Source organism: Gavia stellata, chromosome 5 (assembly GCF_030936135.1).
Source record: "Gavia stellata isolate bGavSte3 chromosome 5, bGavSte3.hap2, whole genome shotgun sequence".
In the NCBI taxonomy this organism is placed as follows: domain Eukaryota; kingdom Metazoa; phylum Chordata; class Aves; order Gaviiformes; family Gaviidae; genus Gavia; species Gavia stellata.
Genome location: NC_082598.1, coordinates 45,080,074 through 45,152,162, shown reverse-complemented (window position 1 = coordinate 45,152,162; position 72,089 = coordinate 45,080,074). Strand labels below are relative to the sequence as shown.

At 38.0% G+C, this 72,089-nt stretch overlaps 1 protein-coding gene across 1 annotated transcript; it reads right to left on the bottom strand.

The window, feature by feature from the left end:
• Positions 1 to 38,559: 38,559 nt before the first annotated feature.
• On the bottom strand, positions 38,560 to 61,043 carry NAF1 (nuclear assembly factor 1 ribonucleoprotein). Its single transcript, XM_059818206.1, has 8 exons — positions 60,763 to 61,043; positions 58,224 to 58,362; positions 55,032 to 55,125; positions 51,251 to 51,333; positions 50,038 to 50,198; positions 46,097 to 46,148; positions 41,719 to 41,824; positions 38,560 to 39,084 (listed from the first exon to the last, which is right to left on the bottom strand). The coding sequence occupies exons 1-8, from the start codon at positions 61,041 to 61,043 to the stop codon at positions 38,666 to 38,668; spliced, it is 1,335 nt and encodes a 444-aa protein (XP_059674189.1). The 3' UTR covers positions 38,560 to 38,665.
• Between the last annotated feature and the right edge of the window lie 11,046 nt (positions 61,044 to 72,089).

Here is a 72,089-nt window from a genome sequence, read left to right as displayed (position 1 = left end):
TTTACCTACTTTTCATTTTTAAATAAGAACAGTAGAGACTTCACCTGCTTCTTTTATTCTTTTTTGACCAGTATCTCCAATGATTTTTAGCTCTCCACTATGGAAAGCAATGAGTGCCATTCCAATACATAATATTTATTAAACTTGAACGGTGGGTGAATAACTTCCCTCCACTGTTAATCACTTGGGGCACATCTCTGAAGAGAGATGATCTATTATTTACTGACCCAGTCCTCAGGATCTACATGCTAGACCCTTCCCTTTGCACACTGCTTATGATTGAGTGCCATGACTGTTCATTAGTAACTCCAGCTCCTGAAAGAACACAGGAACCCCTGAGAGCACTCGTTGGCCTATCTTTAGGCCAACTACTCCTCCTTCCCCCAGGACAGCGTGGCTGCTTGTGCCTTCCCATCGCGCAGGAAGCCTCCCAGCCACATCCTTGAGTAGGACACTATCTTCCCTCTGCTCTTACTTGCTCATGACTGGAAGCAAGTTGGCAGAACTTAAAAGATGAGGATGCTGTGAGTGGAGAGGTGGTATTAGAGAAATACAGAAAAATTATTCTGTCTGACCTGTCCTATTGCAAAGCAGGTTAAGTTGGCACCTGCCTTAAGGTGAAACAAAGATCTTTATTTAGGTTGAACACTAAGACCTTTTGTCCACAAAGTTTGATAATTTCTGCAGTTTATTATAATTTTCTACTTTCGAAGTCCTACACAATTGTACTTACGGTAAAGCCTTAATTACACAGTAATATCTTTCATGTCCTTAAGACACGTGTACACAAAGTAAAGCTTTATAAAGATCTTACAGTTTTCTTAACAGCAAAGCAATACCTTCCTTTCTTCATCACATCATTAAATATGGGCAGTTATTTGGGATATTTTTCCTGGTGTAAAACTCATGTGGTCTTGCTCACATTGACCAAAATTTAAAACACACCATCATTTAATTGGCAATATCTACAGAGAGATGAAAATATTTTCTGAGTTACTACTTTTATTAGAAAAAAATAATCCTTTTATATTACAGTCAAGTAAACATATACTGCTGTACCACATTCCAGTTTTGGCACTGCATCCCTAATATACTACCTATGGAATATATTCTCAAAACCAAGCCTCTAAAAAATCATCATCAATAAGAGCAGTTAACTAAGATAGGACTGCAAGAGTGCGTGACAGCTTATGTGCTTTAGGTTTGTACTATGAGGTTTCCAGAATAACACTGAAGGCTTGGTTTATCCAAAGCACAACTGTTATTTACAAGTTAATGTCATTCAGAAAAGAACTATGCTATATTTACTGGTTATATACTACATACATTTCTGACAGTTCTTTTAAACTTCCTTTTGAAGTATCAAAGGAACATTACCTGCTGGACATTAATATACCTGAAAATTGAGAAAAATCAATACACCTAGACCACTAAATACCATCCTGTGCACCAGAAATTGAGACTTGCTGCCAATAAGATGTTTGAAATATTCAAAAAGTACTATACTTTCACTTATTAATTCAAGTTTAAAGATCTGCTTAACTGCATTGCTATATGAGCGTATCTTCTAATTGAAATTTAACTTTGCAGTCTGGGAGCTCTGGCAAAAAAAATCTGCATTCTAGGGCCAAAGCAAAGTGAAACCGAACAGATCTGAGTATTTTACAGCTCTGTAAGCATACTAATTTTCTAAATTTCCTGAAGTGTAAGTACACACTGATAGTGGTGTTAAAATTGCTCCCTAGTGCACGAAGATGGCTACAGATACTTACCATCACAATTTTGACTCTTTACTGATAGCAAGAAGACAAAAAAAGTAATTCAGTTAAGCATCAAGCCAATTGTTCTAAAAAAATATACTAGAATGTATAAAAAATAATCTACAAATGTATAATTGATATCCTCCACGGATGTAATGAATTGTAATCTGCACATCAGGAATAGGACAATAAAGGCCTTATTTTACTTTGCCTTACAAAATGCTATTCGCAAAGAAATATTGTTAAAAAGCAAGAATATATAAAAGGCTTAAAATTCTGCCTTGTGAAGAAAACTATGTCAATAGAAGAAGAAAGCTTTTATTTCACATCCTTAATGAGGTAGCTTAAAGATTTTTAAAGATACTGGCATTTACTACATAGAAAACCATAATATAAAGAAAATAAAGAATAGCAAACCTGAAACTGAGTCTATTAGACTCAAATCACAATATAATCAATTTTAAGGAATTTTTTTTTTCCTAAGAAGAATGTACATTTCTAATCTTAAGTGGTGATCAAAGCTACAGAGTGAGAAATTCTAGAGGGATTTACTTTGAGCAAAATCTCACATGAAAAGACTATATTGGAAGATTTGCATAAACAAAATTAAGTGAAACAGCAGTTTTGTTAGTTTTTGAATAAGCTGGTACTACAATAGACGTAAAAATTAGTATCACTACTTCCCACCCTACAAAAAAGATAAATTTGCATTGTTCCACAAAAAACTCAGTTTTTAGAGTGTGGAGGAAGAAAACTCTGTTCTGCCAGCTTTCCATTTCTATGATGGCCACAGCAGAAGAAGACTGGCTATTGCAGCCTGATGGGTAATGAACTGGCTCTATTAGATATAGTCGCAGTTGCATTTCTATTTTTCCTAAACTTTGCAACACCAAATAATACCAAACATAGGATACTGATTTTGGAATGCATCTGTGGACTACCAGTATCCATAGCTTTAGTTTTCAGATTTTGAAGGTTGTCTGTTCTTTTAATATTTTTCTCAAGCTTAGATATGACCATTGTTACATTGGAACTTGGAACAAAACAAAGCTATAATATTATTCTCTCAAGTCTTTGGAGAAGTTTGAGTCTCAGTATCTCTTAAGTAGCCATTATGAGCTACAACGCAACCCCAAATGCGTATCTTCACAACAGGGTAGCAATGAAAACCAGTAGTTGGTTTAAAGGTTGTTATTAAAGATACTAGGAGATTTAGGAGATTCATCAATGATCCATAAACATGTAGGACAGGAGTCTAGTGAGTAGACCCTAGATATATTAGGATCAGGGTTCTTAACAATACTGAAGGAGTTGAGTTCAGATAGCTGATTAATGAAAACAAATCAATGATTAGTAAGCTGAATAATTTATCACTAAACTGAAAAGAAACAAAAATATGGAACTTAGCAATTGATATAAGACCTCGTAGTAATAACCTGACAAACTCACACAAAAATTGTAAATCTTTGTCTTTTATGCAACCACATAAAGTCCACCAAAGCAAAGATTTTTGAATGAGTTAAAAATCAAATGAATCTCAAGCAAACCTCTCACAAAGCAATAGTCATAATTTAGAAATTAATCAAAAGGGACAATAATAAAGAGGATTTGGTCAGAGACTTATCTGAACAGAGCTGTGTGTAAGAAGAGATGAAGTAAGAAAGTTCATTGTTATGAATGATATGCCAAATTTCCCTAATGCTGTATGCATAAATGTTAGCACGAACAAGGCACAGCATGCACTTTTCCGATTAGGAATATAGAAAAAAAACTAAGTAGATTTCCATTTATAAGTAGCATCCAGAGTAAGATTACTAGGAAAGGGGGAAGTAAAAAAATACTAATAATTCTATTTATTGACAGGAAAGCCTCTTAAATACACAGCTGTTTCTCTCTAACAGATTGACTCTCAGCATTCTCGAATTCAGTATTATGTCCTTACTTTTAAGGGGCACTGGAGAGGTCAAATGTAGTTTCTAATTACTTTAGAGTTTATAAAAAGTTTGTTTTCTGGTGACTGCTTTCTTCAACATAGCATAAGGGCAGAACTTAATTAGATGACTAAATTTTCTGATTATCATGAAAATACACATGCTCCAGTCTTCAAGTAATATTTAATTCCCCAAACCACTTCATCAAAGTATATAAAGTTTAAATTTAAATTACTTTTATTTATATTGGGTTTTCCAATCCTTCTTGCCTCGTAGCCTCACAGAACTCCTATCTGGTGTGTTACTACCAGGTCTGCAATTTTGAAGACTTTTTTTTTTTTTATATACTAACAATTTATTAACTTGGACTATTTACATCTATTTAACTGGATGGTTTTTTTTCCTGTAGCTTTTGCATGCCATCTATGCCATCATTAATTTATATTAGTTTTAGAAATATGATACAGCTTGTTACCTGCTGACATGAATTTTGTGTTTGAATGCTGCAGATAAATTGGGGCTTAAGTGACAACTGTTTAGATACATCATTGTTTGTTAATATATTATAGCTTTTTTCTGCTGCAGGTTGCAATGACAGTACCTGGTCCAAGAACAAAGAGTCCAAATACATTTTATGCAGCATGAGCCAGGACACACTTTTCTGTAACAGCAGCTATTGTTACCCCACACAAACAATTGTCCTCATATGCAGCTCAATCCTACCCTTGATCTCTGCACTCTCATGAGACAAAAGTAGTACCTTAATACAAGAAAGAAACAGCAACTGCAAAATAGGATAAGAAGAGTAATAGCAGCAAATATTAGAGGTTATTATTAGTCTTGGAAGCACTTTCATGACTGAACCTAATCACCGGCCTTGGCATGATATTCTGCACAACACAGTTGTATCAAGACAGCTTGAGAGCAGACCCTTTGGACTTTTCAGAGAAATTCTTTACTAAACAAGCTGAGGAAGGAGAGATTTCAAATTATTCTTAGAAGTCAGTGTTTCTAGAAAAAGAGTTTTCTGCTATATTAAATTAAAAAAAAAAATTCTTTACCTCTTGAGATAGAAGCCAGACCTTGATGTGAAATTGCATGAATTTATACGTCCACTTACATTCAAGACTTTTTCGAAATAATTGCTCTTTTCAGTGGTACAATTTTTGCTTCCACTTGCTGAGAAAGCTCTCATTTAAGCCAGTGCTAAAGTTTGAAGTTAAATGAAGAGGTTCAGCCTTTCCAGATACACATTTTTCACTATTTCATTCCCTATCTGGTTCTGCTGCTGGTGAAACAACAGGGTCAAAAATCACTATGCTGAATACACAGCAGTAATGAAAATATCCCTCTTCTTAGTTAAAAGGATGACTGGTTGTTATTGCTGGAAACAGACACTAGAAAATAAAGTGTAATAAAATTCGCACTTTGGCTAGTAAAGACAAAATAAATTCTACAACTGCTTAAATAGGTCATTTTAAATGAAACTAGCATGCTTGGCACAACCTTAACTCATAGCTCTCTTTTCATAAAATGTAATTGAGTGACTGGATAGAAGATTGTGGATTTATGTCACTTTTCGGATAAGCTTCAGCACACACTGTTGGGCGGCAACAATAGTCTCCGCTGCCTTAAGAAGAGGATTGCATAGATCATCTGCCTCTTGTAATCAGTCATTCCCCAGAAGATGAAATTTAGTATCCCTTTTAATTTTTAACTAACAACTCTTATTACTTGCTTAACCTAACAATCGCATTTTTATAAATGTATTCTCTCCTTGACATGCCCTTTCCCCTAAAGCTGTTCATTTCAGAATGTTCAGAAGAAAAATCTAGTCAGGTTATTGCTGAAGAGCAATAATTTCAAGATTCAATGATTCATCTGTCATGCCCCTTAGTACTCCTAGACCAGCATAGCTGCTGTGTGGAAAGATGAAGTAGTCCATTACTCAAATCTTTTGAAAATGTTCTTTGAAGAAGCCTATTTAAAGAAGCCATTGCTTTTTAAGGAAGCAATGGATTATTGATGCAAAAGCCAATTGTAAAGTTCTTGCTATGAGTAAAGCCTTACCTCTTGAGTCTCATTGATTTCATGGCTGCCTACAGTTTCACAAGCACTTCAGTCAAAGAGTTATAGAAAAAAAGCAAATAAAAGTGTGCTTAGCTGAATGCATTTATCTCAGGGAAACACACAGGACATCAACACACAAATACATTATCTGCTTCCTCTAGTAACGTGTGAGAAAAAATACAAACAGCAGGAAGACATCTTTTCTTAGCAAGAACAGTGTGTGCTCTAAGCAACCAGGATACATAATCCAATTAAACGATCTCAGCCAATGGAGAATCAGCACTGACAGGGGAAAAAAGAAAACAAAACAAAAAAACCACACTGACCATTTCTGCTTCCTGACTAGAAGTCAAAGCCCAAACAGAGAAGCAGCACTCAAAAATCACAGCAAGAGGGATACGGTTTCTCCAGTGCTGCATTCTGCTCATCTGCTTCAACAGGCCATATGAGTTGACAGAAGGGCCATTGTGATTAACAGAAAAATGGAAGTTTGTCAAATTGTAGCTAAATCAAAATGTTTGAGTAGCAGATTCTAGTTAAGGTTAATTTTAAAACTGCATTTACTGCTCTCAGCCTAGTTTCTTTATTGTTATATTCAGGATTTTAATCCTGGCTCAGATTTTGCTAGCTCTGGAAGTACACAGATTTTATACATAGCTGTTCTTCCTCTGATAATGAGTTTTCTATGTTTAATCATCTGCGCTATACCAGAATTTATGTATGAAAACTGACAATTTACATCTGGTCAATTTGCCCAAATCTTCCTTCAGCTGTTGCCATCCTGGTACACAATATTTCTGTAAATACATTGAAATATGGTAGATATTAAAACAAAATTACTTAGTGATCATAAAAATATTGTTTGTGAAAATGTGACATTTTAGTGATGTACCTATTAGACTTCTGTCCATATCTAAACCTGGCACGGTAGATATTTTAGTAAACTGTATATCAGCAATGGGCAACTCAATTGTTTCTCCAGCTTCAAATTATTTGGGTCAAGATTTTATTTCCTAGCATATTCAACAACAACAATTTGTCATACTGACTGTCATAGGTAAGCCCAGACCCAGTTAACCTCCAGGATCCTGAAGTTGTTTACCAGTAGCTCAGCCTGAAATCCTCCTTTTTCCCAGCGCTTTCTGACGTGACAGATTCTAGTCGATATCATTCACCTAATGAAATTCAGCAGTTTATTTTCATCTCCTTGATTTTCTTACCACCTGCTACAGGTAACATGAGGCTATACCCAAACTGCCTTGTGGAGAGAGAAACCTAGGCTACAGACCCACTGTCTACAATGTTTCCACGGCTCAGAACTAGTAACCTGTGGAGATGACTGATGTAAAAACAATGTATAGCACTTTGCCTAGTCTCCTCAAGGGTTTGCATAATGTCATTACAGCCCCAAGACAAAATGAGAGGATTTTTTTTCTCAAAAGTGTCTAAAATAATATCCAGACAGCACTGCATTTACTATCACAGTTCTGAGGAAGCACTGTATGCTTGGGAGGATGCTGGAGGAAATTATGATGTTACATGGCAGGTAGGAAGTTTTCTGGTCTAAGGAAACCATGTTGTTCACTCTGTGAGACAGATCTTGCAGCAAACTATCCTGTCAAGACAAAGCTACCGCAGCTTCATGTCAAAAGAAGTATTTGGTTCACTCCAGAAGGAATGAGGAAGCCTGAATGCAATGCAGATATTCCCGAGACCAGGACCCCGAAATGAAAGAGAACACTAGCTGTCTTGGTAGTAGAGATCAATCTCAGGTCAGTCCTCTTTAAATTTATCCTGACTTTTACCAGATGGCTTGAGAAGATTGTCACTGACAAGACTGAGTCCTGGGTGGATCTCTGAGAAACACAATGGCTGCCACATCATCTTTGCTTCTTACTTCATCAGCACTGCAAGTTGCCAACTACTCTTCTCCCCATCTTCCTCCTCCCAGGTTTTTGGGCTGCAATGGAAAACATGGCTTTCCAGCAAAATTACACATCTAGACTATCAGGTTTATGTTGCAGTTGTACACTTCTGGGGAATTTTACAAAACTGCAACAGTTTTGTAAAGTATGGTATGAGTTGGTTGCTCATACCAACACAACCTGAGGAAATGAGACATGCAGTTTTAATATCTTCTTCTTCTTAACTATTAGCGCTTACTTGCTTTTTGAGGGCTCAAATGGACTTTCCATTAAACATCATCAAGAACATCACAGGCAACCTCTTATTTAAAAAAAAAAAAAAAAAGGGACCTAGAGCCCTGTAGACATTCTAGAAAAAGTTTAGGACACCCATGCACTTTCTGACTTCAAGTGTCTTTTCTCCTCATAAACAAAGTATAGTCAGAGCTGTTCCTTTAGCCAAGAATAGGCTGGAGAAGTCCTGGCCCTCTAACATTTCTTCTTCCTATAGCAGTAGCTTAAGTTGTTACTTCTTTCTTGAGATTACCACTCACCTATGTGGATTCAGATGCACTTTCTACTACCTCTTTTAAGCCCTACACATTTGGAGAGAATTGCATGTATCTGGCTTTGCTGAGCAGCCATCTCAGGGAAAAAGTGCTGAAGCTTCTATAATCATTGCTTTCTTTCCAGATTTCCTCTTGGGAGCACAGGCATATTATAACGATGACAAATACAGGAAATTTTTCTTTTGCATCACTTCTCAGAGAAAAATCCATTAAATCCTGTTAGCGATCCCTGTCAAAATTCCATCAACAACTCCATTCCAGCTTCAGCTAAGTAATCCCTCCATTTTGCCTTATTCAGTAACCCAATCCATTATCCCAGCCTCTGTTTACATAATAAACTCAATTCAGGTAGGGCAATTACTTCTTCCAGTAAAGAAAGCATTGCCCCCAAAGCTGTTTGAAAATACGGGGGGTTTTGTAGCTACCTTTCCCTTTGCCTATTTTAAATCCACTGGGAAAATTTAGTAGTCTTGCATTACAGTGTTATTTTCATCATGTAAAGAAAACGTTTGACCACTTCTATATTAACCCCTTTAATTTTTCGCAGATGGTCAGCTCTAAGCTTAGATTTCTAAGTGGCAAGATGTTATTACATGAATAAGTACACTTTTTTCCCTTACATGTTAAGTCAGATGAAATCACAGGTTTGCATTTTCTAGGTAATATTTATGTGTCTTTAGTTCGTTCATTGAGATGTGTCAAATGCTGTACTGGCATAATCCAGAAGAATTAGACAAGGAAAAGAAAATATCTGGAGCTTTTTTTTTCATGACCAGTATTTATTACCTGGGGACATTCATGTCTGAACTCTAGAACACCAGACCAGCTGGAATACGTGCACAGAAAACTTCTCTACTGCCTTGTGCTGGTCTAATTCATTCCTGTGTTAGCAGGTATCATGCTGAAGTGCTTAAAGAACTCTGCAGAGGTACTCTGTACGCTGTGCAACACCCTGCCCAGTCATTAGCATAGAAACATGAAGGGAAAGTCTTTCCTAAACCTCTTGGCTTGGTTTTTCCTTTTTTTCCTCCCCATAATTTACTCTTTCTGTGCTTTTTCTCTGTTGTGCAACAGAGGAAAAAAAACCAACTTTTTTTTTTAATAATAAAATAATTTTATCATCATCACTTGGCACCGCATAGTATATACCCATACACTACAGCATTTGGATCTGTGTGGTCACAAAATTCCACAGTTTTGTCAAGTATTCCCCCATTATTTCCATCCCCAGATCCCTCAGGCACATCAATTTCTTTTCTTCTGTGCCTCAAATTCTTAAGTTGCAGTTCCTATCTCTTCATATAGCCACTGGCTGCAGCTACCAGCCTGCCCACATGGGAGCAGAAGCCCGCTCCAGGATGTGCTGGAGGGAGCAAGGACCTCAGTAAAACTGGGTAGTTGGACCTCAGTAAAACTGTGAGACTCTGGCCAGCATGACAGAGCAATAAAAGTAGGAGTTTGCATCTGTCTAAGGGACAGATGGAGTTAGAGAAACTCTCCCTGAGATCAGAGAATTGTGGGGACAGTCCTTGCTTCGCAGTTTGAAATAGTTTGAAGGAAAACTTGCAGAATTTTCTGGCATTGTCCATGAGGCTTTCCCATCCTTCTCACCTCTCCTCTCTCATAGTCAGTCAGCTGAAACCCCCACATGATGTAATTTGGATGCCTTAAAACATCAGATTTTCTTTCTCTTTCTTTAAAATCAGATCTAGAATGTTTCCCTCATCTTTTTATTCAAATGCCCCTCATTGCTCTGCTTCTACCTGAAAATACTTTTTCATTTTTAAATTAAATCTAGTGATAAATTAAAATACACTGAAAGAAACTTAAGTTTTCAAAGACAACTTCAATAAATTACAGAGTTTCCTCTTCTTTATATGAAATAATGTGTAGTCATATATTTTTTGTGTCCATATCTATCTCCTCAGGGGACAAAATTACTAACTATTAGACCTTCAAAAGGTAGTGTTCCTCATGTTTAGGTCATCTGACTTACATCTCTGAAAATGCAGCATCTACAGTTTGGGGGAAAAAAAAGTGGTGTTCTTTTAAGCCATTGCAAAAACAGTTCTATTTGGTTTAGGCTTAGAGTTTAGAAGAAGGGGAGGAGGAAGGTGGGTAAAACTGTGGTTTTGTGGGGTTGTTGGAGGTTTTTTTAAACAGATCTTACTAAAATGTTGATGTATTATTTATCCTTATTATCCATGTTATTAACAAAGTAATTCTATGGCTATAGAATTCAAAAAGAAACATTAAGAAACTCTGCAAGCAAATCAAATATACATTATCCCTGAAAAAGTATAGTCCATGCAGTACTTTTGACTTAAACTTTTGACTGTGGCTTTTTTCGGTTTCACAGACCTTGATTACACATAGAGTCACCATCACTAAAATAAGAAACTCCTTGAATATTACTGCTGCTAAATCTGAACTATATGAACTCTCCAACTGGAAAACTTACTGTAGGAAGGCAAGATAAAAAGACTCTGTATATATCAGTATTCAGATAAACAGAACAGAGACTTACTAAGGAAAAGTGAGTCTGGAAAGTTTCCTGAAAGATTTCTGAACTTGTTAGACCATTTCACTTATTTTGAAACTATGTTATCTAATTGATTGTTTATTTTCTGGAAATGCTTCTCTATAACCCAACTGTTATTTTAAAAAAATAAAATAACAATCTATACCATTATTATTCATGTAAACCTTTAAGGTTTAAATGGGCTAACAAATAGGTTTATCTTACCATGGTAAAAAAACTTTGTTATGCTGTTTCAGCTGTGTCGCAGAGCAGAAAATCTGAGTGTCTGTAATTTTTTTAGCTAATTAACTCACTACTCCATGCAATACAATAAAAAAACATTTAGCATGCATGATGTATTTCAGATTCTTAGTGCTACTGCACTCACTCAAATATCCAACTGATTCTCCAGGCTGTTGAAATACACATTATCTGCACAATAACAAAACCACTTCAAGGACTAATATGCAACCCATGCCACACCCTGGTGGAAGAGCACTGGACATCAGTACTTGCCTCCTTTGTTCCAGTAGTTAAAATAAAAAAAACTGGGAGTGCAATGTGAGGGCCTTTCTGAATAACACTGGCTGGAATCCTGCAATTTCCTTCATCTATTCATGGTAAACTGTAAAAATGTTTGAAAGTCATGAGAAAATATAAGTCAAATGTTGCTTTAGGCTGTAATTAATAAGACTTGATGCACTAAACTATACAAGCTGTGATATAGATGCATATCCACAGTTGACTGCAATGATAAGCATTCATTTTCAGTCTTCATCCAAGACTGGAATAAACAGGCATTTATGGTACTGAAAAAGCATAGTACATACAGTCTCCCAAGACTACCTTAGTTCTACAAGGAAAATTCTAACAAAATAGGTCACGGAGCATTTTAAAAGTAGAATTATAGAGGCTTAAGCAGACTCTAATTGTCAGAGCTATCAGGTGCTGCCATTCTACAATATTTCAATTTTCCCAGTCTGATATTTTAACAGTAACTTGAAAGGCGAAAAAAAAGAAATTACTAAGATGACAGCTCAATTGTGCAGCAAAACTAAGTCACATTATGTAAAGGCATCCAATGAAGAATCTCTTTTTATCACTGAGTTTTTTCCTTTGTAATCTTAACATATGGTTTTCCTTAATGCCAAGAAACAGTCAATAAAAAGAAGCTTTTGTTCTTGAACAGCACCTTTGTTCTTCCCAAGCCTTAGCAACTGTTCATCAGTTCATGAATGCAGTAAAAGCAGAATAAGGGGAAAGATTTACTATGGAAGAACTCTTTATTGCTTACCTGAGTCCAGCTTTAGTCTCGTATCTGACACTAACTCGTAGTGCTAAAACTGCTCAACAGTTCCCCTAGTGACAAAACCACTAAGAATAGGAAAAAGCATCTCCGCTTTTCTACTCTGTATTTCAGACCATGTCCCTTGAGCTGAGCACTGCCTGATGTGACCATTTTCTGCAACAGTAAAAGATGTAAACTTTTTAATTGGATTTATTGTGGTGAGCAAGCTCTGTTAAGTAGCTAGATTAAATACAGAATACGAAACTTCCTTGCCATTTAAAACAGCTAGTTAATATTAAAATAATGCTCATTTAGGTTAATTAGGATCTCAGGTGACATGTTAAAGACATACTAATACTATTCTACTCAAAACAATGAAAACTGATATTTAAATCAGTGTTTCTTCAGTTTATGAATTTTTGTATGATCGTGGCTATGGGATGGTCGATGCCTGAAAACTTCAGACTCAGTTTTGATGTTTCCAATAGAAAGAGTTATTTCAAATTACACCAAGGAGATTAAGAAGCCAATTAAAAGCCTTAGAAGAGAAAAAGCTACTTACATTGATCTTAAATAGCCTTAGATCAGGCCTGTAATTTAGGTATGTGCTGAGGCTCCAAAGAGTGTCCTTTTCAAGAAGCTTCTCATTTTAATTCCATGAGGACCAGAGGGGTATAACATGCATGACATTATGAATCACTTCAGTTTCAGTTAGCCTTTTTAAATAACTATGTTTTTTCTTTTGTCAAGATACAGGTTAAAGACACAGCCATGTCCATCACTGATCCTAACTGCAAGTTCCAAAAAGACATTACAACAGAATCTCCAGCTGCTGAAATTATTTCACTACACATTTAACTTTAGCAAATTATTTAATTTTTTTAAATGTGAAGCTATGCATCTTCCTGAAAGCACCTTATATTTGCAAGCAACAGATTTCTGTTCAGACAGTGGTTCAGAAAAGGCTTATAAAGAACAAGGAGGTGTCAGCAGAGCACCATGCAGAGTATTAAAGGGAACAGCAAGAAAGACACCTCAGGATGGACTTACTCTCTCAGCAGCCCTTTATTTTACTACTAAAATGTCTTTCAAGCCCAGAGACACGTGATAACTCTGCGCCATCCCTGGTTACACTGCCAGCGTAGCTGCCGATAGGGACTGCAGTGGATTTTGAAAACCTGGATCGTGACAGAAGATATTGTCTTCCTATGGCAAACATTTGGCTTGTGTGCAATCGTATCACTTCTGTTCCTTTTCAAGGCTCTGGACTACAAAAAGAACAAACTTGCTTGGGTTGTTTTTCATAACAACTTCAGTATGTACATAAGTCACTCAACCATGTACAGCCCATGTAAGGGCTGTACAATCAAACCTCCCCCTTACATACAGTGCCACTCCTCCACCTCACCTGCCCAGCCTGTAGCCCTCCATCCCAGCACTCCAACTGTGGGACTCATTCCACCAAGTCTGGCTAATACTGATAATGTCATAGCTCTGGGAACTGACCAATGCTTCCAATTAATCGTATTTGTTTCTCATACTGCATGCATTGGTGTATAAGCATTTTAGATGTGCTCCTGAACCTTCCATGCTCCCAGGAATGCCCTCAGGTTGAGGGCATTCAGGTCCGCCTCTTAAAAAAAAAAGAAGAGTAAGTTTTTCCGCCATTTAAGCCTCTTACAGTCATCATCTTCAACCTTGTTGCTTGTCTATAGCTGCCTCAGAACAGAAAACCGATCTTTAGGAAAGGCTATGGAATAACCTATGAAAATAAAATTTCTCACATCTTTCCCTATGGAAAGCATTTTATCCTCTTTAGGATTTCTCAAATTGCTCTTAAATTATAAATGGTTTAACTGTTAACTATTTTTTTAATGGGGTTGAACTACCCTCTGCAGCTGAATCAGGGGTAAAAAGTGTAGGAAAAATTTTATATCATGTTCATGACCTATTTTTAACTGCTCACGAAACCATGTTCACTCTTGCTAGATCTCAAACTGTCCAAAATAACTCAGTAGGAGTTTTATGAGCAGCAGGTTTAGCCTATTGAAGAAATTTTTATGGAAAGACTGAAATCTTTTTGCAAAACTTGCAAGCATTTGGCTTCTCTATTTCAGGAATGAAAGGGAAACTGTTTGGGGACCAAAAAAGGTTTGGTTTACACTATTTACTTTTTGGTCCTGTGAGATCACAGGATTAAGAAAACATTCAGAACAACTTTTACAAACACTTTCACCTGCAAAAATAAGAACAGCAAAGCAGAAGTCTAGCTCACACTTTCCAAGAGCAAATTCTTGTCCAAGAATTTAGTGTCTGAACCCATTGGAGTTTGACTTATCTATCCTGTAGATAAAAGATCAAGTGTCTCAAACTGAAGCAGCTGTTTTTTTCTTCTGGCTCAACATAAGAGTGTATATTAGAATTATTGTTCCTACTCACTTGGATTTAGTGCAATTCACGATATGTAAATTGTGATCCACTGCCTTACATGCTGAATAAATACCAAATAAATGCCAGTTCCCATGAAGAAGATGATACAATTTACAACACAAGTAGTAAAAGTTGACACGGTATTGAGTAGAGTTGCGGCACGATGACTAAATTGCCCTAAGACTATCTCAACTGCTTTAATCAATACTAATGACTAGTTAAGAAATCATACACATTCCTTCATGAAAAAAGGGCAAATTTTAGTGATGTACACTTCAAACAAAATACTGCCATATTTGCCAGAGATCAATAAGGGGTAATAAATGATGCATCTGCAAAGTCAGAAAATTCCATTTTCTGCCCCTAAGAAAGTGCATGTAAAAACCTAAGTGAACTTTTCAGGGGAAAAAAAACCCCAATCATGTCTTGAATTTATGGTTTTGTGCTATATCTTTCAAATGCTAATCTCTAACTGTGCTGAATCAACATCTGCACAGCAACAGCAGGAAGGGAAATACTGGCACTTGAGGCTCCAGTCAGCAAGTGCAGAGGAGTCAGGTAGCTTGGCAACAGTGATACAAGTTATCTTTAAAATTTCATCCATTTAATTCCTCAGGGAGAGGACTCTTAGTGAGCTGAGGTGACTTAAAAGTGATACTACAGCACCTACAGTCACTGATCAATTTAAAAAAGTAATAAAACAAGATTGAGAATGATTGTAAGTAGTACATGACTTCCAAAAAAAATGGTTGCTTTTCTTTTTTTTTTTTTAAAGATTACTTAGATTTGCAGGTTAGCACTGAATACCTGTTACCTAGAAGACCCCAGGAGAGATTAATTTCTACAGTATTGTATTGCTGAAGTATAGTCTTAGTTCAGGGTAGGCTTCAATTCCTTATTATTTCCTTGAAACATTGGCATCTCAGTAGAATGATAAATGTATTAAAATAAAACAAACACAAAAATCACACAGTAGTTCTCAAAGAATCTGCGAGAAAACAGCTTGATTTTTAAAGTTAATTTCCAAGCCCATTTACTTATACTGTCCCCAAAAAGTTTAAAGAAAGCAGAAGGCTGACTGATAACACTTACAAATTTGATACAATCTATGAATAGGATGGTTTATAGCACATTAGCTATAATGCATCATCATTTATAAATACAGTCAACTGTATCAACAGTTCTTGTCTGGTCTCATTTATGAGCTCTTCCAAGTGGTTAGGAAAATGCAGATAGTCTAGAGACCACACTTATCAGAAAAATGTTAAAAATAACCTTGTGCAATGAACTTTAATGCTGAATTTTGAATGACACTAATAGTACCTTGCAACATCCAGTTATACACTTACATACACAGAGATGCTATGTTCAGAAGTCCTTACATTTAACTTTAACATTATGACTACCACTTGTACTTGCTTTCCTTACACATATCTTAACAACAGCATTTTTTTCAGTCTTGTAGAGAACACCATTTTGCATACTTTTGCTGAGCTGAGAGTGCTGAGCTGGGAGTGAGAGAAAGGTGCCTGGCAGAACTTTTATTTGTCTGTCTGTTTAAAGCAGAGCTCCTTTTTGCCCCTTTCCAGACCTGGTATACCTGAGAGAGAATGAGAAGAGAGAAGAGCAAAAGCTGAACTCAGAGAGGTAGTAGAGAGAGAGGAACCATTCTGACATTTCTGTGCACTCTTCTCCTCTAACTCGCACAAAACCCTCTCCCGTTCATGAGCAGAAACCTCTGCTTTTTCTCTGCAAGTAGCCCTCCCAAGGATAAAGACGATGGAAGGAAGAGCTCTTTCTTGGAAAGGGCTGAGATTTCTGACAGAGCTGGAGTTTCCAGTGTCATTGTGAGAAAGCCGCCAGCTCGAGCCAGAATAATTCAACTCACAAATGCTTTGAAAGTTAGTAACTGCAACTCTTGCTGGCTCCACTTAAAGCAAGTGTCCTTTGTGAATTTAGAGCTTATGAACAAGCAGAGTATGAGTAATGTCGTTGCCACTCCTGACAAAGATCAAATCCCAGTAAATCAGCTGTGTGGGAACCAAAATATCACAGTGACAGGCACTTTAGAACTACATCATAAAGGCTCTTTTGTAAATACGGTGGGTTAAATCTTAGCCCTACTAAAGTGAAAGCTCACTCAAAATCAAAGAATGGAGTAGCATGCCTCTAGGGAAATAAATTGTTCAAAGGCTTATCTTCCTAGCAGTATCAGGCTGCTTCTCACACCTTGCTCTGGTTCTTTCTCACTTTGCCTCTGATCTGCTGTGCGACCCTGAATAATTCACTTTGCTCTCACCTCTGTGCTGTAACCACCACAAACGAGCCCCTTTGCTGTAAAACAGGATGACAGCACGTTCCACAATGAGGTAATGCATTCTGAGTTACAAAAGAAAAGCAGAGAATTAAAGAAAAAAAATAATAATTGTGGCTTGCCAATAAAAGCCATTTGGAATCATCTCAGCCTCCAAACAGGTAATAAGTTCATCTCTGTAAAATCAGGTAAAGGCCATCCAAAGTTGACAGTTTCAGCTCCCAGCACTGAACGCACAATCTAAGTGCTCTTAGAACAATGCTAAATTCATATAAACAACCAAGCAATAGCATCTTAACAAATACACAGCACGGAAGAAGGCAATTTCAGGAACGTGATGAAAGTCATGGCAATAGCATCATGTGGAAAAGAGCAGTCACATTTAAAAAGCACTTAGCTAACTGACCCCCTTCCACTACAACTACATCTTGAGGCCATTCAAGGCTGTGGAAGAATTCAGCTCAAACAGGTACAGGTCAGAGTTGTATTCCTGCATAGAACCATAGAATTGTTTAAGTTGGAAAAGACCTTTAAGATCATCAAGTCTAACCGTAAATCTAACCCTGCTAAGTCCACCACTAAACCATATCCCTAAGGGCCTCATCCACACATCTTTTAAATACCTCCAGGGATGGTGACTCAACCACCTCCCTGGGCAGCCCGTTCCAGTGTCTGACAACCCTTTCAGTGAAGAAATTTTTCCTAATATCCAATCTAAACCTCCCCTGGCGCAACTTGAGGCCATTTCCTCTTGTGCTATCACTTGTCCCTTGGGAGAAGAGACCAACACCCACCTCTCTACAACATACTTTCAGGTAGTTGTAGAGAGCGATGAGGTCTCCCCTCAGCCTCCTCTTCTCCAGACTGAACAACCCCAGCTCCCTCAGCTGCTCCTCATCAGACTTGTGCTCCAGACCCCTCACCAGCTTTGTCGCCCTTCTCTGGACACGTTCCAGCACCTCAATGTCCTTCTTGTAGTGAGGGGCCCAAAACTGAACACAGGATTCGAGGTGCGGCCTCACCAGAGCCAAGTACAGGGACACGATCACCTCCCTACTCCTGCTGGCCACACTATTTCTGATACAGACCAGGATGGCGTTGGCCTTCTTGGCCACCTGGGCACACTGCTGGCTCATATTCAGCCAGCTGTCTATTGACAACCCCTGATCCTTTTCCGCCAGGCAGCTTTCCAGCCTCTTGTCCCCAAGCCTGTAGCGTAGCATGGGGTTGTTGTGACCCAAGTGCAGGACCCGGCACTTGGCCTTGTTGAACCTCATACAATTGGCCACGGCCCATCGATGCAGCCTGTCCAGATCCCTCTGCAGAGCCTTCCTACCCTCGAGCAGATCAACACTCTTGACCAACTTGGTGTTGTCTGCAAACTTGCTGAGGGTGCACTCAATCCCCTCGTCCAGATCACTGATAAAGATACTAAACAAGATTGGCCCCAGTACTGAGCCCTGGGGAACACCACTTGTGACCGGCCACCAACTGGATTTAACTCCATTCACCATGAGCCTTTGGGCCCGGCCATCCAGCCAGTTTTTTTATCCAGCAAAGAGTGAACCCATCCAAGCCATGAACAGCCAGTTTCTCCAGGAGAATGTTGTGGGAAATGGTGTCAAAAGCTTTACTAAAGCCTAGGTAGACTACATCCATAGCCTCTCCTTCATCCACTAAGAGGGCCATCTTGTCATAGAAGGAGATCAGGTTAGTCAGGCAGGACCTGCCTTTCATAAACCCATGCTTACTGGGCCTGATTGCCTGGTTGTCTCGTATGTGCCGCGTGATGGCACTCAGGATGATCTGCTCCATGACTTTCCCTGTCACTGAGGTCAGACTGACAGGCCTGTAGTTCCCCAGATCCTCCTTCTGGCCCTTCTTGAAGATGGACGTCACATTTGCTAACCTCCAGTCCACTGGGACCTCCCCAGTTAGCCAGGATTATCATCTTCATGAAGCCACAGTGAGCTCCTGAAGAGAAAGGACATGCTATTATTCCACAAATTTTTTTCACAGTCATCTATGAGAAACTAATCTTGTAGAGGATCCTGCGGTTTTTTTTGCCAGATCTTCATCATGGTCTTCACGGCAGTCATTATGGAGTATTTCTTATGCCTAAATCTGATGTCTTCTATATGGTAAAGACACTCAGAAAGGAAAATTGAGCCACATGTTCTGGAAAACAAGCACAACATCCTACACAGTAGTTACAGTCCAAAGGAGCAGAAAAGCAGCTGTATATCTGGCCTAAATTAGATGACTAGGGATTCTCTTGGTATGGGCTATAGAGAGAATAAGGTTCTGGAATAATTCACATCTATGGATGTCTGCATCTGTCTCTTCACAAGTACTTCATTTCCTTCCTCTTGCATTTTTACAGCAGTGAAGTAGTCACCCTGTGTCCTCTCCATGCTTTTAATTTCTTATTGACCATATTAAGAGTTATTGCATTCAGTTACCCAATTTGCCAGCATGAAATAGTTTTCTGGGGGAAAAAAGGTAGTGTATTACACTCACTTTTAAATGAAGCTAGTACCTATTACATATTTCTACAACTAAAACCTAATGCTAAAAAAGCAAATAAGGCTTCACATCTTCCTTAAAAATATCCATCAGAATAGAATGACAGAGGAAGATTATTTTCAGCAACAAGATATCAGTCGAATAACTGTTGATCTTTCTGCAACAGTCCATCCAAACACATGGCAATGACCTTCTGTTTAGGCCCTTGGAGGTAACACAGTAAAACTGATATACACAAAGATTCAGTTCATAACCTTATAGATGAGCTTGCATAGCAGGGCGTTATTTGCATAGCAAGCATGATAAAAAAAAAGACACAGAAGTCATGGATTAAGAAGCTGAGAGAACAAAAGTTCACATCACTGAATTGGGCCTAGTAAAGGGGGGAGGGGAATTACCTCAGTAGGGTTAAAAACTTTTGTTGGAAAAATATATCCATATTATTAATTTTTTTCAGGCCCTTTATGGTTTAAACTTCTTATTAACACAAATTTGTTTTTTAAAACATCTCATCAGAAAGCCACCTGCTCTGGCAAAGTTCCAAGACTTGATCACTGTAATGAGAGTCATTTTACAGGTATCTTAGACCATAAAAATCTACAATATTTATAGTTAGTCTTTAAAATTATTTCTCTGATAACTTCTTAAGGTATCATTGTCCTCTGGAAAGTAGCTGAGATTATTATGCATGGGGTTGTCTTTAGTTGTTAGCTGTATGGCTTCATCGAATACTTACATGGTGTGCAGCTCCTCTTCTGCACATGTCCAGGAGTGGGTTATTTAGTGTCTGTCAGTTTCTCTTTATTTTTTAAAATTGTTATAACATCTCTTTGCACCTGTGCAAGGCACCAAATTAATTTTTCTTACCTTTTATTGTTCTTCTGTTAACTATAGCACATTACAATAACTCTCTTCTTTTCAGATATATCCCTGTCTTCTCAGGTAAGGCCTCTACTTTTTTTTTTCTTTCTTTCTTTTAAGAGCTTTCTTTAGCAGCGTTCTGCTGTGCTTCATCCTTTTGATCTTTTGCTTGTTTTACATCTATGACATCTTCCGTGGACAGGAGGGTTTTTCCTTGGCTTTGGTTTAGCTTCACCTGACAAAGATCTTCTCTGAGACCACCAATCTATGTGTCTCACTGCTGTAAATGACACCATTTCCAAACCGATTAAGCAAGACATTATTCCTTTACTTTCACTTCATTTACAAAGTTGAATAAGTCTAAAATATGCTCATTTTTCAAACAGATTTCACTTTGACTAAGAATAAAGTCTTAATACATTTTTCAAAACCATCAGAGTACTGACCATTCTTGACAAAACCCAAATTGATAAGTTAGGTCTTGCACTCGTACAAGAGGAGTGTGGACTGCATTCATCGTTAGCTACCATTTGCCTTTACCAAAGAGTAAGTAACAGTAGAGGAAATAAAGAAGGAGCAGAAATGCTTTTTATGAAGACACTGACATACAGCCATAGTGCATCTTCTTAAAGCATTATCATAAGTTAATAGGGTAACAAGTGTAAGTCTTCAATATTGTATGAAAACTCAAAAGGTATTCAAGCTAGCTAGAAGTAGTAGCTTATTTTCTTTTTATTTTCCTTTCGACATCAATATCCACCTCCCAGCCTGATGGTTAGATTCTCCTTTAAAGATACTTACTTTTGTATTTAATCACTGACTACAATAGGAACATTAGATGTCAATACATATTTTGAAAAATTTATTTTTCTTTAATCCAATTTTTCTTTTCGTCCTATCACTTGAAGTTACATAGTTCCCAGTCTTTTCTTATCGAGCAGTAAACACTTTTTCTACTACACCTGGTACATTTTCTTCTATATTACTCCCTGTAGTTCAAGCAGAGAGCTAATATGCAAACCTAGTTCCTTTGCAGTAGAAAGCAAAATTACATATTGAGTCAGGCATATTACTTAGCATAATCTTATTTCTAAACAAGATAATAATAAAAATAACAACATAATTACTCCTCAGTGTGGAAGAAATGTAATAACAACAACTACGCATGCAATCTTATTTCCCAGAAGGCCATATCTACAATCAAAGATGTAATTTCTGTGTTTAGAAATCCCCAAAGCTGTCACTCCAGAGAGCCATGTGCCAAGATAAAAAACCTGGTCTGTTTTCATGACTTCTTATCTCTACACCTGACTCTCATGGTTCTTTGTGACTTCTCCAGCTCTAACTCTACATGCATCAATGCTTTCCTGTTTTACTCCTTGCTCAATGCTAGGCCAGCACAAGCATTCACACACTTATGCATGAGTCAGACTGGGGCGCTACTGAAGTTGGAAAAGACATCTAGCAGAAGAAAACAGTTAGCCTGCTTAAATTGGTATTGCCCCTAAGAAGCTATGGGGCAAATTTCATCCTAAAAGAGTGGCAAAGTTTAGGTTTCTTTGTTTGGGATTTTTTTGTATGGTTTTGTTTGGGTTTTTTGTGGGGAGGGTTGTTGCCTTTTTTTTTTTTTTTTTTTTTTTTTTTCAAACTAGGTCTAGGTTTTTATTTAGACCAAAATCTTGTCTATGGGCATTTTCAAGCTTACCTATACTTGCACAGAGCCTGCTTCAGCTGTTAGGACTGGAACCTTCCTTCTCTGGGTCACTTTGTTCAGCAACTTCTACCAGGTGCCAAGACTCCACAAAGCAGGATATATGAAGTTCTGAAGTACACAGCAATTATGTACTTGTGAATACACACAAGAAATGCCTAGGTGTAACAAGCAGTGTCTAGACGTTAATACGCTCTCCATTCTTGCAGCAGTCATCAGTCAGTGGAAAACAACTGATCTCTATTCCTCCTCAGAATGCAATAATCCTGAACCTTACTGAGTCATCAACTTCTAACTCCCTGCTTTCTCTCTTAAGGTTTAATACTTTTTCTTATCAATGTTCTTCCTCTTGAATCCTTCAGGATTAAAATAACTCACATGTTAATAATTTTCAGAATAGAGCTAAGACAACATCACATTGCCCTCCAACACCAAACCAGACCTTCAACCACAAACTGCTGGAGCCCCAGTTGGGCGTTGGGGTATCTGTCATTCAGGTGATCTCATGCCCTTACACATTCTATTTCTTCCACCTAGGATGAAATGGGTATTTGTTGCAAAGTTAACCCAAGTAATTGTCATCATTAAGCATTCGACTTAATTTAAATCTCAGCACAAGGAGACAGCGCATACCACCTCCAGATTAGTCTGGCCTTAGAAATACTGCTGTTGTCATTTGCGGTGTGGAAGAACTCTTCTTTCCATGTAACTGCGTGCCAGCGCAGGCAAGAAAGAGGACAGCAGCCACACAGAGGGGAAACCTTGCACAAATCCAGCACACACAAAGCATGTCAAACTAATAGGCAGAACATTTCAGAAAAATTCCAAAAAGCTCCTTAACTAGAATTTTCCAACTAATCAACACTGAAAATCTTTGTATAAACTTGCAGGGGACCTGCAATAGCGCCAGGGACCTTTGTCACATGACTGTCTTGGGGCCTGGCCCCTCCTCTGTCATTGGCCACATAATGAACTCAGAGCTGCAAACATTGTTTCCAGAGCTTCCAAGCTCCCTTTCAGAATATTGCCCCAGGAATTTCACTAATTGATACTTTTTCAAGAGACGTTTCCATTATGACAGATTGATATTTTCAGACGCAAAACAGCAATCTCCAGTTTTAAATATCCACTTTAAATGTAAGGTTTTATAGCTTTTTTTTTTTTTAAAAAAAATCAAAATAAACTCAAGAGATGTTTCCCTTATCTAAAAACAAACTTTGGCATCCTTGCAAATCAGAAAGATGCTTGTGTGCGTGTGCACATATGCATGTGAATGTGACTAAGTACTACCTAACATAAATCTTCTAGTCAGAAGTTAGGCCTTCAAACATTCTTGAGCGACAACCAGGCCACAGTTTTCAAATATAAAGGCAAAGTATATCTCAAGTACACAAGAGATAAAAGGTGAAATGCTACAACAAATACAGCATTTGAAGCTGCAAGACTGCACACACTGAATTCTGCTGGCCAAGGTTATTGCATACACTAGGGACTTCACATCATTCCCTCCCTCCCTCCCTCCCTCCCCGAAGACTACAAATCACACCCTTGTGCAATCTCCTCCTATATCTCAGGCGCCGTGCATATGCACCCCATTTCCTTCTATGATCTTCTCTCCCCCGCTTTTATGATTTGACTGAGATGGTTGTATCCAAGTTGTTAAATCACTTCTTTTTTGAGGAGATAAAATAGAGTATGGTTATGCAGATATTAAAGGATCCTTCCAAATTCTCATGAGATTACAGACTAACACCTGTGCCTAAGTTTTTGCAAGATCTGCATTAAAGGCTAAATCTCTACAGCTGACTCATTGCACTGGAAAAATTGTGCTCCTTCAGTATAGCCTGGAAAGAGTAATTTGACTCTGCTATTTCAAAGTACAACTTTGAAACCATAGCTGAGTCTACCCTAAGGGTACTTTCTGGCATGGTATTCTGATATTCCCAAACTGGTAACATACTGAAGTTTTCAGCAGTTTCTGCTTATGTATCTGTTCCAACATACCTATGGTTGTTATGACTAATCTATAAATAAAAACCTAGATTTTGGGAGCAGGGAAATGAAAAGAGAAATTTGGCAAGAGGCAGAGAGGGGCAGCAAGAAGTCTCCTGCCCTCTTCAAAACTAACAGAGCTTCAACCCACTTTAACAACCATCCACAATTCAACAAACTTGAGAAGATGCATTAACAACATCCTATTGTACTTTGATCATAGTCCCAAAAGAACACAACATATTTAAATCCTGGCAGTATTAGTGTTATATCAGAATCACAGAATCACTAAGGTTGGAAAAGACCTGTAAGATCATCAAGTCCAACCATCAACCAAAAAAACCCACCACCATGCCCATTAAGCCATGTCCCACAATGCCACGTCCACGTCAAATGCATTCTGAAGCATTTATTCACAATGATCATGTAATGATGATGCTTCCAATTTTTCACCCTTGACCGACAAAGGTGATCTGTAGCCACTATATTTAAAGGCTATAAATATTTGTCTGTCATTATGCTCTAACATACCACATCGCTTTTTCTTTAAACACATACCAAAATTGCTCAGGATTAAGCCTTAAAAGCTAGATCCCATTATATACTTGGGCAATTTGTGAGTATAAATACAAACTTTAAAACCTCAGTGTTGAGTGATGGTTATTGTGCTTATGACTGATGAACTAGCTCTCTTTTCCATTTTCTTGTCTTCTGTTCAAGACATAAGACACCTTCACACAAAAATTTGTAGTGTAGCACTTTTTATTAGCCTATACAAATAAGAATTCAGAAGGTACTACCAAATAAAGATTACTCACAGGCATGTTTTGTGGGTTGTTTTTTATTATATTCAAAGCAGTACAAGTATCTGATCTCTCTGAGACATACTCAACTTCCTTAGGTCTTGTTCAGAAAACCTGTATACAAATTCTGTTAATTCTTTTGGATAGGATGCAAATAGAGACCTCTCTCTTTTGTGTTTGCACCTCATACACTATTGTTTCAGAAAATTATTTCCGTACCAGAGGAGTGAGGGAAGGAGGACTTCTTTAAAGAAAAGAAATAATCAAGTTTGATTCTGTTTCTGCTGCACAGAAAGCAAATTCTAATAAATATTAAGGGATGCAAAATTTCATCCTAAGTAATGAACAACATCAAGAAAACAATTTCTTTGCTTGGGATAAAAGTAGTTCTCTTTCCATGTTGAAATTTTTAAGTGCATCTACTTAGGTGTTAGAAAGTATCCGTTTTACTTGCTGTCTTTGACTTCTGCATGATGTTGTAAGTGAAAATAAGAAAATACTTGTCAAGTGGTGTTTTTAATCATCAAGATTACTTGATCATCAAGAGGTACTGTAATTACATCTGGAAGTTATCAAATTGCTTCTTGAGTTTAAAAACCTACCCTCTTTTATAATCACAATTTTAACGGAATTTGAAATGCAATAATACATGCCAACAGAATTGAATATAGGAAACAAGTTATGATAGGGAAATTAAATTAATGACTTTAAAGGCGTAGCAGTAAAGTTAGAGCTCTAGATCATTATTTTTTTAATCCTTGATTTTAATCATTGACAGTTTCAGTGCTAATAATCTGAAAAAAATATACTACTACAATGAAATTGTAGTTTCATCATAAAGACGTTTGGATGTTGAAAACTTCCAAAACAATCTAGAAGACCATCCACTTTCATAGAATCATAGAATAGTTTGGGTTGGAAGGGACCTTTAAAGGTCACCTAGTCCAACCCCCTGCAATGAGCAGGGACATCTTCAACTAGATCAGGTTGCTCAGAGCCCCATCCAACCTGACCTTGAATGTTTCCAGGGATGGGGCATCTACCACCTCTCTGGGCAACCTGTTCCCGTGTTTTACCAACCTCATCATAAAAAATTTCTTCCTTATATCTAGTCTGAATCTACCTTCTTTTAGTTTAAAACCATTTACCCCTTGTCCTATTGCTACAGCCCCTACTAAAATCTGTCTCCATCTTTCTTATAGGCCCCCTTTAAGTATTGAAAGGCTGCAATAAGCTCTCCCTGGAGCCTTCCCTTCTCCAGGCTGAACAACCCCAACTCTCTCAGCCTTTCCTCACAGGAGAGGTGTTCCATCTGTCTGATGATCTTCGTGACCCTCCTCTGGACCCACTCCAACAGGTCCTTGTCTTTCAAGACAGTATGGTAAGCTACATTATCATTCAGATCTCCTCAAGAACTTTTGTCTTACTATTAGGTTTGCTTTTCAGCTGAGTTAGAAAACTGATCCCACTGAAAGATGAGAACTGTTATTCTCAGAAGAAAGAGACAGGAACATAATGGAGAGGACATGGCCACCTTTTCAGTGCATTTTTACATCCACTTAATCACTCATGAAACCACACCCTGAATACTAAAATAATACAATTTAAAAGGCAGCCAGGCACAGCTCCCATATGACAGCGAGGTGCTGCTCTGCCGACATACCACATGGAGCAGAACAGTGAATCACCGCAGGCACTGACTTCAGAGGAGCATGGATCCCTCTATTCAGTCATTTGCACAGGGAAAACACAGGGCACAGCCGTCCTAGAAACCACGGGTGAAGTGAGGAAAACACTAACAGGTTCTCCCAAAAAAGAAGTGCTTTTTTTGTCTCGAGGAATAATTTAAATTAACATTTCACTCCATACAATGCAATGGAATATGAGCATTAATGTGCTTAGTCGCTTTGACTCAGCAGCCTTGCAGTAACTTGTTAAGCAGAACTCACTCAGTAATTTGCAATTTTCTGTCTGCTGCCAAAACTAAGCATAAGGCAGGCTAACTTATATTAGCTCAGAATAAGTAACAAGTATTCGTTTATACATATATACTCACGTATATAATTACTAATCATAATTTAGTATTTTAAAGTGCATATATTATAGATTGTTATATCATATATACATGCACATATTTCTTTATATTGATACTAAAACTGTTTACTGGAAATAAAACATTAGATGATACTGAAGACCAGTCCTATCAAAAAAAATTCTTCCTTGATAAAAAAAGGATTTGCTTCCGAAGATTACTTCTGAAAATTAGAATCTAAGCAAGACATAAAACATAGTTTCAAAGATTTTCTATGTCTCCTCTTTTATTACATTATAAGCTAGTTCAGAGTCATTCATGATTATTCTTTGTTTACTCACTTATGTTCTCTATTCCAAGACTGAAACAGAACATCACAACTTAACTGCATTAGTGATTGACCACCTGTAGGAATTCAGCCACTTTTGTAGGTTTTTGGCTCTGAAGAAAAAAAGCTCAAGATGAAAAAAAGTGTAGATAGGCCTAGAAATTTGACAGAGAAATAAATAATGCTTTCTGGTTATGGCTGCAAAGTTGGGAAAGAGTTTGAAAGTAAGACACCCGCATCTCTACAAGGAAGCATCTAATACTGATGTTTCCAAAACTGCCTTTTTCCAGGGTTTAAGATCCCACATCAGCGCTAAAACATTCCATTCAAAAATGCTTAGATGCCTGTTGAAAGACAGTTTGTTTAATCTTTTTTTCTCCAAAACCAGGATAGAGTTCTTATTTTTCAAGTCCCTCTGTGCCTTATTAGATGCATTTGCAATAGTTTTACCTTTAGGTTTACTTGGTTTTAATCACAAATTATGAAAAAATCGCCTTTAAAGAATATCATCATCACTGGACAATGAAACATTCAAAATTCAGGAATGCCAAGATTAAGCATATCTCTACAGATATACAATTTTTCATCCACAGATAAAAAAAGAAATAAGATGGGGTCTAAATAGCTTTTGGATTAAAGACTCTGAAGTCCTGTGCATAAGATCTTTAAAAGCAATACTATGCAGTGGCAACATAGGATCTATACATAAAGTACATCATGCAAAGACTTAAATTATCAATGAAGCACCCAGTACCGGAATCCTGATAAAAAGGCAAATCAGAGTAGTCTGTAATTTTCAAAAAGGAATTAATTCCCTGAAAAGTCAAATCAATATTCTGTATGTCAACAAATCCCACATGTTAAAGTCTCATTTGCACCAGTATTCAACAGAAATAAAATTATTTTACCCATATTATAAAGATAAGTAGGAAAACATCAGATTCTTCTAGCATTTTAAATTATTTTTAGGTCAATCTTCTCTCTCAAAGCAATTTTATATTAACATTTCCATAGAGGACTATGGGAAAAGAAAGTCATAGGATTTGGACACATTTCCCATTAACCTTTCAGGGAGATAAAAATCTAAATCCCTTACACTTTAAAAATGCTGAGCTAATTTGCTTTTTTCAGGCCTGAGATACAGTGAGCGTCAAGAAGGTATCAGCAGCAGCTCAATTTCTACCTTCTAGTCCTTTGTCTCACACACCTCTCATGTTCAACAGTTTTCTTAACACCACAGAATAAATGACAGGTAAATGTCAAGGAATGCCCAAAGCAGAACTAGGAATTAGCATAGTCAAACTAAAGCAGAGTCTAAAAAAAATATCAAAGACACTTAATTGTAAAGACACTTAACCTCTCTGAAGAGACGTTATTTGGTTTTTACTTTGCTTATTCATAGAATCTGTGAGGATGTTGTTATTTTCCAATATCTATCACAAGTGTGTTATAGTACCCAACAATGTAACATGAAATTTCTGCAAAACATCTTTGTCTGTCTTCCTATTTGTCTGTAGCTACTTCAAATGATATAAAATATACTTTCTCATTGACACTGTGCAGTTCTAATTTATATGTATCCTGCTATAAATCAAATTCAAAGTAAATCTTTTTCAAGATTATACTTTACTAACCAAATTAAGTGCAGAAATTACAAAACAAAAAAATCACTAAGTAAAAGCATTTTACACTTGTTTCTATGCTATACTTATGTCACACCAATGGGTAGAGATGGGTCTTGAAAAGTTTCTAACTGGTTTAGATTCATGAGCATGGGACAAGAGAAACCTAGTATCTGACCCTGAATTCTCTCCGAAATGCAAACTGAATTCCTCTCAGGATCCAAAGTTTAACGTTTTCCAGATATCCATACCAGCCAGATTGATTCTACCTGAAACTGTTTTTTAAATGGACTCTCCAAACCCGTTACAGGGCACAGGAGACACTGACCTAACTTGTGACAAACTAGAACCATCTCTTCCCTAAAAGAACACTTTCTCTATAGTTAGTTATAATAAATTCATCTTCCAATGTGTTATGTATTCCACCAAAATGAGTTTGAACTTAATAGGAAATATTTTGCCTGGAATCCAAAACTTGATAAGTACCATAGCTTTTTGCTGGTTCTCCCCTCCTGCTTCTCCAGCAAAGGAAATGGTTGATTTGCTTAAGAGATTGAGGATGACGAAATAATGATCTGAATGTGCTACGCTGTCACGTCCAGACACACCTCAATTTTGAGGGGTATGATAATCCCCTTCCTGCCAAGGTCACCAAGTGTTTCCTCTTTCACTACATTGGAATAGTAAAATGAATAGCAAACAAAATTCTCTACGCAGACAAAAGTGCATCATGACCTACAAAACTTACCCAAGGCTGTATTTTCCTCTAGAGTACAGTAATTTTTCCATCTCAAACTCTGATATCATCACTTCGTCACCTGATGCTGGAGGGATGGAAATCTTTAATGCCTGAGCAATTTCAGGGTCAGAATTGTGCTGAAAGCAAAAATCAGGTATATCATAAATAGGAAGAGAACATAATGTGTATATACTGGGTACACTGCAAGGGAAAAACAAAACAGCCAGCCACCAAAACCAGAGTATCAATGCAAGAGGTACTGCACCTCTTTTTGATAGAACAGAGGAAGACATGAGTGTTGTGGAATGTCAAAAAGTAGGAAAAAAGCCAACGTATCCGTCTGCTCTCTACCTTGCAGGATGTGTTAACCAAGACCAAAGATCACGTACATCGCTATGTGGCAAAGTAAAGCTGTGGAGACTGAGGACCAGGGTATCATAAATAAATGTAAAACTATGTGTGAAATAAATGCATCACAGTGAAGAGAGTAGCCAAGAAACAAAATGCTGACCATGACTTACGAGAAAAATGCCCACAAAAATGCCTCCTCTTTGCACTTTTAATAAAGTTTGCTTAGATATAAGGGGGCATAGCGTTACACAGGACAACCTAGGAATGGTGGAATGACGTGCGTGAAGATCTGATAGAAAGGTCAAACAGGTCTTTATCGTCTAGGTATACTTTTCACTTGTAAATTGAATACTGTAGAAAGTCTACTTTTGGTCAAACATTCAACTAAAGGATTCAAGTGAAAACCCACAAAATGTACTCTTTTCTTTGGTTCTATGTTGAAGCAAATATGTTGTTACTTCACACCTCACGTGCATGCAATCCTCACAAAACAGGTTTAAGATTACCTAATTTACATATTAAAAATTGAATAAAGGTTATTAAATGCATATAGGCGATGACATTTTTCTTCTCTTTTAAGAAAATCTTACCTGTATCACTTCTTCCAACAGACAGATCTCCTTGACAACTTAGTCCGAGATTAAGTAGCAGTTTGTTCTTTACGATTATGAAATTCCTAGATTTTTGTTTCCTACTTTCCACAGTAGGAAACTTAGAGTGAAATCTTCCTGCTTAGAACATAATGCAAATAACAGCCTTTGAGACTTAATATAAACAAGCTTAGATACTTAACCATCATCACTCCCATATTGGTTTCAGCACTTGGTGAAGCAAGTTATTTTATGCCTGTGCACTCACACTACTCAGGTGGACGTGGAAGAGCCAGAAGGAGAAAATTCTCTTTCCAAGTTCAAAGGTAGAGTATGTGACAGTTGTCCACTGCTGTCTCTCTGTATAGGTGGCTGGTTTTGTGCTAATAAGTGGCAGGCATTATGCATAATATCCATCTATTTTAGACCTCAGAAGTCATACAGAAAATTGTAATAAAGCACTTTTGCAAATCATTACCCAAAAAATTAAGAGCATCGGATTCACAGGAAAACCGACAATAGTATTCTTCCATAGTTACCACAGATTTCATTTACAGCAAATGAAGACTACCCCACATTCAATAATGCTGAGTAAACTTTCAAGTGATTTAGATAAAGAAAGAACATTATTTGTGCTTTCCAAAATTATATATTTGCCCTGAAAGGTAAGCTGTTCTGTAAAAGCCTGGTGCTATGCCTACAGTAATACTTTTATTTGCCTTGTCATCTCTGGCAGTGTTTTCCATATTTTCACCTGTCACCATAGCAAATTCTATTACCAACCATTCTGTGCAGATTCAGCAATCCTTTAAGTCAGGCTATGTGCATCGCTAAATTCGCTAGACAAGAATAACTGACTATACCGTTGACTTGCAAAGGAATAGAAAACAGAACCTGGAAATAGCTAAATACAACCTACAATACCCCTGCTTATTTCTAGTTTTCATTTGTGTGGCACTAATACACACCCTGGCATGAGTGCCCAGCATGATTCAAAAGGTCTCCACTCAGAAAAAAAAATCCCTTCTTTAGAGAACATTTGTTAAAAATAATACTCAGGTTGGTTTTGGTTTGCATTTTGTTTTGTTGGGTTTTTAAAAAATTTTTTTGGGTACTGTTATTTATTATACGATTCTCAAAATAAATTGTACAATACAAAATGTTTTACCCCCTAAGGAAAAATGACAGCAACTGAGACTCATTAGCATTAGTTCCCAAACAACTAATAAAGGAACAATTCTTCAAATCAGCTTACATCCAGTGAAATGGAAGCAGTCATTATCTTCCACAGCAAGTCCAACTTTTAGCACAGCATGGATATTTTATATATAAAAATCTGTAGGATAATGAAAGAGCACAATAGCACAAATGAAAAGCTAGGCTTCCTGAACACCAGTAATTCAGGCTAGGATATTCATGTCTTTTCGCATGTAGAGGCAAAAAATCTCTGGTGAGAAGACAGAACTCCAGAAGAAGAATAGTTTAGGTTGGAATGGATCTCACAAGACCCTCTGGTCCACCTCTCCACTTCAAGTGAGACTAACTTGGTCATTAGATCACACAGGCCCTCATCCAAAGTCAGCTTCTGAATCCCTCCAAGACCGTAGATTCCACCATCTCCTGGAGCAACCTGTGGCAGCATGAGCTTCCCCCTCTCCCATCAGCACTTGTCAGAATTTTCCTTTAAGTAACTTGTTTGCCCTTTTGCTGTTCACCTCCAGGGTAAGTTCAGCCCTTTCTCACCGCTGACTCTTGTCCAAACTGGAGTTACAAGCCAGCAAAAGGATGTTGCTTATGTACAAACTTAAGAGGAACATTGTGAAGTATGTGATTACAATTTTCATTTTCCCATGTTACCGTAGTGTGGTGGGTTGACCCTGGCTGGATGCCAGGTGCCCACCAAAGCCCTCCTCCAATGGACAGTGGAGAGAAAATAACTCAAAAGGCTCATGGGTTGAAGTAAGGACAGGGAGATCACTGAGCAATTAACATCACATCACGGGCAAAACAGACTCAACATGGGGAAAACTAATTTAATTTATTGCCAATCAAATCAGAGCAGGGTAGCAAGAAATAAAACCAAATCTTAAAACAACTTCCCCCCACCCCTCCCTTCTTCCCAGGTTCAACTTGGGAATTTTCTCTACCTCCTCCCCCTGAGCAGCACAGGGGGACGGGGAATGGGGGTTGCGGTCAGTTCATCACATGTTGTCTCTGCCGATCCTTCCTCCTCACACTCTTCCCCTGCTCCAGTGTGGGGTCCTTCCCACAGGAGACAGTTCTCCATAAACTTCTCCAATGTGGGTCCTTCCCACGGGCTGCAGTTCTCCACGAACTGCTCCAGCATGGGTCCCTTCCAGGGGGTGCAGTCCTTCAGGAACAGACTGCTCCAGCGTGGGTCCCCCACGGGGTCACAAGTCCTACCAGCAAACCTGCTCCAGCGTGGGATCCTCTCTCCACAGGTCCTGCCAGGGCCTGCTCCAGCACGGGCTTCCCACGGGGTCACAGTCTCCTTCGGGCCTCCACCTGCTCTGGTGTGGGGTCCTCCAGGGGCTGCAGGTGGATATCTGCTCCAATGTGGCCCTCCCTGGACTGCAGGGGACAGCCTGCCTCACCATGGTCTTCACCAGGGGCTGCAGGGGAATCTCTGCTCCGGTGCCTGGAGCACCTCCTCCCCCTCCTTCTCCACTGACCTCGGTGTCTGCAGAGCTGTTTCTCTCACATATTTTCACTCCTCTCTTCTCCGGCTGTAGTTGCTGTTGTGCAGCAACTTTTCCCCCCTTCTTAACTATGTTATCCCAGAGGTGCTACCACCATCACTGACGGGCTCGGCCTTGGCCAGCGGTGGGTCCGTCTTGGCCAATCTGGCTGGCATTGGCTCTATCGGACACGGGGGAAGCTTCTCACAGAAGCCACCCCTGTAGCCCCCCAGCTACCAAAACCTTGCCACACAAACACAATACACATAGTTACAGTCATTTATACAGTCCAATTGTTTACTGCATCCATACTTCTATTTATAAACCTCAGCCTTTTGAGAAATTACAGCCAATCCTTCCCCTAGGCCTCTACTCTTCCTCAAGTCTCTCCCTTCTCTGTCTTTTCACTCATCCCATGCCTTAAGCTTTCTGAGGAAAGCAGTCCATGAAGAAACATTAAATCCCATGGGGGAATAACCGAAAATGTTACAGATGTGACAGGACTCTATTGCAGCTCTCCAGGCTGAATCTGAAAATAGACATCATACTAGTCATAAATCAAGAAATATTGGCCTACTAGAACATATTAGTTTACTCAAGACTTTCAACTGACCCTTCACAGCCCAGAGCCTAGTGATCCCTGCGACTTTTGGCACAGACTGAGGGCTGGGTGGAGTCACCTCTGAAAATTCTGTCCTGCACTCAAAACTTTTCTGACCTTGACATTGCTTTACTCACCTTTGAGAGAAACAGATAACACCAAAATATGAAATGCTCTCTTCTTGTGAGGCTTTTACAGACTTCCCAACTATATCTCATTGAATGAAAGCAAACTTGTGAAGTTCTAACCTCCCAACAATTGAGTAAATCCTAACAATTCAGTAAAAAAAGCAGGAGAAAGCTAATAAACATGTATTCCTACACCAAATACATTTACTTGGAAAAAACAGTCAGTATTCAGACATAAGAAATTAATTAGGTTGGTTAACTGAAGGAACATAAATGAATTCACAAGTAAGTTACTCCACAGGGAAGATAAGGCATGATGGCATTTTTCCTCCAGTCCAATTCATCTTGGACCACTGAACAGTGTAATTTTAAATTTCTTGTATTCAAAACAGTGTAACTACCCAACAGAACTGCAAAATGATATCTGTACATATAGAAGGTCAAATTAGGAAGTAAAGTTTTTTGGGTTTTTTGGTTTTGGGTTGTTTTTTTAAACACAGGGACTATTGTAAAGTGCATTCAGTAAGGGTTGTAGAAGCTGGGATCCACCTCTTCTTCCCTTACAGCCGAGTATTTAATTGCACAAATCTGCTTCACAAATTTAGCAGGGGGTGGGGTGGGGAGTGGGGGTTTGTTGTTTTTTTTTTTTCTTTGGGTGTTTTTTTTTTGGGAGGAGGGGAAGAGGGGAGAGTTGGATGGCTTTGTTTGTTTTTAAACACAACATATCAGATATATTCCAATGATTTAACTCAGTAAAACATTGGCTTCAACACCTTTTCTGGCATCAGTGTACTTAATCCAGCAACCTGCCAACTGCCAAGGCATAGATCATAGTGCAATTCCCAGCAAATAGACATTTGCTGGTATTTTCAACTGGCATCAGGACTGAACGCTATTGATAGCCAGAAAGAACAGAGATTTTTAAGCCCTTCTGTCTTTGTGTGCCTGTATTAGAAACATTAACAACAGTAACACCTAAGTAGTATCTACGAAAAATAAAGTTTATTGCAGTATGCGCTGAACATTAAAATTACATCTACGTTAGCAAGTAGCATGGACCAGCTGGAGATGACCCATAGAGAAAGTGCTGGTGCTGAGAACCTGATGTCTGCACAATTCACATTTCATGGCTTCTATTTTCCGGCTGGCTGGCTTTTTTAATTTGGAGTATCGCTAGAGAGGGTCCATTACACACCAAATTATTTCAGATTAAAAAGCTCAGCCTGCTCCTAAGTAGCACTGATCAAGAATTGAGCTGGTGTACATTACTATTCAATTTCCAGCAGCAAAGGAAGATGTCTTAAGTGCTTCACTTGCCAAGCATCTGTCCCTGTTGTGTCTATGACTGAACTGCTGTCCCAGAGAGAGTCCCAGAGACAGAGTGCAGTTCAGCAGATGAGTTACTGTAATCCTATTATAGCATATTGCTCAAACACTTTAATATAGTAACATGTTTAATGTAACACAGTAATGTAGTAACACAGATTTCTATAAAACAGCTTGACATAATAATAGCTGAGGCCAAACAAAACTAGACATTCTTGCCGGTAAAACTGTCAGGCCAGTTTTCCCAAGCTTTACAGCTGAGGCTTTAAAGGCCTGTGGACAAAGAGAGGGACATTTTTCAAAAAGTTAAAGGTACAAAAGAAGTATTTCCACCACATTAATTTTCCTATCAAGCATTCCCAGTTTTACTTTCCTTCCCTGAACAGCTGAACTTGCAAACACACCTCAGGTTCTAATCTCCCCAAATTACCGCAAGTTTATACTGTTTCCTCAGTAGTGAGCATCCAGCACACTGAAGCAGGGTCTGACAGTATCTGTGCAACACTATTGACTACAAACAGCTGTATGAGGAAACTTAATAATCGACAATTGCATTCAAGATTTTTTTCTAAAAAAGGAGTTACAGTAGCTCTATTTTGAAGTTAAGATGGTGCCACCCTAGTGATCTATTGCAATGCTTATTCTTCAGTGTAAGTGACGTTGTGTGTGGGCAAGGAGATCAATCCTCCAAATATTTCAAACTCAGTAATCACACCTAGCTCTCAAATAATTTCATAATGAAGAACTGAAGTTGATTCCAAGCAAAGTTCTGCAAGTGTGACCTGTACTCACTAAATGCAGAACACCTGCAAAGTTTGTTTCAACATAAAAAACAAGCAAGTGCACACAAAACCAGTATTGCAGTTAACTACCAAGCATTACTAAAATAGCTTAGACCTTAATAAATTTATGTCAAACTACATTCTGTAACCTAATTTTATATTGGGGTTTGTTACACAGAACATGTTGTTATGGGAAAAGAGGATACACCCTAGTATAACTGAAATCTTAACAGACTAATCGAAGAATTATTACTCCAGATCCAATTATTGCAGAAAAAGTAAACATTACTATACATTAAAAAGTCGCAATAGTAGTAGTAGTTAAAATTGTTGTACATACACTTCCCATTACCTCACTCCTTTTCCTGGTGTTATGCTCACCCTTCAACTGCCCCTTTGGATCTCGAGGCTGATGGCATCCATTTGTGCCAGGGACATATAGCAAGTCATCAGCATGCCAAGTCCAAGTGTGACGTTGACAGCTTCTTTCTCCTTAATCTATAATCGACTTGGGATCACTTTCATGTTTGGTAACACACTTGTAACATCTTACTCTTTCTTCATCTCTGCATTTTACACGTTAGATACTTTTTCTCTCTGTTACACTCAAAACAGGTTTTGTCTAGAGCCAGGATCGCACTTCTTCAGCTGACCACTGGGGAGTAGTTTGCAACCCAGGCTTCCAGTGCCAGCCCTGCCCCCATGCCTTGACATCCCAGGTACTCCTCTACCCTGCATCCTGTGCTGCCACTTGACGCTTCTGTTATCATGTCAGGTCTCTATTCCTCTACACCATCTTATTCCATTAAAGCCATAAATACCCTATTCTACACAGAATAACTACTTGCCACTGCCATCTATATAAAAAAACCTATGTGTTATAGCTAAACCAATTAAAAAGAAGGCTCCAGGAGAGTCAAGGGAAGCTCAGACAAAGCAAACCTCCTAAGCCTCAGTCATGAGCTGTAGTGAGTTTACTCATGCCTGTGACCTATCACTAGCAATGCTAATAGCTGGGCTACAGCTTAGCCAGAAATTCACCCCCTTCTTTCCCCCAAAACATAAGCATATGCAACAGACTAGAATTGGACATTCTTGGCACTACCAAAAAAAAATCTGCAAAAACTGAGTTAAATATTAATGTCTGGAATACTATTGTTCAAAACAGTTTGTTGCCACTATACAGTACCTGTTTGCCACAAAATTTGAGATCTATGCAACCTTCTTAGTTGCACACCTAGGTAATAGTAGTTTTAGATACACTAGAGAATAGAATTATTACTCATGTATATTACAGGAAACTTCAGAAGTATGAAATTAAATTCTAATTCACAGTAGCAGCATCTTGACAAGACAGTCCCTCCCTCTGTGCATTAAATTTTTGCTTCATTCTTAAGTTATTTCGAATTAAAGTCTAAGCAACACCTGCAGAACTTAATTACCCTTTAAATACATATCCAAAGTAATGAGGCCAATATGAGCTTGAGAATAGAAAAATATACTGCACACTTCTATCAATTCTGTTCAATGGTTCAGAGTGATTGTATTGTTGATTAATGAGTCAAAAATCATTACAACTAGTAATGTTTCAGTGGAAAAATCATCTTTAAGATGTCTCTGTCCCATTACTTTTTGTTTTTCCTCTTCTTAAAATCATCATGCAGTGTAAGGATTTCCATTCTAGTTAGTCAGAGCCACTTCCATGGAGACTAAGGAAGTGCAATTATAGGACTGACCCTTTGGACAGGTGGAGGTTGTTCCAGGCTGTCTTGGTTGACAATTCCACCCACCTCCTAGAAACAAGCTGAGAGAGTTGATAAACCTCTTAATTTCATAAGACAGTTTTGACTCCAAAGACAATCAAACAGCAGACTAGTATTACCTGCATTTTGGATACAAGTTTAAACAAGGGAGTTCTGAAATGGCATACTTTCTCTCCCTGACAGGTCTGATGACTTCTTCCTATAGAAAGGCTGACTACATACTGTATGTATCTATGGACGTTTCTGCACTAGGAGCAAAGACAAGCTAGAGAACTTATGCTGGTTTTTAACTTCCCCATACCACGCAGCTTTATGTCCTAAAATCAACTGCAAAACATCTAATTGATAAGTTGATCTTCTATAGCTATTGTAGGACGCTAAATCTGACAGGTAATTCAGCTGCTGGTCCAAATTCTGATCTAGCTACTCCAGCTATTTAAAAAAGACCATCCAACTCCAGTCTTTTAGTTAATATGAAATTAATGAAATATTAAAAGTTGGATAACAGAAGTTTATATCATATATAAACGGTGACAAACCTAGTTTAAAAATTAGGTGTCAGATTTTTAGTTTCCAAGCAAGCAGATTTCAAAATTTGCAGAAATTGGGAAAGATGGTTTAGCACAGCAATATACAACCACTATAAAAATATTAAAATACCATCTACATGGCATATCCTCATCACTATTAGACAGTAGTTACATAAACCCTTAAATTTTTTAAAAAATAGATTTCCTCCACCACATACCAGTCTCCAAAAGGTTTTTATTTATCATCCCAAACTAGCAGATATTATAAAAATAAACCATTATTTAATATCCAGTTATTTTTATCATACAGTTTTCGTTTTTTGAAACAGAAAACATATATAGAAAAAAATAGTTTTCTATGGATGTCCCACAAGGCATCTAACTCTGCATTTGTTCTACTGAATGAAGCATCTCCAAAATAAGGGAATGCAGTCTTGGCAGCCTGTTCTTCCTCCCTTTAAACTGCAATGCTCTGTATGTACATTTATGGAAACTTAGTAAGGCCCGAACTGAGAAGGATGGCTATCTGGAGGAGGTGGAGGTGGCGGCGGCGGCAAAAATGGGTATGATGAGTTGTACATGTTCGGGCCTGTCCAAATCATATTCATATTCAGATTTGAAGGCGGAAGGTGGAATTGATGCATCTCATTAACAGAACCAAAAACTGGAGGAGGAAAGGGATACTGTTTCATCACTGGATTTTCTTTTCTATGAGGTTGTGGAAACACTGCAGATTCCTGATGTATTCTGTTGTCTGAAGAGTACAGCTGTGGTGGTCTTACTTGTGGTCTCAAAAAACCTGGATGGCCTGATGGAGGAGGAAACGGATCCCTCGAGAACCCTCTGCCACGGTACCCCCTTGAATAACTTGAAGCAGGCTGTTGCACTGACTGATGAAATCCTTTATTGTCGCCTTACAAAAAATAAAAAGAGAAAACACACACCATTTTAACATTATTTTGGAAAAATTAAGTTTAGTCCTCAAAAATCTTTCAAGCTGAAGTCAAGGGAATTTGAAAAGTAAGCTTACCAACAAATAATACTGGCAAATAATACATAAACAACAAAATAATACTGCCAAGTCTACTGTTTAGTAACTCATCTTGATTTATTAGAGTAATATAGAAAGAATGATCCCAAGGGTTGCAAATTCAGTCATTAAAAAAGAAATTTAACTTTCTTCCCCTCCAGGGATTTTTATTTATATTAATAAATCACAGGAACACTCAAACTATGAGTATTTTGGAAGCTTTGGTTTAAAACAAGATTTAAAAGTAACACACTTTAAAACTGGAGATAAATCAACACTGCATTACACAAAAGTGGTCTACAGCTTTCAGACCTGAGTTGATATTACAGCACAGACACAGAACACAAGAAATTATTCAAACTCAAATGAATAAAATTAACTTACTCTGTCAGAAAAAAGGCAGCCTGTACCTTTAGCCAATTAGCTTTCAGCATTCATCTTTCAAAGATGAAATTTTCCCTGTACACATCACTGTAAACATATATTTAAGGTTCTTAAAAAATGTGCTACTACTTTGTATAAATACTGTAAGAGTATTAATGGGATAAGTGCTATAAAATTAAGAGCACTGAAATATTAAAAATGTTGCAAAGAGCTGCTAAGATATTCAAAATGCTGTAGAATTTAAACCAAAACACTATCTCTGAAGAATTTTAGGGCTAGAAACAAAAAGGTGTTTAGGGACATAACACTGCATAAAATCACTGAATTTTAAGAACCTGTGTGGGCTTAATCCTTGGCACTAGACTACATAGAAACATTTTCACCTTTGAAAAGCTAAGTCTGGAAAGGTAGTTGCGTACCAAAATTCCTACTCATTTTCATAGGGAATTACAACTTAGACTCCTTTGGTGCACACAGTCCTCTCAGAAGCACTGAAGTTAAAGTACTTGAGTGAATATTTTTTTCTTTCTTCTCCTATCAAAGATTATAACAATGAGCCAATTTTAATATACTCAAGAGTTTTATGAATATGCAACCAAGCAAAACTCCAGCTGAGACTGAATTTGTGCCTCAATTTGCCAGACATCCTTGTTGAATTCTACAGCCAAACTAAATTGCACACAATGTCAATTTATACCATGTTATCTACAGAAAAACACAGCAAATCCTAACCCATACTCCCCTGACAGATTGAGACAGTTCCTCCCATTGTGTTCTCAGTTATGGAACATAATTCAGTAACAGCCTTAGCAAGCCCTAGGCAAAGGTAGGTCTGCAATAAGCTGGCAGAATAAGGATATGATGGAAAACATACCATATGCTAGATAAGCAGAAATCAGGAGAGAAAATAACCATCAGCAATGCAGGGAAAGTATGGTAGGTTAAGATCCTTCCCTTAAGGAAGAACTGTCAAAACCATACAGCAAAAGCCAGTCCAAGAAAGATCACAGCTTTATTTAAAGAGTACAAGGGAGGGGTGTACTGTACACAGCACAAAACAATTAACAGGACAGTTACTGACTTCCCAGATCAAGAGATAAGGTGTTCAGTGGGGCACAATAGCAGCTTTGCAAAGGAAGAGCAGCAAACACACAGAAGGAGTAAGTCCAAGAAAATCAATGGGGGAAAGCACTGTGCTGCAGACAGATGAAGCAACCTGATATGTAAGTAGTAGAAAAAGAGGAAGAGGGGAAGGGATGAGAGTCAGTAGTATTTAAAGGGAGCGGTACAAAAGCATGCAACAGAAGCAGACCAGTGAGAAAAGAAAGAGGGATACGATTTAAATTTTGGTTGAATAATGGCAACCAAAAAGGAAAAAGTTTTGACAGTAGAGAGGCATGAGAGAAGACAGATAGGAAAATTTGGTTACTGCAAACAGACCACAGCTGTAAGCATACACCTGGAACAGATCTGTCAACAGCAGGAGACAAGAAGGTGAAGAAGGCTATGTATATTATGAAAAACTATACATAGTTTATTAAACTACAACAGGTTTGTTCATCTAATGACTGTGTTAGGTAAACAGAGAGGTTCTCAGTGGGTTACACAAGTAACAGTTATTTTAAAGGAATATTTATATGCCATGGGCAAGGAAGAGCTTCCTTTTCAGGTAGAGGAATAAATTCCCCATCTAAGACTTGCCTTCTCCCTGACTGTCAAAAAAATAGGTTTCCAAAAATTGCAGATGGCCTTCCTCTATCTTCTCCCTGCACTCAAAGGCTTAAGCTGAACTTGGGCCCCAATAACCCCTGCAATAAGCAAGGTGGCATCTGTTCTATATCCTCACTGTGTGTCAGCTGACACTGTCGTAAGAGCCTTTGAATTTCCCCTGACAACTGTCCTGCTCCTATACTACTTCCCTTCCACAGTTTAATGGAAAAAACCCCTTTGTTTTCCTTTTAAAAAAAAATTAAGGAACATAGCCACAAATTCATGAATATAACTTTGAAAAGTACAGAAATACTCATTAACTGTATGAAAGCTTGCTTGAAAGCTCAATCATTAAGATAGATAGCATTGTGTATTTCAAACTCAGTTTAACAGAAAAAGCATTCTCTCATAGCATTCACTCACTTGATGCATTTGTTTCTGGTTTGAGTTTCTTCCTTCCCTGACTTTGAGGCTTCTTTTTCTTCTGTTTTGCCTCTCTTTCTTTTTCATCATCACTGAAATCCAAGGCCTGGTTAAAAAAAAAAAAGAGAACAAAGCCATAGAAAGACTGCACAGAGAACTTCAGTTCTAGCAATAAATCATTATTTAGAAAACAATCCATCCCGGAGTCAGCTTAGAAGAATATTAAAGCTGCACTTTCCTATTTTGCATTCAAAGAGCCATTGTGTGTTCAGCTGGCTTCTCAACACAATCAAAAACTTAACACTCCACAAATTTCTCATGAGACAATTACACGATACTCAGTTATTCCTTCTAATTTTCCTAAAAACAGCAACATTCAAGTACTGAATACAAAGTTTTGATTGCCTAGAAGTTAGTAAGAAAAAAATCAGGAATCTCTGAGGGAGCTGGCTAGTTATTGCCAAGAAAAAGCTTTCGAAGGGCAAACTGCAGACTAGGTGAATTAAAATATGGATTTTTAAAATAAGTTAAAATTAATCTGGCAACCAATACTTAACTCAGCACAGTTAAACTACATTAAAAAGCCACATATAAGTTAATTCTGAATACAACTATTTCTTCTTCTACATAAGTGGATTATATTCTTACTCAAAAAAAGCCACAAGGAATACAAGATGATATATACCATGAAGTAAAATCTTTTACTAGCTCCTTTTTCTAAGAACTTCAGTATGCCATCCTCCAGTAGAGCAGAAATAACAAACAGGTACCTTCTGTTGCTAGCTAATTTCCAAGTTACATTCCATAAAAGCCACCTCACAGAGAAATCAGTTATCTGCTCCTGCTAGCCTTGCAACATACAGATCACACTTCGTCATCCTGTCACCCCAAAGACAAGGCTGACAAAGGTTGTATTACTGAGTCTACAGTTAAGCTGGGCTAATTACAAGCCTGTCAGAAAAGGAACATTTACCATATACCTTAAAGTAGCAAGCTTAAAAGGCCTAACATGGATTAATTTAACGTTCATACAAACATAAAGCTTCACAGTATCACAAAAAGAACTGACTCCAGCAATTGCACATGGTTTACCATGGGAGCTGGCCAGAAAAGTTATAGAATCAGCTGCCAGCTGAGGACTCTAAAAGAGTCTGGCTGTAAGAGACAATTTCAAGCATCAGTGGCATAAAATTTAATCTGCATCCTTGTCAACAGCTATTACCTTCACAGCAAAAGCTATTTTCTATCAGCTCATCAGCTGTCACAGCTTGGATATCTTAGTGTAAACTTTAACTGCTAGAACTATCCAAAGATTATTCTAGTTAAGGATTGCAAGATGTTAGATGTGGTGTTTTCTCCAAAACAGAGCACACAGACATATCACAAAGTCAGAACAGCCATGGAAACAAAAGTGTCATAAAAAGCAATCAACTTTGCCCATCCTTGGCATCACTGATTTTATTCAAGCTTCCTTCCTTCCTATAGTGAAGTACAGTAAATCTAAAGTTCCCCCTGTACTTTCAGATTCTAACCTGAAGGCAACAGTATCATAATTAAGAAAAATCATAACAAAAATAAATACCAACTTTGGAAAAAGCAATGAATCTCTATCTGCAGAAGACTTGACTGCTTGACTGTATTTAGCCAAATTTTAAAGTTACTTAGGTTCCTAAAAATTCAAATTACACATTTACAAGCTTATCTCCTGAACAGCTTTAAAGATATGACTAAGAAACAAAAAAAGAGCTCAACATTAGCCAATAAGCACATTTTGTATCATCATCACTAGAAAATTGTTTGCTAAGACTATCCAAAAGTTTCCACATAGACAGCCTTTCACAGCTCTATTGATCACATACCTACAGTCCAATTCTATGCAACACTTCTAATTATCAAATGATGATTTTCTGTGAGATGATGTCCCCCCGAGAAAAGAAGGCAATTTACAGTCAGAGCTGACAGACAAGCATTCTTTGAGACAAGTTAACACTGCTCAGCTCGGTTATGTTTTTCCTTCCCACAAAAGCTATTTCAAAATGCATCATCCTCACCATAGTGAAAAAGCAACATTCTGTGTTGACAGACTGATACATCATTACAAGGCCTATCTTCAAGCATAGAAAAACCCTTGTCACAACATCCCTCCTTCAAGACAGAACAACGGGCCTGGAATAAGGACTGTGAATGCAAAAATTGATACTGTCCCCCACAGCATGATACTGTCCCTCACAGCATCCTTCAGGACAAGTTGTCCAACTGTGGGATGAGGGGTTTCACAGAGCACTGGGTGAAGAAGTAGCTGAAGGGCAGAGCTCAAAGAGTTGTAATGAATGGGGCTACATCTGGATGGCAACTGGTCACCAGCACTATTTCTCAGAGTTCAATACTAGCGCCAGTTCTCTTCAACATATTTATCAACGATCTGGATGCTGGAGTTGAATGCACCATTAGCAAGTTTGCTTATGATACCAAACTGGGAGGTGCTGTTGAGGGACAACAGGCCTTACAGAGGGATCTAGATAGATTGGAGCATTGGGCTATGATAAATGGGATGAAATTTAACAAGTCCAAATGCCGTATTCTGCACCTAGGATGGAGTAACACTGGGCATAAGTATAAATTGGGAGAAGAGTGGCTGGAGAGCAGCCCTGCAGTCACCAGTGTGCCCTGGCAGCCGAGAGGGCAAACCACATCCTGGAGTACAAACACACTGTAACCAGCCGGTCAACAGAGGTGATTACCCCATTGTATTCAACATTGCTGTGGCCTCACCTTGAGTACTGTGTGCAGTTCTGGGCCCCAAAATTTAAGGATGTGAAGGTCCTTCAATGTGTCCAGAGGAGGGCAACAAAGCTGGTGAAAGGGCTGGAAGGCATGTCCTATGAGGAGCATCTAAGGACTTTGGGCCTGTTTAGTTTGGAGAGAAGGAGGCTGAGGGGCAACCTCATTGCTCTCTACAGCTTCCTGAGGAGGGGACGTGGAGAGGGAGGTGCTGAGAGCTCTTCTCCCTGATATCCAGTGATAGGACATGTGGGAATGGTTCAAAGCTGCACCAGGGGAGGTTTAGACTGGACATTAGGAAGCATTTCTTTACTGAGAGAATGGTCAAACACTGGAACAGGCTTCCTAGAGAGGTGGCCAATGCCCCAAGCCTGTCAGTGTTTAAGAGGCATTTGGACAATGCCCTTACCAACATGCTTTAGCTTTGGTCAGCCCTGAATTAGTCAGACAGTTGGACTAAATGATCATTGTAGGTCCCTTCCAACTGAAATAGTCTATTCTAAAAATTGGCTAGAACACAAAAAAAAACCACCAACCCACAAAAAATACCATTCCTACTTAATTATAGAGTAAGAAGCACATGCTACATAGCTTAGAACTATGCTAATTATGCAAGCTTCCAAGATTCAAAACAAGCAGATAGAGAGATCTCTTTAGAATATTATGGTAGACACAAGGCTTCTAGGAATTTCAGCTATTTTGGATAAGATAGGCTTAAAGCAGAAATTGCAAAGAAAAGTGACTCAAGTGTTGAGCTGGAAAACAAATCTCATGAAAACACCTCAGTAAAACTATCAGCCTTGTGATTCTTACAGAAGAGGAGAATAGTCATGAAAAGTATAGTTAGAGTGGAGTTAAGGAGCACTGGACAGGAAGCCTGGATGTCGTTGAAGAAATCTTTACAGATCCTACAGTAAAGGATGTCAATGATCATGAGGAGCTCTCACTTCTACACAATCCTGTATAACTGCCTTTGTATGGAAGAAGGTCATCTCCTATCATTTATGACTGCCTTTGTATGGAGGAAGGTCATCTCCTCTCATTAAACCAGTGTTTTATAATAGCAAACAGTAGGGAAATCTTACTAAGAAACTATTCAAAGAATGCAACAGAGGAGGTGTCAATCTAACAGAGCAGACAGCTTAAACACCCAAGTAGTGCAGTTTGCAGAGTACTAGCAGGCCTTTAAAGACAAACAATTGCTTGTGGCAAGGGAAAAGACAAAGCTGCAGTCAAAGAACAGCAAGGACAAAAATTCCCTAGCAGGGGCAAAACTATTAGGCAAGGTAAAAGCACTGCTACTCAAAGTTGAATATTCAGGTTGCTAAAACACGTTCTTGAAGGACTAGAGGAACTGAAGATATACATTTTCCCAATTGTAAAAAACAAGTAGTAGAAAAAGACAGCTAGTACTCTCTACGCTGACTGTGAGGCCTCTCCAAGAAAAGCATGACCTTCTTTTCAGTGAAGAAAAGAGGTACATCCAACTATTGTCTGTGTAAAAAAATAAGCTTGCTAATTAGTTACTCTGCACAGAAATTTTTCTACATATATCTTCTGTAATCAAAAACAGTAAACCAAAAAATCCTATAGTTACTTCAGGTGGTGGTTCTTGGTCATTCTTCCAAGATGCATCTGAACCTTTTTCCCTAAAAGAAAAAAAAAAAAACAACCACAAATTAGACAATCAAGATGAAGGAAGATGGTGTAAGGAGGCTATGAACCATCTCATTTGAGTCACATAGTAGCAACATATTCCAGGTTAGAAATAATTTGCAAGAACTGTACTGTAGCAAATAGGGTAACACTTCAAACTATCAGATCTCCTACACCAGGAGCTGGCTGTTTTAAGAGAGGCATTTGGTTTTTAATGTTGTTTCAGCGTGAATAGTAATGTATGTGTCAACTTAGAAATTCACTACATATGTCACTTGAAAAACCGTCCTACTGAGTGAATACCGGACATTTCACACAGCTGATATTAAGCTTTGATTGATACTCTCTCAACACATCCTTTTGAACCTAAGTTGCTTTGAATCTGAATTGAGGTAGTTCACTGCAGCTTTCTTATGCTGACTAACTGCTGACTACAGTCATAAGCTTTCTTATTCTTCTGGTTTCAGAATACGTATCTCCAGTTAAAAAGGACAATGAACTAGTCTAGTAGGACACAGACTTTAAGTACATCTACCGTGAAGTGAATTCAGAACAAGAAAACCCTCTAAGCTTGGCTTACAATTCTATTAATACAGTGTTAGCTAGATAAATTAGGTTTCATGTTCATTGTTCATGTTCATTTTGTTGTAAATATAAAATTAAAAAGGTAAAAGACATTTAAGGAAGCAAAAACTCAATTGTCTTGCCCGACAAGCACCAAAATTAGTTTGAAGTGGTATCATTTATTTCACCCACCACTCTAAGAACTTCACTAAAAATCAAGTAATTTCTTTGATTAGCAACAAATTTGTGTAACAAATTTAAATTATGCTGTTAAAGTCTGTGGAAGGTTTTTCCCCACTACCTGCAAATTTAATGTATTTTGGTCTGAAATGTCAAGACACAATCCTTACCTATGCAGACAAACTATATAAAATAATGCAATACTGAAAATTCTTACTTGCAAAATGGAACCATATACTTAAAAACACCAATGTGTTCAGTGTGAAAAGTCTTCAATCCATACTTTAATAACCAAGGGGTTTTTTATGTATTCACCAAGTCAGCAACCATCAAGCAGCAATAGCTACATCAAAGTACACAATGATCAGCTCTAGGTAGCCTGGTCTTAAGAGCCCCTTAGTCAAAGGCTGCCCATGAGAATGCTGGCAAGTCATCTGGAAGTACTTTGTGCCTCAGCCACTAACCGTAAAACTGAAGCTCAATCTCTAAATCACTAGAAAACCATAAAGACACATCACCTTTGTGATTATGAGCAAATCATATTAGCATGCAAGTCATTTTAAAGTTCAATTAGAAGAAAATGTTACCACGAGTAAAGGAAGATGAGGGGTCTATATGAGTAATTTCTCAGCTGCAGAAAACTCTCTACCTATGCAATAATGAAAAGTAACACACTTTTTTTTTTTATGAAGAACCAACTTCTTCGTTTCTCCCTCTCATCTTGTTATTTTGGGGCAATACATGCCTGCCAGAAATACTAGAGCATGCAAGAAACTCCAAGTCCTGTGGTCATTAGGCAATACGTAGTACTACTGACTGCAAAATTTAAACCTTTTAAGTTCTTCAGGCAGCTTATCTCATTCTCCCTTCCCCATTTCAGCAAAATACAAAACACTTCGTCATGCTCTGAGAAACCTAATAATCTTCTGCAAAGAACAAGATAGCAATTCTTTGATTTCTGAACTCAGATACTGTAAGATCTGGAAGTCTAACAAAAGGTGACTCATAGGAATCATGAAAATACATAAGCTTCTTTAGAATTACTTTGTGTTTCAGGCAATATAACATAAACCTATTTTTAGCAACAAAATTATTTTGCATTCAAGAAGTTTTACACTACAGTTTCATTTATTTTGCTATAAAGTGTAAGGCTTATTCATAGCACTGCAATTTTGTACAATGCAAGCAGATTGCATGCCAGATTTCAGAGGAAGCTTCAAACTTAAGGTTTCTTTCAGATCTTAATCCTGATTCCTTTCCTTTTCAAAGAACCATCACTATTTTGAGTAGCAGTTCTAAAACTTTAAGCCTATAATACTCCACAAGCTGGTCTGCACAGAGTCAAACTAACAAAAAGCAGAAAATAAAAAACATTGGTCATCAAATTTGCAATCTACTAAGGTCCAAAAGCCTTTTTGTGAAGCACTGAGCAAAGCTCAACTTTTCTACTATCCGTGCCATCTTGGTTTCTTTATATAGACATTACAGCACAGATCAGAAATCTGAATTCTTTATCCTTTTTCAATGGCACCTACTTTGTGAAAAGGCAGCTTCAACAAACAGTACCAATTGCCTCACAAAAGCTTAAGAACATTTACTGACAAAACCCAGATATAAAAAACTGTTTCAATGAAATGTAACTTAAGTCCCATTATTCAGAAATTATGGTTTACGTCAGATTACACAGGTGTTCATACCACTCATTTTAATGCAGGGCAAGAAACAACATCTGATGCGCTGTTCAGGTGTGCTGATAAGTCATGAAAGTGCGAAACATCTTACCTAGTGTTCCTTTTGTTGTTCAATTTTGTACCATATATGATAGTAAAGTACTACCAAAAGACAAATTGTTCCCAAAACTAGTTGCAAAGCATGTAACAAACTAAAACATGAGTCTCACATCTCAGATGTTGAGTACAGTACAGTTATTGATGTAGTAAGCAGATGATTAAAGTCTGTGCAGCTACTGTGCTAAGCAACAAAGTTTACTGGCACAAATCAAAGACCAGCTGGCATAAAAATGCTGCAGAAAAACAAACAAGCAGCAGAGTGAGAAAGTGATCTATTTTGGTCTTCACTGAAAGGGAAAAAAATATGCTTGTTGCTTCCACGGAAGCAGAAAAGAAAGAAAAAAAAATGAAGACTGCTGCAAGTCTGGCCACATGCACGACTGAAGAAAAAAATTATTCAGTATGAATACTGACAGTTGCAATTAATGCAGACACCAATATTATTGGCTATAGTCAGAAAAAATTTGCAAGTCAGATGATAACTGATCCTAATAAACAGAGACTAAGTCGCTTGGATGACAAAGGACTTACTTAGTCTATAGTTATTTCAGAAAATTATTCACGAATAATTAGAACACTAACGTCTAGCAGTCATTTATTATGCTTTATTTCTTATTCTGTATCTTTCCTTACACTTCTATTCAAATGGCAAGAAGTCCTATTCATACATGCTACTTTCCTCAGGCAGACTGGGATACACGAACGCTATTGAGAAGTTTCGGAACATCATACTACATTACCACTCAAATCCCTCCCCTCTCCCAAATTTACAGCAGGTAATTTTCATATAGAATTGTTATTCTCCAACTGCACAACAGATTTATTGGTAATTACATTTCAGTTCTGGCCTTGTAACACGAAATAAACATAGTAAATAAATACAAACTTGTTCAGAATTCAAACAAGCTTATTCTAAGTTATGAAACTAAACAAGAATCTGCAGAACAACAAAATCCAGTTAAGTTCAGCTTGCAAAACCCATGCATGTGTATGTGTGTGAGAGGGTGTGGGGGAAGGAAGTATCAATGAATTTTTTTTCTGGTTATGATATTTCAGGAAACACAGCAACATAAAAAGAAAAAAGCTTACTATATTGAGTAAGAAGCTACTGAACTTTAGTAATTATAACACTTCAGAAGCTTGTAGTTTACAGCTACTCTGTACTCTTCCGAAAGGCAAAACGGTACAACTTTGTGATTACAACACAGTTGAGAATATCTAAAAAAAGAAAAGTTTTAGTGTCAAGCTTAGTCCTACAGTTTCTCACTCCAGCCTAAACTTTAGTCCATGATTTTTAGCTATGTTAAAAAATATATTCTAACCAGATTAGAAAAGAAGTCAGACTCACTGTTTTAGTTTCTCTGCAAATATATACTGGGTGAAGTCCTCCACTGACGGAGCAAAATACATGCTATCTTGCACATTAATACCTTTTGCTTTGATATGCTCAGAGCTGTTAAATCTTAACACGTAAAAGGGATGTAAAACAGGACCAAATATCTCAAATATCTGAAACACAAACAAAATTAAAATGTTTAAGCAAACCACCATGAGTAGATAGCTAATTTTATTGTAGACAACCGTGAAGCTTTAAGATGCTTTGTATTTAAGAAGTTTGATATATTTTCAAAATGCAGCATGAAACAAAGCTACTTTCATACTTTAGTTTTATTACCACATTTTGTTTGACAGTATATTTCCCCAGCTACTGTTTACGTCACAAGGTGGAAAACTCAGTTCTCACATGTTGACATTGCCTTTGCCCACCCAACCGCAATGCTTTCACTGTCTGCTTCCTCTACTTTAGTAATCTTTCCTTTTGTCAAATCTCTGTTCTTCTCTCTCCATTATGCTTTCAAATATCTTATAACTGGAACAATCCCCCGATCCTTTATCCCTCAAAGTTCATCTTTACAAGATGCCTTTATGTCAGTTTCCCTGTCTGCTCCACAGTTCTGTGGAGAACAGAGAATTCTGAGATGTTGTACAGAACAGCTGCAATTTCAGGCTGTGTTTTTTTGTTTCACTCACATCACTCACACTCGCATTCAAAGATATTATAGTAGTAACTGTTCTAGATGACAGTTCTCCTTCCCCATAAAACATACAAAATTCAGTGCAACACCCCTCTCAGCAAACCTTCTTCATTATACTTGCATAAAGCACACACTGGCCTTAAACTGGAACAGCAGAACATAGATATGTAAACATTCCCCATTTTTCATGAAACTTGACTCTAATTTCTCCAATCTTTGCCCCCAACTCCTGGCAATAAAAGAGCACACCCTGTTATTCAAGCCATGACACATCTGAAAGCAACCTCCCCTCTCCACAAGCACTCATAAAATAGCAGAAACTCAAACTCTGAAATGAATTCCAGGTTAAGAATTCTTGAGGTTAAAGAAGATAGATGACTACAGCAAGAGCCAAAAGCACAAAGAAAAACTACATATCAAGGAAACATTATCTTTTATTTCATTGACTTCAACACTACTTGTTGGAACATAAGAGTATTTTGAATTTTATATTAGAATAACAGGGTTTTTATGCTTTATACACACCTTTCCCGCTGCTTGCCGATCTTCTTTAAAAATTATGCTTTCCTCATTTACTGGAGGTAGGCCTCTTAGTGATTCAATTATTACTAAAATGGAAAAAAAAATAATCAATTAGAACTTTATGTTTCAACAGCAGTATGTAGTTAATTGCAGAGAAACTTAACAAACCACTCCATTATTTGCCTACTACAGTTCATTGACGTTCACCTGAAAATTCTTGCACACACACAAAACAACTTACAATCGTATACCTTTCTCCAGTGATATATGAGTGGTAAGATTTACACTTGTTTACAGAATTATTGTTCTCTGGGGTGGAGACAGAAAGGAGACCAGATGATAGGTACAAATGAGAAATCTCAGATATACGTATGTGTGAGACACCCATTGTATTTACTCAGGATGTTTCTTAATTAAGTGCATAGCAGCAATAACCTGGTTTTTTCGAGTGCATATTCTGCATTCTCAGTATTGCAAATTAAATTCTCCTCGGAAAAAAGAATGGAGATGGCTGTTCATTGTAACTTCCCTTAGTAAGTCATAAGAATCAGACCAGAACACAAAAGATGTCTGGCAGTCCAGTCACAGTAGCAACTGATGGTGTCATTTATGTATACAGACACACAATTTGAAATACATTTCTGCAATTTAATGTCATAGTCTCATACTACATTTGGGCCTAATCCATGATTAATGATGGTATGAGTGGTCAGAGCGAGCAAGTCATCTAGTAGCTCAAAATATGAAATCTAAACACTTATAAATGGACACAGAAGCATGTTCTTCCTCCATTAAATACTTCATATGATACACAGGCAACTTCATTTTTAGGTTTTCCAGATTCAAAGACATAAAGAGCTTATTCTTTACTGAAATCTTCAGAGTAGTTCACTCTTTGGTACTAGTTCACATTTGTTGCTTTAGTCAACAGAAATATTGGGTCCTCCTTTACATTCAGGAGGAGTTATGCGTAAAGCTGTCAATACAGAGGCCTAGCAGCATTAGACTCAAAAATTCTAATTCTGAAAATAACCTTTTCTACCTCTGAAACAACAAAATGCTCAATTAATCATTTTCAATGCCTCTCCATCTTCAAATAAAGTCACTCAAGCACCTAGTGTCACTCAGACCAACAAAAACTAACAAGATTATCGCTGCTAAACTTACATAACAGGACTTAAAGCAATAAACATCTCATCAAGCTAGAACCCCAGCTTTGCTATTAATTCAATCTGCAAACACCTTGTGACATGCCAAGCAAGCCTGTGACAATGCTACAGGCTTAATAGTTCACTAAATTTCAAGAGAATTAGAGAAATCAGTTTATTTTGTGCCTACCTGCAAGATAAAATATACAGTTAAAGAACCCAATGTGTTGCTTAACCCTCATGAGAAATATATTTCAGCCAAAAAACACCCCACCAACAAAAAAACCCAAAAAAACCACAACAAAAAACCACACACTAAAAACTCTCAGAAAATGCTCTCAATTTGATTGATCACGCATAGCCCCCAGTCTTCCAGTAGTCTAAGGAAAATATTCTGAAAAAGTAAGTCATGCCAGTCCCATGAAACCCAGGAGAAACATTATCACCTACAGCCTATTTGACTTATAGCTTGCCCCATCCCAACCCACCCAAAATCCTCAGCTTCTACTCTTCCAGAGCCCAAAATGCAGCCCTAGGGCAGGTTTCTCATATATACCAAAGCTGTTTACTTTCCAGGCTACAACCCACACAATGAATTTTTCTTTTCTTTTTAAGTACCTTAAAGCAAAACACAGCAAAAGTTCTGTTAAATTCTGATACACCGAGCAGAAGTTGAAGTTCACAGAATGTACTGTCATCTTGCTTTTAGCTAATGTGACTCAAACATGAACCTATACTGTTGTTGCCTTAAACTCACCTCATAGTATGAAATAGCCAAATTAGAGATATCACACACTGCAGACTGATGAACTTGGAAGCTTGCTACAGAAAACAGCAGAGATTTCCAATACATCAAAGGGACAGAAAGTGTTCAGGTTATTATTTTGGCCCCACAATCAGCATTTGTGATTTCTAAATGAGACCTCAACTCCCCTCATACTAGATACAAACCTGGTATGCACAGGTTTCATTTCAGTTCAAAAATTCAAAAAACAACCCACAGTTAGGTGCCAGAGTCCCTAATAGGCCACAAATCAATTGACATTGAGGCCACTCAGACACCAGAAGAACTGAAAAGAAAGGAAAATGTGTAGAAAGAGGAAGTCATAAAGCAGGGTAGTAAAAGCAGAAAAATAAACACAGATATCTTGGGTTTTTATTCCATTCTTATGGCTTTATTTCATGTATGATTATTAGTCTGTTTTCTAACTTTAACCAACCAATCTAAATTCAACAATTCATATATTTCAGTTACATGAAGTAGAAGACAGACTCAAGAATAGACCTATCAGTAACTGACAGGATTTGAAAAGGTTATATGCACCAAGGAGGATTAGAAATTAAAGACAGTTTTCAAATTAAGTCTTTAAAAACAGCTTTGTTTAAACATTCACGCACTAGAACGAAAATAAGAATAACTGCAAAATATGATTCAACCGTTTCTCTTTTATTTTCAAACTATCATTTTAGCTGAAAACAGACTCTTGAAGTCGCCATTATTATCAATAAGCAAGAAAGGGCAAAGCAGAACAAGAGGACAATGACCAGATTACTACCTTCCACACTCTCAAGCCAGCTTCCTGGACATGAATCAAATTAAATCTAACTCCAAACCAACACCACCACCAAAAATACTGTAAAGGAACTGCCTGTATTAGCTGGAGTCTTTCACAATAAAAGAAAATTTAATAGCAAAGGCTATTTTCCTTAATTCTTTTGTACACCACTCAACGTAAATACTTTAACTTCAAAATTGAACTTAATTTCTAATTTCCATAAGCAAATTGCTTTGAAAGCAGTTCAAGCAGAATGGAACACTTGAAATAAGCTTAATACAAAAATACTATGGATATTTTATTAATACCAGCTTCAGCAAAACTTTGATTTCACGTATCAAAAACTGAGGTCCCAGGTAGATCTGAAAAGATCCCTAAATGTGTATCGCCTGCAGTTAATTTTACGTCCACTGTATGTCTCAATCCCATTAAGCCTACCCTCCAATACCTACATAATCATGTTAGTCATGCTGTCCTATGACTGCCGACAGTGGCAGCTTGTATTTGGTCAAGATCCCAGAAGTGGGATGAATTAAAAAAGAAAAAGAAGAACACGCATAATACACCAATTACCCTAGCACTGCTACACTAGCTAAAGAAATAAGTCTTTTTCCCGTCCTCATATATTAACAAGCAAGCGCTTGGGCCTGTATTGTACTGCATCTGTGCTTTCATTTATACATCTCCCGTATCTTCAGACACAATTCAAATGCAGCATGTACAACTGGAAGATTTCTTAAATTACTGCAAATGTTCAATCTTATTGTTGCCAGAATTAATATAAAGATCATAATACATGGTGAAAAAAGGCTTTTTTATGAAAAATTAGAACATGAAAGTCACATAGAAACACATGCATAATAGTCATAGTATCTTACATCTTTAGAAGACATAAATGAACTAAAAGGGAATTCAACACAAATGTCATTTGGTGATCTGAGTTCTCACTCAGGAACCCGCTACTCCCGGAAATAGAATGCTGCAGTACCGACACTTTGAAGGAACAGTTAAATACACAATTAACACAGAGATACACAGAAATTATTTTAATTACAAACAAAGCAAACATATCTTGCCTACCTAGCTGCTCGATGATGCTGGAAACTGTCCCAAAGAGCTTCAGTTCAACATCATCAGGCAGAACTATTGATAAGTCTTCAACAGGAGGCAGTTCCTGAAAATATCAAGTCAATGTTCAGAATATAATCTTGTCACACCAAGACATTCATCACTTTGTTGCTGCTTAAATTTGACAGTTAATAAAAAAATTTAGTTTGATTTGTCTCTTTCAGACTAATTCTAAATGAACTCATCTTGGGGGAATGTCACTTTTGAAGACACCTTTTCTATTGAGACGCTACTCTACATATTTCCATTGCAACTAAAGCAGAAGAAGCCAATTTTATTCAGCTGGAGAAAACCAAGAACTGATAGACATTTTCTTCTTTTTTTTGAACTTTCAAGTTAGATAAATTAAGTTCAATGTACAACACAATAAATAGATAATCAGTAATCAAAAAAATCAGACAACCTGTAACCACGTTCAATGCATGACAGAAGAAAAATGTACATATCAAGAGATAAAATAGTATGAAATACACCAGATACGTATCATCTGATTCGACAAAATGGTGTCTGTCCATTTACGCTGTGATTCAGACCGTTATGGAAGATGTAAAGATCACGACAACTATATAAAGAAAATTACTTTTAGTTAAAAGTTGTATTTGGTACAAGAGCATAATCATAAAGAACACTTTGGAAAAAAGCACCAAACTTCAGATATACAAATGTGTACTACACAAACAATATTCAAATTAAACTTCTTCCTCAAATGTAAGCATCAAAATCGGCTATCAAACGCTGATAAACACCGAACTTGTCATCTACGTCCAATCATAAACTAAGATTTCTATGTATATACTATACTGCTGTGAATTCAATATGGACTATATGGAATACAAGGTAAGGGCAACCAGAGTAAGAATGATCTTCAAATTCAACATCTTCTGAATTTGGAGGTAGAGTTCAAACCGTAGCACTGAACTGCATTTTTAAAGGCCACCACCAGAAATAAAAACCCTCTCCAATAGAAGAATCTTATTCTGTCTTATCAAAACTTCACCTGATGATCTTCACTCTTAACAAAAGTGCTTGGCAAAGGCTTCTAGAGAAACTCAAAGACCAAACAGAGGCCAAGACTTTCCCAGATCATGTAATATAGCATTAAAGCCAAGATGTGAATTCAGATAGAAACACCACACTCACTCTTCTACAGGACAGTAAGTTTTCCAACATTAAACCAACTTCACTGCTAAAACTTAAGCAAATCCTGGATGCCAGAGCAAGTCAAAGGACAAAGGCCAGTAGGAAGCAAGCTAAGATTTTGATCTTAAATCTCACATTGGTAAACTGTACCATCTGTCATACTATGTATGATATCTGCCAATCCTACACTTCAAAGCAGGAGATTTCTAAAACAGTTCCGCTAACACTCCTTAATACTTACACTTTTTTTTCCTCCATATTCCAGTTAAACACTTTCTTGAATCTTTTATTTTATTTTTGACCCATGCTTTAAGAAGTTAGCTATTATTGGGAACTTTGGGGTAAAAGACTAATCATCATGTTTCATTTTTAGCAGATACGTTTTAATTTTGAAATTGTATTCCCTCAAATTTACACAAGACATTCTACAACATTTTTACATAGACTAATTCTATTACTGTAGAATGGCTTAGTACAAGACACAGTAAATAACGTAGTTGCTAGAACTTCAGTTCTTATTAACTATCACTGGGAAAAAGCTATAGCTTTGCTGAACCAATTAAATTAATCAAGCCAGTACTTAAAAAGAAGACAATGTTTCATAAACACTTGGACTTGAAGCTAGTAAGCTAATGAGACAAAAGAGCAGACCAACAAAGCATTTTCAGACTAACATGAATTGTATTTAAATAAATAATTGCTATAAAAGGTAAATAAAACCTGATAAGTACATCTATTTGAGCAAGGATCTTTGTTCAGAAGTCCAGTGCTGTAAAAGTTGTCATAGAAGCACTTAAAATATTCTACTATTAATCATAGTTCAACACGAAGTGCACGTAAACAGGAATTGCTCCGATGTTTTACTCCTTCAGGACACAGTGTTATGTCTGTTTCTCAATCTTTGATTAACTTCAGGGATAAAAGAATATCTCAAGAGCTTTTCTTTACTCCAAGTGTCTCCAGAGCAACAGTTTAAGAATTAACAACATACTTCCATCTCTTGTTTTTGCTACTACCAATGCGTGTCAATGCCTCAGCCCCTCCAGACAGTCATCTAGCACTTCATTACAAACTCTTACAGAGCACGGAAGCAAAGGTAAATGCATCCGAATGTATCTGCTCTTCAGAGGTTTTTTTTATCTACCTTTCTAATAATTTCTTGTACCCTTCACCAGGCTTGTGTCTCATTCCGGAAAGCATTTTTTAATGAAGAGGAGAGATCTACAGAATAACAGATAAACTTATACTGTGAATGTACATTGACATTACAGTGTTATCTTATCCTTTAATTTGTAATCCATTGCAAATGATGCACAGCTAATCATCCGTTAGCAGATTATTACTAAAACTCATTCCTTTAAACCTCTTAATTTTGAGATAATGAGGAATAATGGCAACGATACTTAATGAGTATGTTATTTATGGGAATCAAAACCAAAAGACAGTATCTTGATGCAAACACATAAAACAGTGCTATAACAAAAATTGCAGAATGAAACAAATACAAACCACTCCCATGACCACTCTAATAATTTTGCTTAAACGAACACAGGCAATGCAGTCTGAACCTCTGGGAGGCTTAATACAACATTTGAAATTTCTACCTCAAGGCTAAACGCATTTGAAATATGTCTGCACGACATATCAGACCTTCAAGTCTCTCACATAGAGAAAGGATGATGAAAGCCTGCAAGATACAAACAACTAAAAAAAGTACTAAAATATCCAGAATTTTATCCGGAAATTTATTTGTTTTCATTAATTACAACTGTGATTTTATACAAATATGAACCTTAAATGAGCTGTGAATCTCACTTCAGAGTGGTCTTAATACATTGAAAAATGAGACATTCAAAGTTATTAACTGTGCTATACCTGAACTAGTGTAAAAACATACATTTCAATCACTAGGTATTGCAATGACTTAAAAATATACTAAGTTAAAAGTATTTTAAGTTGGGTTACTAGAAAAATGTTTAAAAAAAGATAACACATTGTACTTACATCAATAGGCAACTCATCTTTTGTTTTAACACAGTAAGATCTGTTATCCTTCTCATTTGGATGATCGTCTTCATCAGATACTGTTGAAGGAGAACACGAAGAGGAGGATGTAGTTGATGAACTATCTGAATCCGTACCACTAAATAAAACAAACATGGGAATTAAAATATAGACTTCCACGTTACAGATAAAAAGAGTGGCTAGATTACACATTACTCAAATACCTTTGGTTACCAGATAGGTTTTCCTTAAATGTATACAAAAGTATACAGAAAAGCAGCAATCTTTTCTGAACCTACAAGCCACTGGACAAGATCATAAAAAAAAAAAACCCTCAGAAGAGTAGTAGCTTCAGCAGTTCAGAGCAAATGCTAACAACTACAATGGCTCGTTTGGCTTCCCACTGTTTCACTGCTGAATGGCGCACGTGGCATGAAAGCAATCACCTCTAAGTTCACCTAGTCCAGTTTCTCTCACTGGCTACCCCATGCAGAAGTGCAGCACCAGCATAACTCCTTCTGTCAGACATGTGCAACAGGCACAGTTTAGGACCTATACTTCATTGGCTTGCAAGTGAAATGAGACTTTAGAGTCACTTCTGTATAGTACCTAGACAAATACAGCCAAATTAGGACCATAATGTCTACGCGCTATCAGCATATTTCCATTTTATGCACCAGTTAAATTCCCAGTATTGAACATCACTTGACATAGCAGAGCACAAAAAAATTTTCAAAGAAAATACATTAAACTACCCTCTATAGCTCACACTCACTCTTCTTGTACGATCCCAACATTAGCATAAAGCTAAGTGAAAGCCAAGAAAGTACTTATTCCAGGCAATGCATCTTGCATTATGAAGGTAAAAAAAAAAAAAAAATATTTTTTGCAGATAAAAAAGTTTAGTTTCATAATTCAAGGCCTGTCTGAATTTCCCTAGTATATATTCACACAGATTAGTAATTTAATATTTCTCACCGACACACGCATAAGATAAGTTTATTGTCGTACACTCTTGACATTTCAAGTAAAGAGTACAGTAAGAAACCACTCCTTATTCATGTCAACACATTCCTTTTAGCAAAAGTCTAAGTTCTTCAAGAGTTGGTGGAAGAAATAAACATGTGGAGTAACTGATCCCAGTGACTGAAAAAAACACATTACAAACCTTACACAAAAACACACTGAGACAAGCAAACCTTTGCAAAATTGCATCTATCCTTTCTTACCTGATCTGGCCATTAAAAAAGCAGAATTTAGAAACAAAGTGACAAAAAAACCACAAAAAACACTCCCTTCTAGATTCCTTAGTGTTACATTGTCTCCTTCACAAGAAAATGGATGGCTTTCGGTTATCTGTCCCTGCATTTTTTTATTTTTTTTTTCACAACAAATGCTGATAGGAAAGACAACACATAAAAGCACCTCTCCAAATAAACCTTTTGAGGAAGCCAAATACAGACTTCTTGGAACAAAATCAACAGAGCAGAAAGACAAAAATAAGTCAGACTCCCAGAGACCAATCAGTGGAGGGAGGAAAAAAGAAAAGAAAGAAAGAAGTTTGAGATGCACATAGACAGCTAAGTAAGTTAAAGCTATCAAAATTTTACCTTTAATATTCATCTGAACATCAGCGCAACAGATTTTGGAAACAAAAAAGAGTACATGTGAAGCCCCTGCCATAGGTCAGGAATTTCACTCTCCATCATTTCATGATATTTTAGGAAAACATTGAACCAAGCAAACAAAGTATTTCCAAAGTCAAGCTTTAAGCCACTAACTGTTAATGAGCTCAGTATCTTCTTTTTAAAAGGAGATCCTTAGACTTCATTTCCGCCTCCACTAGTTAGAAGGAGCATCTTGCTGCAATGGCCCAAAAAAGAAAACATAAAACTCACTGAAACTGACAAAGTGTGCAGGCTCTAAGACTGAAACAGAGCCCACATTTAACTAGTTACCTTTCACCAACTATACTGAACACCAAAGCACAGATGCAAGTAGAAGATAGAACCTTTAATAAAAAGCATACAGGTTGAGAATAAGCTTTTCCACCAGCATCACAGCATGGGTTAAGATCTGCAGGCTCTTCACCTTGAATCCTGCATTTAAATTTTTTCAGCATTAACACTGCAGACGTCTTGTCACAAGTGACGTAGGAGCACTCTGTTAGGACCATGTCAAACAAGACACTCAAACGGCCATGGTGGCCCAGCCAACCATGACACTCTACAGGCCACCACGACCAAACTCATGTTTTCATTAAATCCTACACCCTTACAGGCATTGTTTTGGAGGCTTATTAATTCAACAATAAAACTCCTAGTGAAATACAACTGAAAATGCCATCCTTAATGGATAAAAGAAAGCTACAGAAACTGAAACACCGGGGCGGGGGGCGGACACGGACACCTCGCTCGCAGAGCGCGGAGCCATAGGACCGGCGGCCCGCCCCGCGGGCCCACACGCGCCGCCGCGGAAGAGACCTCAGAGGGGAAAAGAGCGACCCGCGGAGAGCGACTCGCCCCGGGGCTAAACCCACCTGTCCGAGTCCGACGAGGGGGCGGCGGCAGGAGGCCCGCTGGGACTCGCAGGCGGCGGCGAGCAGCGCGCCTCCTCGGTTGGGGGCGGCGGGGCCTGGTCTTCCCCACCGCCCTCCCGCGGACTCGGAGGGTTCGGCGCCCCCTCTGCGCTCGCCGCCTGCTCCTCGCCCGGCGCCCCCTCCGCGCTCGCCGCCTGCTCCTCGCCCGGCGCCGGGCCGGCGTTGCGGGGCTCAAACGCCAGGCTCTCCATCTGCGCCACCACCCCCATCTGCGCCTCCATCTCGGCACTAGCGGCACGCGCCCCAGCCGCCCCACGCGGTACGCGGCACCGCCCCCAGCCACACGCTACTTCCGGCTGCCCCGAGCGCCCCGCCCCGACGCTCAGGGGTTGTCTGGGCCCGCTGAAGGGCAGGGCGCATGCGTCGGCTGTGGAGCGGGCTCCGCGAGGGGCGGGCCCTCCCGTGACGCGACATAGTGGGACGGCGCGAGGAGCGGCGGTTGCGGGGTGGGAGGGGCTGCGCAGCGGAACGGCTGCCCGCCGCCTCCGAGGGCGGGAAGCGGGCGGGGCGCCGGGGGAGGGGCGGGGCTCTGACTGAGTGGGCGGAGGCAGTAGTTGCCTCTTTAACGTTTGATTCGTCTGCGCCCTTTGTTGCAGTAAGCCATCTGTTAAAAACTGATGGAAGGTAATAGTAATGAATTTTGTCATCATTGTTAAAGTCTTGTTTACTTAACTCTTGATGCTTAGCGAATTTTATGGTTAGTTTAAATCCAACACTGAAGCTCTGTTTTGATGAGGCTTGCCTGAAAGACAAAGCTAGATGTCATTGCTGCTCTTGCTGGGGACCTGTTGGGATGGATTAGTTTTGGTATTTTTTAAATATGCTGCCAACACACAGGCAATTCTTGTAATTTGAACTTAAGAAAAGCTCTATAATATCAAATTACTGTAGTAACACCTAACCCTACAGTAGTAACCCTATAATAGTACCTAGCTCTACAAAACCTAACCACGTCCTTAAGATCACCAAACCATTCACCGCAACATAAATGTCCATTTATATTCCGGGTTCACCACAAATACCCGCTGCTTGGGAGCTTGAGGGTTTTTTGGTGTCTATCCAATGCCTCACAACACTCTGTGGGGGAGCCCGTTGGTGTCTTAGTCTTTTCTCTTGTCCTCCAGGGATCTGGCATACACAGTGTCCTCTCCTGCAGGAGGGAACAGAGGAATTCCCCCTGCTCTTCCCTAACCTCGGTGTGTTTGGGGACTTAAAGCTCTTCCCCATGACAATAACTCAGGAGACAAGATGTGTGTCTTCTATTGAACGCAATTTATCTATGGCAAAAGCCAAAAGATGTCTTTCAAGACAAGCATCATCAGGAGGTCGCTGTGACCGTGAGCCTACGGACAAGCCCCTTTAACCCAGACTCCAAACTGCAACCTGACAGCTGTGCTCCTGTGCCAACACTATGTGTTCCTGACCATCACAGAGCATCATCACGCTGTCCTTTGGACTGGCTTCCAAATGAAGAGCTAAGGCTGTCTTTGCTCCCAGGCAACAGGGTGAGCGGCAGAGTGCAATACAGGTCCGAGGAGGAACCCCATAAATAAATACGTGAAAGAGTTACGTGTGATAATGCTGAGTGTGCCAAAGAGGACTGGGACTTGAATACCTGGTAAGAGCAGAGGAGAGATTTATCCATTTTCCATGTAATAAACTTCCCCTCCAGCTCTGACAGAACTGCATGCCTACAGCTCAAAGGGCACCCAAACCTTTTCATTCTTCTCCAGAATGTCCAGGCTATGTTGAAAAAACCATCACAGGAGCGCTTCACGAGTACCCCACACAGGCCAAAAGGGAGCATCTGACAGGCAGAAGGTGCCTTTCTCTGGTAGTTCCACTCTTCATTTGCAACATGACACAGGAGATGCAACCAGCAGAATTTATTTAGTAGGAAAATTAAATATATACAAATATGTACATAACGTAATTCATCAGTATTTTTTTTACGTTTATGTAAAATTATGTATAGGTCAAGCAGAATGGGCACATTTTGGGCATTTGGTATTCTTTGCGCTGTCTTAAGTGAGGAGCCTGTATAGGCTGTATGTATAAATAGCAGAAGTAAACTCTCTTACTGCGCAGTTACTCAGAACACCTACGTCAGGAATCATCTTCTCTCCAATGACAGCATTGGGATTCTGAAGTGAGGGTATGTGGGGTGTGTGGTCTGAATATTACTGTCCTGTACTGTAAGCTCTTTAGCAAAAGGGAACTTCAGAAATTCATGCAATTAAATGTCAACAACAATTAGATGTCAATTACACTGAGTTTAAATATTAAACAATCGTGAAAATGGTTTGTATTGAATCTCACTGGCAAATATGTTTTCATCCCTAATGAAGTGACGGAAATGAGATACATATCCAATTAAAGAGTAAGTAGAGGCAAAATCCTACTAAAACCCAATCCTGCAAAAACAGATCCTGCAAAACCAGGTTTCATTTTAAAACTAAGCAAGGAGAGTTTGTTATTAGTTTGAGGGCTTTTTCATTTATTTGTGTTTCAGAACTGGTACTTGAGATGTACCTGAAATGGACCGTCATGAAAGACCTGTGAGTTCACGTGAGAAAGTTGATCAGCATGACTGGGAGGGAATAAATTCCCCAAAGCAGACAAAGCCCTTCTATCAGCCAAATCCTTTCCTAACAAAAGGTAAGATAATAGATGTCAGAATGTAAGACTGAATTAGTTGAATGATGAGGAAATGAAAATTAATTTTATTTGCTAAATATAAACCTCTTATAAATGTAAAAGCATATTCAAGTCTCTACCTTGCACTTATGTAAGTAAAGTTCTTCAACTGTCTCATGAATCATATCTTTCCTGCTTTCTAAAGGATTTTAGTAAGTGTTTTGTAGCTGTACTCTGGCACCTAGATTGTGTTTTGACAGTTTCCTCTGTGTTTGTGCAGAACTGGCAGCGTCTTTCAAACAAGAAGGTACTTTATTTCATCTGAACACTGCAGCTTAGCCTTCAGCATGTAAGATAGCATTTCTTTTAGAACGAGGATAGTGAAAGGCATGATGCATAGCAAACATAATCAGCCAGCCAGCCGGGGCATTTTTAAGTAATCTGCAAAGTAGCAGCACAAGCACAAAGGTGTTCTAGGAAAAGAGTCATTTCATAGATGAACACTTGAATCACAGCAGTTCTAACGCTTGTTTTCAAGGTCTGAGCAGTTAAGAAGTCACTCCTGGGACTGGGATCCAACATCATCTGTCAAGGCATGGCTAAAAGTGATTGTAGGCCTGTTTTCTGCCTGCGATTTCTTTGATGAAGCTCTCTGGAGATGTTGTTTTCTACATTTATTTTTTCTATGCCTGCTGCTAAGACAGGTGTGTGTAATTGTTCCTATCATGCTTTTAAAGCTAAAATGGCACCATTCAAACTATTGTTACAATGTTTTATTTAATTTCTTTGGATGCAATAGAGGAATCTGTTGAAAAACATAGTTTCATCCTGATATCTCTCCTGAACTTGAAGGTGGAAAATCGCTTGGAGATTGCAGTATGCTGCTTTTTATGTCTTTAGAGGAAAAGGCAGTCATGTTTCCTAATATATTTGAAATATGTAAACAAATACTACTGTGACATTTATCATTTATACATTTTATGCTTTCATATTCTAGTGACTATACACAGTGATATCAGAGATTATAGGGTGCACTTAATAGAAGGAACATTCTGATTAATAATCAGCTACTTAGATCTTCCTTGAGATTCTTGTGTCAGTTAAAAATTATTTTTAGTACAAAATAATAAGCGAGAAAAAGAACACTGTGGAAATATTGTTTTAAAGGTATATAAAAACAGAATCTGAAGGTGGGTTGTTACAGTGTCCTGATGGTTTCAATTGCCATATCCTCTTCTCTTGCTTATTACTGTGCAATTTAACTTTCACCCAACTGTAGCATTGCTAACTGAAGCTACAGACAGTTTGTAGTGACAAATTGCTCCTCACAGCTCTAAATGTGGTCTCCAGGTACCATGAGGTCATAAACTGCTGGGAAATCTGTTTACACATTCAGAGGTATAGTACTGAATGGATTAACAAAAATGCTTTTTTTCTTCTTATCTAATATCCTGCAGTGGGGTCAGAGAAAGCCTTCAGAAGATCATTTCTTCTCCTGATGACACTCCTCCCTGTTTTGGGCCAAGAGGTGGTGGGAGTTCCATGAGTGCTGATTTAGCCTTTTCATTAGCACTGGTCAGAAGAGCATTTACTGCTCCTTCATATGATGTGGGTACAGTTACACAGCTGGTCAACTCTTCAGCTGGGGTCTGCACCAGTCCTTCTCCTGTAAATAGAGAGAGAGAAGAAAGAGAGAGAGAATGTATAGATTTGATGAGTACTGGAATAATGGTACTAGAAAAAGCATTTTAAACACATAAAACTGCAGTTACAGTAGGGCTTTTTGCCAGCATAGTGATATCAAAAAATCACATCCCTATGTGCCTTTGCCGTGCTTCAAGTTTCTAATGTAGACTTGCTCCACGTGACCCAGAGCACAAGGATGGCACTTCACATCACTTGTCACAATACTTCACTTTTTAAATTGATGAAGGAAAGAAAATTTCTGTTATAGTCCCCCAAATTACTTTCATTTTGACCTACAAAAATAGATAAGTACGTGAGCTGAATGTGTCTTCTAAAATGACCAGCGATATTAGAATGCTGACATCTGAATTGTCACTCTTAACCTCTGAGAATAATTACTCCAGGGAATTGAACAAATCACTTTAAAACTTTCTTTGAATCATTGGCTCCATTTGCAGACTCAAAAAAATCCCTTCAGAAAATAAATTTTTTGCTGTTACATGAAATAGCCTTAAGCTGCATGTCGATGCCACCCATTGAATAGAAACAGAATAAAAAGAGACTGACTTATTACATTCCTTACTAAACGAGGTCAGGAAAAAATAACAATTATCAGTGCTTCTCTTGTATTAGACAATCCTTGGTGACACATCCATATTAATAAGCCTGTATGCCAATTCTTAGTGAAGACTTTGTCCAAGGATGCTTGGATGCACATACAGTAGGTGGTGATGACTGTGGTTTCCCCCATACCATTATACATTCATTTTGTTCCTTATATTTGGTCCAGTTTTAAGGGGAAACTATGGGCTTAAATTTGCAACAGTTTTGAAATGACTGCTCCTATCTCAGAGCCTTTTTTTTCACTCATCAGCTGAACTATTGGAGGTTAAGGTATTCATGGTCAGGGCAGTGGGAGGAAGAAGAAATCAGATCAACAGAATTTTCTGTATCACTATTGCTAGTCATATTTCATTCCACCCAGATGAATCAATATTGTAGCTTGCACAGCTGAGATATCTAGTTCTGAAACAAGATTAAAATAGCTACAGTACAGAATGTTTTACTCATTTCAAAGCTTCAAATCATTGTACACAGTTAAATTCCTTAGTTCTTTCTTTGTGTAAAGGGTTGGGCAGTTTCTAACTAGATGAAAAGAAACAATATGACTTCTAAGGATAAAAGACTTTTTCCCCAAAATATATTTTTAAATATGGAAAAATAGACAACTTTATCTTACACTCCCATATTCTTCTTTTACTTTATTCTTCCAAATATAGCCAGTAATGTTCTGATGATGGAGCTGCCCACAGCCAATTTCATCAACAGCAGTCCAGATCCCTTCACTGATGGACAGACTGGTTCACCTCCAGTTATTCTAAGAGTTTGTAAAATTCATTTATCAAGTCTTTTATTAGAGTCTATTACATTTTTTTTCTAGTTATGATTTCAGTCCAATATTTGAAATTATACCAATATAAGCATAATTTGGTTAGTTGCCAAACCAACTGCATCCAAGCTGTATCTATAAATGTGATTTATTCTGGTATGTATAAATAGCTCAGAAATTTCAAATGTCTGCATAGCTGAAATCAGCATATTGGAGTTTGTAGGGAGTCACATTTGGAGAGAGTAATATGCTCTGTAAAATTGACTGTGGCTTCCCTGTAATGACCTCAACATGAGAAAAACAACAAGTTTTTGTAAACTTGTTGTTTACCTGATTATCATGAATTCTTGTGGTTCAGGCATGTCTCCCACAACCTTGTGTGAAATTTTTGTGGCTATCAGAGCACTTTACCGACTGTCTCCAGAACCTGGAAGACCTGTCTTTCTGTCCTGACATATGCTCTCAACCAATCTGTCTCATTTTGGCTGCACAGCCTAGCATTCTTTCCATGCTTGCAATAATGTTTTGGGTAGACAGGCGCTCATTAAAGTGTGAATATATGACAGGCATTAGGCATGAAATCCACGAAGAAATTAAAGAATGTATTTTTTAATCCACTTATGTAATAACTGAACCTAAAAGATCTTTCTCCCTGTATTCAGGTGTTTTGCTGTAGATTTCTGCACACTTGACATCTCAGATTGTATTTCTTACATGGTAGTTTCATAACTTCAATGCATAAAGGCATAAACTGGTACTACCAGCAAAATAGATGATTTTGCCCTTCCTCCTCAGTTCTCATTTTCTGTCCTGTTCCTTGTGCCAGCACTAGTGTTCATGCAGACATGAGTGAGCCAGGGTAGGGAAATCCAGTGAAAGTTAAACCACCACCACCGTCCCCCAGGCCAGTTTTTAGCCAGATCAATCCCAGATCCCACATTTCACTGTGTAGCCCTACAAAAGTTTCATCAGCATAAATGGGCTGTAGGATGTGAAATGTCAAGACCCAAGAGCTAAGGTATTTCAGAGTTAAGGGACAATATACAAGCTCCTAGCACTGAAAGTTTTACCTCCTCCCATCATGAGGAAGAACTGTTTTGGGTTTGGTGGTTTTTTTTTTTCCAAAAGACTGATGTTAAGAAACAATAACAAAAGGCCTATGAAAAATTCTGAAAAATCCCTTTGAAACAAAAACTAGTTTGTATGGAAAACCATAAAAAGGCACTTCTTCGAAGTATCCGAAGGAAGCACTCTAACCTAAGATAACAAGAAGGTTCAGGGGACCAGCAGGTGAGAAAGTTGCATATTTAGACTCATTGTTGAATACCTTTTGGGAAATCAATATGTCCTCAAGAATTTTATGCATAATCAGTTGGCCTTCACGTTTCTTTTGGTACTTACAGAGTTTCTTCCACAAAATACACTGATTTTTTTCATCTGTTTGGCTGGAACATGATGATCTTTCCATTGCATTCAGACTTAACTACAGGGAACTAATGTACATTTGACCTTCGGCTCAATTATAATTCTCTGTACCTAAAAAAAAAAAAAAAAGAAAACAAACAAAAAACCCAACACCAAGGCCTTACAAAAAATGAAAATATCAGAAAACAGAAGTTTTTCTGCCTAGCAAAAATGGCTACAGAAAGCACATTGCCTTAGTGCTCGAATCTTGTTACTGATCCCTCACTGATAGGTAAGATCTACATCACAATATCCCTCATGAGAGCTACAGGTGAATGGCAAACCTCACAAGTAAAACTTATGTCTGTAGAAAGTAGCCTTTCTGGAAACCCACCTGATGAAATATAGAATTCATTCTTGAAAGAAATGACGGTGCCTATGAGCTCAGTGTCTTCAGACAAAATTGAAAATCTTGTAGATGGAGTCGTCTTCTCATAACGTCACCAGTAAGACACACATGGAAACAAACACAGTTGAGAGCACTTACTCAATGATTATTGTGAAATAATAGTCACCAGAAAGAGAACAAGCAAGCACATTTCACATTACAACACAAGTTGTACCCAATATACCACAATGATCTAAAGAAAGTGGAAAGAGAAACTAGAATGAGTATATTACACAGGACTTCCTAAAATTCCTTTCCTCTGCTTTGCCTCCCTTTTCCCATCCAGGGAATTTGTGTTTCACACTGCCCCTCTGTCTGTCCCAGGAGTTTTATGTGCCCTCCTTTCCTTTTCTTTCTTGTTTGCTTGACTTAATGCTATCTCTTCTTTTAGTTGTAATTTATTGTTGTAAATACAAGGCTCTTTGAGAACCAAGGAACAGAGGCGTGTAAGAGATATGGCTCATCAAATTCAGTCTCCTGCAATCTTAGACAATCATGTGATTCATTTTTGGTCCAGAAGGACTAGAAAAACATCCACTCTCCACATCACAAAATGGAAAATATTTCTTTTTGTTTAATGAACTGTACAATAAGATGAAAAGCAATGCTACTACAGTGCCTCAGAAAGAAAGTAAAACAGACCTTATGAAATGATCAAAACCTTTCTCCCTATAGCACTAAGTGGCCATTTGTTACATAAATTACCTCAGTTTTGACCAGGCAAAGGGGGAGGTAGAGCGCAAATGGGATCAACAGTGCCCATATCCAGTCTCCCCTTATTTAAGCCAGTAAAAAGTAAAAAGTAATCCATAGTATTATTATTTTAGTCCCAAACTATGTGTCCTGAAACTCTTTGAGAGCTTCTGAATTCTGATCTCTGGTCTATTTGCTGATTCATTTTTAAAAGTGAATTTTGAATATGTGGAAGAGCTGAACCGCTTAACCTGCCTGTGACACTTCTCAGTCTGAAGCATTAGATGGCCAATATATGAAAATGTTGGTTTACCTATCATCACAAGTGATCTGGAAAACAACAAGGTGGCAAAATTTGCTGGCTATTACACTAATGAGGGTAGTAAAGAGATGGGTGACTGTGAAGAATTGCAGAAGAACATTGAGAGACTGAGTGGCTGGCTGATAAAAAGGCAGGAAAATTTCAGAATCAGAATTTGTAAAGTCATACATATGGGACAAAACAGCCCTAACTTTACAGATAGTATAACAAATTCTGACCTGCTTACTACAAATCTTGAAAGACACCTTAGGATTATAACAAATAGGTCTATAAAAACATTAGCTGAGCACTCGGTAAGAATCAAAAAAAGGAAAAAGAAAAGAGAAGGACAAAGGCAGAAAGAGAAAGAAAAAGAGAAAAAAATAAACAGAACAAAACAGAAAAAATATTATGCTGCAGAATAAATCGACTGTGCTTCTGCATCCTAAATACCGTATGCAATCCTTCATGTCAGAGTTGTTATGGTAGAACTGGAAAAAGTGTAGGGAAGTTTCTGTACTAAACAGATAGCCTTCTTCAGTCTGCAAAAAGCCAGCCCAGATCTACTGTCAGATTTATGAGGGATATGAGTAAGAAACAACACTTGACAATAACAAGAGGCATTAAAACAGTGACATTAAAAAATTAAAACCTGCATGAGGCAGGTCAAAATGAAAAAAAGAGAAAGATGGTCCTTCACACAACACATGTAATTGAGCTATGGTACTCCTTTCCACAGAATGTTTGGGATACCGGAAGTTTTTATTAATTGTAAAGATAACGTCACTGCCTCCGAAAGTTCCTGAGCCACAGATTGCTGCAGGCTAGGAGCACCTACGCTAGCTTTGTTAATTATGTTTTTTCTTTAGACAAGCACCATCATCTGTTGCTGCAGACAGGATATTCAGCTAGATGAGTCTTTGGCCTAAACCAATACAGATGTATTTGTGTTTTCTTAGAGCAGTAGTTCCTGAGTGCCTGATTCCCCTGAGACATCCTAACATCCAGAACTCCTGAAGCAATGGCTACTGCATAGGAACTGTCTGCCTGTTCTGCTTATGTACTCTAAGTCACATACAGAAGGGATGCTCTGAGTTATTGTACACACTCAGAGACTTATCAGTCAACTTATCAATATATACGCAATTGGTTTGACACTGCCTAAGAGACAGGCATAATACATGTGCTGCATGGTGTATTTACTCTTATTTCCCTGCAGAATTTTCCTGAGAGACATATAGGCATCTTAGCCAACAATAAATTTCAGAAATGGTTTACTATTCCTAGTCAAAAGGTTAATTTCAATCACAATATGGCACGCTAAAGCACAAAGCAATTTTATTGAAAAAAAGGAATGTAGTATCTGCATTCCATGTTGTATTTTAATGATGATAATTAGTGGATGCCTCTCACAAAAAAAAAGTGTGCTATGAGACACATCATCCAGTATATTCAGATTGGATTTTGGTTTATTTCAGGAATTGCTGTATGTCCCTTAATAATCTTATTTGTCTTATTGCTTAGATTAATTAAAATATCTCAAAATTCCATTTGTCAGTCAGTATCTGAGGTTTGCTTTCTGATTTTGGAGATATGCAGTAGACAAATTGTTTTTACTGTTCAAGATGGATTCAGAGAAAACTGGAGAAGTATTGGTTGCTTTATTGATTAAGCTAAGAAAAAAGGTCATATGCTAGCAAAAGTTACAATTGAACAGATTTATCCTCATTTACCATCTGTATGCAATAATTCTACAGCTGGAAGTTTTTATACTTTCAGGCCATCTCTTTTTTCTTCAGATTCTGTTTTCTATCAAGCTGTTATTGTGCAGGTAGACATTCTAGGACTTTGTCTTCCTAATGGATGTAAGTACTACCTTCTATCATTACCTTATTTTATGGATTAAATACTCTACATAAGCTGGCATACCTCCAACAGAAACATAATTCTGAGTGTGGAAAAGGAACCAAACTTCACTAGAAGTTCAGTCCCTTCCACTCAGAAGCAATGTGTTCATTGCAAACCCTATCCAAGATCACACTTTGCTGGATATTAGAAACTAGACCACTTTGCTTTGTCCTGTTTTCTTTGGGGACAAGAAGAGAAAGACATGAGGAAGAAGGTGCTCCAAAACCAGACCACTATAAGAAACTGAAAATTTGGAGTAGAGAAACAAAATATTAGCAAAACATTATGACAATGACATCTGATTGCACACCCTGTGGTGAACTCCCCACTAAATAATTAGAGCCTAATTCCAGAGTGAATAGAGTGAGAAAGGCATCCTTCATCTTGTGGCCAGAAAGTGACACTCTAGAACTTCAAGCAATCATGGCTCTCTCTGGTAAAAGTAAGAGAGGGCCTATAATTTCCTTAACTGGAGTTGCTTACTCAGGTGGCTCAATATATTAAAAGGAAATACAATCCAGAGATGCTCATTTGTTTTCTGTTCATCTGGGGATGCCTGTTTATCATAAAAGATTTAGCTCCTTATTCCCACAAAGCTGAAATCATGTATACACAAAATGGCTACGTGGACACTCGCAAAGGTAAGGCAGCTGTGTGTCCCGGCTTTTTAGCCTTCTTAGGTGACCGTCCTGTTTGTTCAGTGTCAGAGTAGAGGAAGGAGTTTCAGTTGCAGGTGAAAAAGAAGAGAAACTTCAGATGGCAAGTTTGTAAGTGGAGCCATTTCCTCAGACTCACTTCGT

Bases quoted from the DNA above. Each gene is read 5' to 3' on its own strand.
- NAF1 (XM_059818206.1), bottom strand. From the start codon at position 61,043: ATGGAGGCGCAGATGGGGGTGGTGGCGCAGATGGAGAGCCTGGCGTTT. The intron at 46,149-50,037 runs GTGAGTCTGACT...TTTTTCTTTTAG, and splicing joins TTTGCAGAGAAACTAAAACA to GGAAAAAGGTTCAGATGCAT. The intron at 39,085-41,718 runs GTGAGTGAATGC...ATTTTTTGTAAG, and splicing joins ACCAGAAACAAATGCATCAA to GCGACAATAAAGGATTTCAT.